This window comes from Asparagus officinalis, chromosome 1 (genome assembly GCF_001876935.1).
Source record: "Asparagus officinalis chromosome 1, Aspof.V1, whole genome shotgun sequence".
Lineage (NCBI taxonomy): Eukaryota > Viridiplantae > Streptophyta > Magnoliopsida > Asparagales > Asparagaceae > Asparagus > Asparagus officinalis.
The window spans coordinates 116800591-116871581 of NC_033794.1; the positions used below are offsets into that span (position 1 = coordinate 116800591).

Sequence of the window (70991 nt, forward strand, 5' to 3'; positions counted from 1 at the left end):
AAAAATATGAGAGAAGAATGAAGGATCTAGAGAAGAATTGGGAATTCCCGAATTGAAAGCATGCGAGCAAGCAATCAAGTTCCGTTAAACAAACAAACAACAAACAAAAAAGAATAAGAAAAACCAATCAAAGAATCTAGAAAACTTTGTGTTCCCCCATGTCCCCTACTTACCTCTAGCACACTTGCATAGTAGCCAATCACACAATTTTTTCTTTTTCCTTCTACAAACCTTACCAATCCAAAAAAGGGAAAATTGAAAAGAAAAGAAAAATAGAAACACCCTCGGCAAAAAAAAATAAAAAAATAAAAATAAAACTGAAAACAATGCCGAAAAAGGACAAAAAAAAACACCCCATATTATTATTGCAAAACCAACAACCGACCAACAATTGTACTCTCCCTCCCCCCACCACGCCTAATAATTTGCAAAAATATCACCCCCACAATCCAACTTCCTTGCCACTCTTTGATAACCGGGACAATTACACAACAAATTTACGCGCAAGAAATATATTCACACTATTACCATTGTTGCCGCCGCCGCCGCCACCACACTGCCTTGCACTGCTGGGTACTCCCTCCTCCTCGTGGCAATAAAATGCGTGGCGAACATTAGATCACAGATTATCCTCACTCCGTTGCCCACACGCTATTGCTCTTTTGCCCACTTCCGAGAATCAATAGCAAACTTTTTTTACTGTGTGGGTTGATGCTTTGGTCAACCTGTTCTTACTTCTGGCATCTGGCCTGGCCTCTGGCCTGCGTTTCTGCTCTGCCTCTGGTTTTAAATGCGGACCCCGTAGATTTCACTGCCGAGGAAACGGGCATAGAGAGCCTCAACTTGGCGCCGCCCCTGAGCGACGGCTCCTGCTCGGCCTGATGCTTTCCAAAAGCCGAAGATAACGACAGTTGACGACGACGAGCGCTTTAGCGGATTGCGTTGACGGGCTCGTTTCGATAGTGATGGCGCTTCTGGGCCGTTCGTTTTAGGGTGAGCCGGGAGAGGGGGCTTGATGGAGGAGAGAGGAGGAGCTTGCCGTTGGAGAAGAGCTCGTCGGCCGGAGGCCGAATGCGTGTCGAGGCTTGATGCCTGAAGTCAAATCCCATCGTCGGTATCGTCAGAGCGAGCGCGAGATTAGCGAGGCGTCAATGGGCGGCGGCCGTTTCGTCGGCAGTGGTGAGGCAGGAGAAGGCATGTGACCGTCGTGAGAGAAGGAGATTCTCGGGCCTGCATGTTTGCCGTTGCTGTCCTGCCAGACATAATGAGAGAGAGATCTATATAGAGAGACGAGCAGAGATCTGAGAGATGAGATGAAGACTGAGAGAGAAGAGAGAGAGTGGTGGTCACGATAATGTTTGAAGAAGGGGTCAAGAGTCATAGAGAAGGAGAGAGTTGGCGTGCGGAGGGGGAATTATTTGTAGGTTGGGAAAAGGGGAGGAAGTCTTCATAGAGTAGGGAAAAGGATTTATGTGGAGGGGCCCTCAATAGAATATCTTGTAAGGAGGAGAAGAGAGTAGGGGTGCATTCGGTACGCATTCGCCTCCGATACGATGCTTACGGTATCCATATCAGCCTACTTACTTTTAATACGAATACACATATGGATATATCCCAATAGGAAAAATTCTGAAAATAGACCACATTTGCTAAATATTTAGCAAAATCGACCATTTTGCTAAATATTTAGCAAAATCGACCTCTTTTTGGCCTGTTGGCCAAAAAGAGGTCGATTTTCAAAAAAGTGGACTGAAAACATACAGGACTACTAGTCCCGTATGTTTTCAACACAGTAATTGCAGATTAGAAAACATACGGGACTACTAGTCCCGTATGTTTTCTGTCATGGTTTTGGTGGCTCACGAAAATGTACGGGACTACTAGTCCCGTACATTTTGCAGAGCCAACCAACCCATCTATACGGGACTACTAGTCCCGTATAAATGTCGAAATAAATCAACTCTCTGCCCTAAATTCCGCTATTCCCATTAAAATCTAACTTCTCTCTCCACCTTCACTCCCAAACACATCTCAATCTCTTCACCTTCACTCCCAAACCCATCTCACTCCCTCCCAAACCCATTGAAATCTCTCCTAAACCCGATTTTCACACCCAAACCCAATCTTCATCTCTCCCAAACCCGATTTCCACACACAAACCCAATCTTCATCTCTCCCAAACCAATCTCCATCTCTCCTAAACCCGATCTCTCTCTCCCAAAGCCAACTCACCCCCTCCTCCCTCAAATCTGACGCCGAACTTGATCTCCGACGCCAACGAAATCCGATTTCGACAAGGTAACAATTTCAATTTTTTTTCATAAATTTCTCCAATTTCGTTTAGTTAATATGTATATTTAGAGGTATATCTAGAGGAAATAATGAATTATGATCATCAATTTGTAAAATATCTAATTTATATACGTTAAATTTTAATTCTTCAGTTAAAATGGCGAATGGAATTCCGATTATTTGCTTATTCAATGGGAAATTGAGTGTTGGAATGAATAATTTGCTTATATATGATGGAGGCTCTAGGAAAATGTTCATGTTGTCTAGAAATTGCAATTTTGATGGAATGATGGAGCAAATATACAGAGTTACCAGAATTAATCATGCCGAAAATGCCATTAAGATCTTTTGTAATTGTCCAATAAATGAAAAAAGAACAATTGCGGTAGAGATCACCACTGATGAAGAATATAATGAGGTCTCGGCTAGACAGTTAGACTTTTACAGGGGGGAGCTCGACCGAATAAAAATTTTTCAGGTATGAATTTGAATTGCAATCGTTTAAAGCTATCGATATATTTCAAACAACAGTTAATATATGGATTATTTTGCAATTCGAGTGGCAGCCATACGCACCTTACCTACATCGTCTACCGCTGATTTGTATGGAGGGACACAGCATATGGCGGTCCAGAGTTCCTCTCATTTGTTTCGAAATTATGGAGATGCACGTACCCGATCGCGTGTTTAGACAGTTTGGACTCACACAGCACGCTCCACAATTGGTCGAACAAATAGAGAGAAAGGCGTTTAAAGGTGGACATCAGATTAACTGGCAGCGCACGCATCAATCATACATAGCTCGGTGGAATGATCGGCATTTAACTGGCAGCGCACGCATCAATCATACATAGCTCGGTGGAATGATCGGCATCAACTTATTGTCGATCTGCTTTATCCTCCGATGTAGGAAGTCGATTACATAAGATGGTATTGGGAGGTTACCCGACGTTGGATAATCACCCAAACTGCGCCTCCAGTCGACGAAATCGAGATTCGCAACCAATAATCTCGATATGTACCAAGAGGGTTAGATGAGAGGCGATGGGTAAGTAAATTGCTTTAAATTATAATAGATTTTTCAATCTTTATGTTAGCTTTTGGTTTCTTATACTCCCTCCAATCCAAAATGAATGTCTTTTTAGTTAAAACACACAAATTAAGAAAAGGAGAAAGATTACCCATATACCCTCATCCTAGTCTAAAGCTTTCTCACGTTTCAAAATTTCAAAATTTCAAAAGGAGAAAGATTACAAAAGGAGAAAGATTACCCATTTCAAAATTTCAAAATTTCAAAATTTCAAAAGGAGAAAGATTACCCATTTCAAAATTTCAACTCAAGTCCTAAAGATGGAGTACCTTTTTCTGCCATGAGATTTGATTTTGAAGAATAAATTTGAAATGAAATACTAGTAGTAATCTGGTGTGATTTCATCACTTCTAATACTTGTATTTTGAGGAGAAGTGACGCTTGGGAAGAAGCTACAATAATAAATTGCTTTTCTGAGTTCTATGCAACAGAGGGATAGAAATGGAATAAGTAGCAAATTAAGCCTTGGATATTGTAAAGCGACAACTAAAATGGATTTTGATAAAAAAGCTAAAAAGACATTCATTTTGGATTGGAGGGAGTATGAAGCAATATTTTTATGTAATTGTAGATAGACGCATTGGACGATGTAGTGGGGATTGCAAATGAGGGTATAACTACCGCCATAGGAGATTCTGTGGACGTATCGATATTACAGCGGATAGTGGCGAGAGTTCGTAGAGCTTTTCAACAAACTCATGAGGATCGACATGAAGGTCGATAGCAGGTGGATCTTGAAGATACTACATATGTGCGCCACCGTAGACGTGATAGATCTTGCACGCACGACGATGAAGCTGGCCCGTCACAACAAGCTGGTTCATCACAGCCCCACACACAACCGGAGAGCGAGCATATACAAGCTCAAGATGAAGGGGGCCGCCGACGATCTCAACGTGTGCGAAGGCCGAGACAACGGGGGAGGGGTGGATTTTTCCTTTGTTAGTTTTTTCATGTAGATTATTGTCGTATGGAATTATTGATGCATTTGGATTTATTCTACTTAAGCTACATATTATCGTATGGTTAGACTTAATGCAGTTGGAATTATTTTGTGCTGATGTGAATTTTGGTAGAATTTTGGATGTGATGTTGTGATGATGTATTGTGTTGTGATAATGTGTATTTTTTTAGATTTGTGTTATAATGTTCTAATTTTATAACTTTTATCAATGTATACAATGTTAGATGATATATTATGGTGAAAATTTTGGTAAAAATTTTGGTTGTATGCTCAGCTAGAGGGTCATGCATGTTTTGTGCATGTTTTGCCTCAGCCCAGCAAAAATACGGGACTACTAGTCCCGTATGTTTGCTGGGTAGAGGCAAATTGCCTCTGCAAAATATACGGGACTAGTAGTCCCGTATATTTGATGGCCGATGCAACTTACCTCTGTAAATTGTGCGGGACTACTAGTCCCGTATATTTGGTTGCAAGGGAAATTGGCTCTGCAAAATATACGGGACTAGTAGTCCCGTACATTTTCGTGAGCCACCAAAACCATGACAGAAAACATACGGGACTAGTAGTCCCGTATGTTTTCTAAGCTGTAATGATTGTGTTGAAAACATACGGGACTAGTAGTCCCGTATGTTTTCAAGCCACTTTTTTGAAAATCGACCTCTTTTTGGCCAACAGGCCAAAAAGAGGTCGATTTTGCTAAATATTTAGCAAAATGGTCGATTTTGCTAAATATTTAGCAAATGTGGTCTATTTTCAGAAATTTTCCATCTCAATAAGAAAAATTCATATCCATATCCGCTAAAATCGGATACTGATATAGATATACATGCGGATATATAAGCGGATATGCATGCTGATATAAAATGAATAAGAGAAAACTAAATATTGTCAAAACAATATAATTCATGTGATACAAAAGAGTTCATTAATATGTTCATTATATCTGAAAAGCTAAGATTAGATATTTTGATCGTCAAAATTAACCTCATATCCATAATCCAAAAACTAAAACCATTGTAACAATATGACTAATATGTATTTGAATATTTTAGCTACCGTTCCGGATATTTCACTACAAAACCATATCCGTAATCATATTCTATCGGTTATACATTTGAGTAATCATATATGTATCCTAACAGATGCGGCTACAGAGATTTCCTCGGATACAGATACGGATACGGTTTAGTACTCCTACAAGAGAGTGATACCAATGTAGTAAGAAATTGTGGAAATGGCGAGCACAGCGACAAAGACCGCAGGAAATGACGAAAGAACAGGTTTGGGTGTTGTGCGATCGACCGCGTGTGACGCGACGGTCGACCGCAAACATGCACGAGGCTGAGTTCTGTTTTGTATCAGGTTGCGGTCGACCGCGCGTGGCACGACAGTCGACCGCCAAAAGTCCAGAGACTTTGGAAAATTTTTGTCGTTTTCGTGGTCGAGCGTGCCTTACGCGGTGGTCGATCGCGAGTCGGGTTTGAGTTGGGCTGTTGGTTTTCTGACATGTTTTGTTTTGAGTTGATATATAAGCCTAATCCTAATTAATTAGGAAAAAACAAGGACGTTTTTTGAGTAGTTTTGAGATAGGACTGTTGCATCGTATCGTGAGAGATTTGTGAGAGATCTAGAGAGCTTTGTTTGAGGGTTTTCGGTGAGATTTGTAACCCTATTTGTATTCTCTTTATTTCTAATAGTAAGAACTCCCCCTCCTTGCCTCGTGGACGTAGGCAACTTGTCAAACCACGTAAAATTTATTTGTCTTGCTGTGGTATTGTGTTTGGCTTATTGGTTATGATTTATCTTGTTCTTGTTCGTGTGGTTTTGAGCTTCCGCGCTCACAACAAGTGGTATCAGAGCTTCAGGTTTGTCTTGAGGCTTGTTCAAAGGATTCGGTGAAAGATTCCTATTTGAAAAGTTAGATTGACAATATGGGAGAAGCAAGCACATTAGGTTCATCTCTTACGAAGGCGATACAGAGTCTGAGCATCAATAACACCAAGATTGATGTTCCAAAGTTCGACGGTAAGATAAATTTTGGTTTATGGAGGTTCCAGGTGATGGATGCATTGGATGCACATAATTTGGAGGAGACTCTTGAGTTACAAGAGAAACCCTCTGACATGGAGGACAAGGTTTGGAAGAAGATGAATAGTAGGGCTTGTGGAGTTATTCGGTCATGCTTGACGCCTGATCTTATTTATGACGTGATAAACGAGACGTCGACAAAGAGAATGTGGGAAACGCTCAATGAGAAGTATCTTACGAAGAGCATTGAGAATCAACTTCACTTGAAGAAGATGTTTTACTAATTCAAGATGAAGAGGGGAGTTTCTATTAGGAAGCATGTAAATAATTTCACGAAGCTACTTTCAGATATGACCAATGTGGACATCATGTTGAGGACGAAGACAAGGTGATGCTACTTTTGTGTTCGTTACCCGATAATGATTATGGTATGTTCGTTTTTACTATAATCAATGGAAGAACTACTGTTAGCTATAAGGAGGTGACCTAAGCTTTGGTAAATTATGAGTTGAGGAAGAGTGTTGGCGATGAAAGTACCCTAAGGGGGGTGAATAGGGTTATTGCTAATCTTATTAGATATTAATACCGATTAAAAGTTATTAACAAATATATCCTAACAATCTTGATATTCAACTAATCTTATTAGATATTAATACCGATTAAAAGTTATTAACAAATATATCCTAACAATCTTGATATTCAATTTGATATATGCAAGGATATATGAACAAGAGTAAATAAACACAAGTGATAGTGCACAAAAGACAAACGCAAACACAATATATAATCACGAAGTTCGGTCCCCACGACCTACGTCTCCGCTCCTCACCTCGAGGGGATCTTCACTATCACAACCAGGTATTCTACGCTCATCCGAAAAACATTTACACCTCACAATACAATTTTCTAGTTCACCGAAAACATTACAACTTACACACTTACAAATACAGTTCATGCCCTCTAAGTGTTGGCCTAGCCCGTGTCACTTCCTCAAGTGTTCGGAATTACCACCTCTCACTAGGTTTTACTACCGACCCCACTCCTCTTAGAACTGACCCCGTCTTTCACCACACACTTCTCTCGGTATACGAGTATAATATAATGTGCAACTCACAATAAAGCTCAATTACAATAAAATGTTCTCTAATTGGATGAGAACTCAATGTAAGCAACTCACAATAAAGCTCAATTACAATAAAATGTTCTCTAATTGGATGAGAACTCAATGTAAGCTCAATCTCACAAATCACAATAAAATGTTCTCTAATTGGATGAGAACTCAATGTAAGCTCAATCTCACAAATCACAAACCCACAACCTAATATATGATGAATGAAATCCTACAAGCTCAAATAGGATGTGTGTGATAAAATGAGTGTAAATGAAACCTAACTCAATTAGCAAACTAGCAAATAATAATTAATAATATGAAAATCAATAATAAATTGCTAGAGAAAAGAGTTAGAAAAACTTTTCTATAAATATAATAGAGGATGAAGAAGATTGAGGATGAATTCCTCAATTGAAAGAGCAAGCCACCTCTTTGTAAACTCAAACTTAAACACTTAAACACTCTTTTAAACACTTGTTAAAACCCTCTTGAATGGTTGTTCTGATGAGAACAATAGGGGTTTATATAGGAAAAAAAACCAAGGCACAAAACCCAATGAAAACCAGCAAAAACGTTAAAATACTTAAGCTGGAAAAATAGCCGTCATGGCTTATCAGTCGAATGACAGAAATCATCAGTCGACTGATGAGCTGACCGTTGTAGACGTCAGAAAGCTCATCAATCGACTGACTATCTTTATTTGTCGACTGATGGATCATCAGTCGACTGATAACATGTTATCAGCCTGAAACGATTTTTGAATATGAGTTTTGAGGCTCTATTAAAAATAGTAAATAGATTCCAAAAAATGCAAAACTTTGAGAAAAGTTTATAATCATGAATATGAACATGTTGGAAAAGGAATTTTTCAAATTGCTCTTATCATTTGTGAAAACCCAGAAATATTCAAAAGTGCTAAAATACATGTTTTTCAAATATGTTGTTTTTGCCATTTTAGCTCAAATCAAGTTCTGAAAACTTGTGTAATCTTTTTATGGACATAATAAAAGATGTTAACATAGTTTGTATAGTCCAAAACATATTTGAATGTATTTTACATAAAAACACTTATTTTTATGAAAATTCACAAATGTAATGTGTGTGTATATTTGAGCTTATAGAATTAACACACATTATATAATCCTATACTAAGTATACCATAAAAGAATCTTCTGAAGCTTAGACTTGGATTGATTGACTTGATATGCATAGCTTCAATATATCTTGTTTAGTTCGATTTCCTGTATATACTAAACAACACAAAACAAAATACTGAAAATAATATTAGTTGTAAATTGTTTGTAAAATCATTATCAAAATAAGAGGACCCAACAATCTCCCACTTTTTGATGATGACAAATAATTTTTCAATATGCATAAAAAGTTAAGAAACTAATTTGAATAAATGCTATATACTCACAATTTTCTTCCTCTTTGGCAACATCAAAAATGGGGAAAAATAACAGAACGAGAGCTAGAAGCTCCCCCTACATATAAGCACAGGTGAGATATATAAAAAATAGGGATTCTCCCCCTATTTAAAAGCATGTAAGAAAGGTTAGTCACAATATATAAACAGGTGGTAGTTGTGAAACAAGAATACATAGAGAATGAATATAACAACAACCACATCCACACATTTTACATTTCATCACAAGAGGCATAAGGAGCTGAACATGAGATATATATAAGCAAAATTTAGAGTTTACAACACTCACATGTTCAAACACCAACCAAGCTTACATAAACAAAAACAACTTAAACAACCAAAACAACTAAACATTTAAGTGTCATACAAACACAAATAAAACTTCATAACAAAAGTCACTACATCAAAATGTTTTTCAAACCATAAAACAAGTAAAAAAATTACTACGTGAGAGTAAATGCAATAAAAAAGAACTTAACACAACTCCCCCTATCAAAATGCCATAAAGAATATATGCAATAAAAACCATGACAACCATGTGAGTAAGCATAAATGTAAGATATGCTAAACACAACTCACATACAAAGATAGACCAAGTGAACACATATGCATGTGTCATGATAAATTATGATTGATTGAGAACATATATAAATACATTATTATGAGAATGATGTCTCAATACATAAAAATAAAGTACAAGTTCATGAAAACTTATGAAAACCAAAATCTTATTCATGGAAAAGCATAAAGTATCAGTTTAACAAAGAATAAGATGATTGAGCAAATACATGATTCAAATGACAAACATGCTCAAGTCACAAAAAAATCTCTAAGCAAAGAGGTTAGACAAAGATGTTCACTAAAAAGAATATTTTGTATCAATGTGAATAATGGACACATCTTTCTTGTATACATGATTAAAAAAAACTTTGTCGAAACATTTATATGTTTTATCCATAAAGATCAAGGATTAGTATGCTTTGGATGAATATATAAAAGATCAATATACTCATTTTCGACAAAAATAAGAAAAACTTGTTTCAACTTATATGAATACCCGGTGAACATGATATAAAGTAAAAAGATCAATAAATCCGGGGGGTTGCTAAAACATAACCCTCTTATATGTAAATTCAAAACAAAGTATATATCTAAAAAGTGTTTGATCAATAGAAGAAATCTTCTTTATAAAACTTGATCGAACCACATAAGGAATACATTATAAACTACAAATAGATGATCCAGGAGCTCAAACACATAAATATCATCATAAGAGTGTTTTATAATTATCTCATAAACACAAACACATTATTCAAACTTAAAAAATTGAAAACAAGGTATACTAACAAAAATAATGTTTTAGTATAGAAAAATAATCTTGAAATTTTTTTTATCAATTCATAAAGGATGAAACATAAAGTCTATGAATAGAGAATCGTGAAAAATATGAATGATAACTTTTCAAATCAAATACCAAATATAAAATTGTTTTCAATTTGTTTATAAAACTTAAATTAAAAATCGTCTTTAAGAACATGAAAAACTAAAAAAGTTAAAAATTTTATTCTTAAAGAAGTAAACATGTTTTGGTACCCGATTACTCTTGGTACCTAAGAGTCTAGGGACATGACCCTTGTCATTAAAGCTTAAAGTCCTAGGGTTATGATCCCTTTTGGGCGTATTTTTTATACGGATCCGGTCATAGCAATAATTATGCAAATAACACATTCGATTGCGATAAGTGCAATGAAGAGGATGCATTTGTTTATGTTGACCATGTGGATGTGCACGTGGAACATTTGCAAACAAAGGTGAATTATTTGAAGCTTTTTGCAAATGCGAAATACTTTTAAACATGGGACTATTTGGAACATTTTGCAACATAGAAGCTTTTTGCAAATCATAATAAAATTTTACAATATGTCCAAATCTACCACAAACATTACAATTAAAACACATATGGTATTTTAGAATCATTTGACAAAAGAGAATTCCTTTTTAAATCAAAATAATACTTGGCCAAATGACCAAAACGATCACAAAATTCACACTTATACACATGAGCATGTTTATGACTATTACTATGTATGTGTACATGTGTATGAGATGGGGAAGCTTGATGGGATGCACAAACATGATTAGGCTTGTTAAGCTTTTGTGCATTATAACAAAATTTAGCAATATGTCCTTTACGACTGCAAATTGAACAATTGTACATTTTGTTATACTTGTGTGCATAGTGAATAGGTTTCTTAAAAATATTTTTGTGGGACTTTGCACACAAGTCCATAAGCTTGTTGTTATTAACAATGCAAGCTTTTAATGTTGAATCTAAAGTGGATATTCTATTTCTAACTTGATTCAACTCATCCTTTTTCACATAAGCATTGTTATTTGAAGTAGAACATGCATGATCAATTTTGAAAGAAGTAAACTCTTTTCTAATATTCTCAACTTCTAATATAGAATCACATTTAGCATGAAACAAATTTTCCAATTTTAATTTTTCATTGCATTCTTTAAGATTTACATTTTTATTTGCAATGAGATCAAACTTAGTGGCTAGTGTTTCATGAGAGGATTTTAATTCGGCATGCTTGCTTTTCATATTAATATAGCAACGTTGCAATTTCTTATAATCATGTATCAATAATTCATAACCATGTGTGAGTTCATCAATAGTAAGATCATTTTCGTTATGGGACTCGCATACCTCACTAGGACTATCGCCTAGCGGCCGTGTGCACGAAGAAGCTCCATGTGAACTTGAAGAGGGAACCGCCAAAGATCGTCGGATCACCTCCAAGTTTACTTGATGTGCTTCAAATAATTTCCAAATTGTATAAGCACTATCAAAATGAGTATGTTCGTTAGAAATACATGGATCTAAAGCATTATGCATAAATTCTAACACTAACTTGTTCATTGTAAACATTTTCTTATCATGTTTGCTCCACTTGGATTTCTCCGAAGTGGGCACAATATAAGCATTGTCAATAACCTCCCATAAATCTATATTTTTAGATTCAACAAAAATTTTGAATCTACAACACTATTGTTCATAAGGAAAGTTACTATATCTAGGAGCAATATTTATATCATAGCTTACACCGAACATATCTGTAATATATGAGCAAGCGAATTAAATAATATCAAAACAAGATTAGCAACAATATTAAAGTTTGGACCGTTAACTCAAGACAGTTAAACCTTAAATCAAGAGCACCAAGCTCTGATATTAATTGAAAGTACCCTAGAGGGGGGTAAATAGGGTTATTGCTAATATTATTAGATATTAATGCCACTTAAAAGTTATTAACAAATATATCCTAACAATCTTGATATTCAATTTGATATATGTAAGGATATATGAACAAGAGTAAATAAACACAAGTGATGGTGCACAAAAGACAAACGCAAACAAAAGATATGATCATGAAGTTCGGTCCCCACGACCTACGTCTCCGCTCTTCACCTCGAGGAGATCTCCACTATCATAACCATATTTTCTATGCTTACCCGAAAAACGTTTACACCTCACAATACGGTTTTCTAGTTTACCGAAAACTTTATAACTTACACACTTGAAAATACACTTCACACCATCTAAGTGTTGGCCTAGCCCGTGTCACCTTCCTCAAGTGTTCGGAATTACCATATCTCACTAGGCTTTACTATCGACCCCACTCCTCTTAGAAATGACCCCGTCTCTCACCACACACTTCTCTCGGTGTACGAGTGTAATACAATGTGCAACTCACAATAAAGCTCAATTATAATAAAATATTCTCTAATTGGATGAGAACTCAATGTAAGCTCAATCTCAGAAATCACAAACCCACAACCTAATATATGATGTATGAAATCCTATAAGCTTAAATAGGGTGTGTGTGTGTGTGTGATAAAATGAGTGTAAATAAAACCTAACTCAATTAGCAGACTAGCAAATAATAATAATATGAAAATCAATAATAAATTGCTAGAGAAAAGAGTTAGAAAAACTTTTCTATAAACACAATATAGGATGAAGAAGATTGAGGATGAATTCCTCAATTTTAAGAGCAAGCCACCTTTTTGTAAACTCAAACTTAAACACTTAAACACTCTTTTAAACACTTTTAAACTCTTGTTAAAACCCTCTTGAATGGTTGTTCTGATGAGAACAATAGGGATTTATATAGGAAGAAAAACCAAATCACAAAACCCAATGAAAATCAGCAAAAACGTTAAAATACTCAAGGCTAGAAAAATAGTCGTTATGGCTTATTAGTCGACTGACGGAAATCATCAGTCGACTGATGAACTGACCGTTGTAGGTGTCAGAAAGCTCATCAGTCGACTGACTATCTTTATCAGTCGACTGTTGGATCATCAGTCGACTGGTCAGTCGATCAAAATAGAATAGAAACTTTTAAAGATTACAGGCACATTCTTCGGTCGACTAATCAGTTGACTAATGTTATCAGCCTGAAACGATTTTTGAATATGAGTTTTGAGGCTCTATTAAAAATAGTAAATAAATTCTAAAAAATGCAAAACTTTAGGAAAAATTTATAATCATGAATATGAACATGTTGGAAAAAGAATTTTTCAAATTGCTCTTATCATTTGTGAAAACTCAGAAATATTCAAAAGTGCTAAAATACATGTTTTTCAAATATGTTTTTTTTGCCATTTTATGTTAAATCATGTTCTGAAAACTTGTGTAATCTTTTTATGGACATAATAAAAGATGTTAACATAGTTTGTATAGTCCAAAACATATTTGAATGTAGTTTGCATAAAAACACCTATTTTCATGAAAATTCACAAATGTAATGTGTGTGTATATTTGAGCTTATAGAATTAACACACATTATATAATCCTATACTAAGTATACCAGAAAAGAATCTTCTGAAGCTTAGATTTGGATTGATTGACTTGATATGCATAGCTTCAATATATCTTGTTTAGCTCGATTTCCTGTATATACTAAACAACACAAAACAAAATACTAAAAACAATATTAGTTGTAAATTATTTATAAAATCATTATCAAAACAAGAGGACCCAATAGGCGAACCCTTTGAGAAGGCATTGGGAGATGCATTAGCAGTTCGAGACCGTAGTCCAAACCGTCACCAAGTCAACCGCTCGAAATCAAAGAACAGAGGTGCCTTTAAGAGTGTTGGTAGAAATCAATGTCGGTATTGTATAGAAGGACATTGGAAGATTGATTGCCCAAAGTGGAAGGATAAAGCCGGGAAGAACAAGGGAAAAACTGTACAAGTTTCAAAAGTGAATGTTACAAAAGGTGTTGGCGAACATTCAGATTCAGATTCTCCGGGCTATTTGTGCTCTACACTATCGTCGATTTGCTATGTTGATTCTACGGAGTGGATGTTGGATTCGGGAGCCACATATCATATTTGCTCTAGGATGGATTGGTTCTCCAGCTTTGAGGAGCTGAAAAGAGAGGATGTCGTGCTTATGAGAAATGACCACATATACGTTATTGGTGGTATTGTTTCAGCAGATCAGGATGCATGACGGGTGTGGTGAGGGAGTTGAAAGAAGTGAGGTTTGTGCTGCAGTTAATGAAGAACATCATTTCTCTTGGTACTTTGGAGATAGCTGGTTATCGAATGACCTTAGAGGATGCTACCGTGAAGGTCACGAATGGTTCTATGATGGTGATGTGAGGTGTCAGGGAAAACAATCTATACTACTTGAATGGCAAGACAATTATAGGGGGTCTGGCAGCTTCTATCACTACAGAGGAGGACACTACCACCCTATGGTACATGAGATTAGGACACACAGGTGATAAGTTTCTACAGTCATTGGCAAAATAGGAGCTATTGAAAGGTGCTAAGACCTGTAAGATAGAGTTATGTGAGCATTGTGTACTTGGAAAAAAGACTAGATTAAAGTTTGACACCGTTATTCACAACACCCAAGGTATATTGGATTACATTCACACAGATATTTGGGGCCCTTCTAAGAAAACATCACTTGGTGGGGCTAACTATTTTGTCACTTCCATTGATGACTATTTTAGGAGGAATTAGGTATACCCTATGAAGCATAAACATGAGGTCCTGGATATTTTTGTGGAGTGGAAGAAGAAAGTGGAGCTGCAGACAAGTAAAAAGGTGAAGACTCTACGTTCAGATAACGGTGGAGAGTATAAGAGTGATCCATTTTTATAGTTTTGTCAGGATCACGACATTAAGCGATACTTCACAGTTCGAGAGGCACCACAACAGAATGAGGTGGCTGAGAGATTGAACCGTACATTGCTGGAAAAGGTACGATGTATGATGACACAGAGTGGATTGCCTAGATCCTTTTGGACCGAGGTGTTGGTTTATATGAGCCATCTCATTAATAGGTTGTCGTGTACTATGATACAGGGGAAGACTCCTTTGGAGCATTGGTCTGGTTCGGTAGCTAGTGACTATGAGTCGCTTCGGATATTTGGGTGTCCTGCTTATTATTATGTTAGTGATGGTAAATTAAATCCGAGGGAGAGGAAGGTAGTTTTTGTGAGATTTTGAGATGAAGTTAAAAGCTTCAAGTTATAGAATCCACAGGACAAGAAGATAGTTATTAGCAGAGATGTCATATTTGATGAGGCGTACATGATGAAGCCTCAAGTTTCAGCAAGTGGAGGAAGACCAAATTCGAGAGATATGCAGCAGGTGGAGGATGATATGACTCTACCCACTCCAGATAGTATTATATCCATTAAGGCTCCTACAGAGGTGACACTGGGAGGAGATGGGATGACAGTCGGGAAGATAGAGGATACAGTGGATTGTGAGACTCACGAGCAGGGTCATGTTTAGGAGTCTATTACAGTGAATAGACCTAGAAGGGTGATTCAGTGACCAGCTAGGTATAATGATGTCATGGTCTCATATACATTATCAGTGGAGGTCATTGATGATATAGTTTCATCCACATTCAGGGAGGCAGAGTCTAGCCCTGATTCGATCAAGTAGAGGGAAGCTATGGATGAGGATATGCGGTCTCTTCAGAAGAACGACACTTGGGAACTTGCAAGGCTACCCGAGGGGAAGAAAACTATTGGTTGTAAGTGAGTATATACGAAGAAAGGTGGATCTTCTATTGGGGATATTTGGTACAAAGCCAGATTGGTTACCAAGGGATATGTACAACTTGAGCGTGTTGATTACAATGATGTACTTTCACCCGTTGTGAAACATTCGTCGATTCAGATTTTATTAGCATTGGTGGCACAACTGGATTTGGATTTGGTCCAGATAGATGTAAAGACAGACTTTCTACACGAAGATTTAGATGAAGAGATCTACATAACACAACCATTGGGATTCAAAGCTGTAAGAAAAGAAGATTTGGTGTGCAAGCTGTAAGAAAAGAAGATTTGGTGAAACGTTTCTTTATGGATTGAAGCAATCGCCGTAACAGTGGTACAAGAGATTCGACAGCTTCATGATTGGTCATGGGTACACGAGGAGCCCATATGACCCATGTGTTTACATGCACAAGCTACAGGATGGTGAGAACATATATTTGCTTTTATATGTTGATGATATGCTTATTGCTTTCAGGAATTCTTCGTATATTCGAAAGTTGAAAGAGGAGCTGTCATCCGAGTTTGAGATGAAGGATCTTGGAAAAGCAAAGAAGATATTAGGTATGGAGATCGAGAGAGACATGGTAAAGGAGAGATTGGAGATTACACGGAGGAGTTACTTACAGAAGATGTTGAAGAAATTTAGCTTTGATGTCAATGCAAAAGCAGTTAGCACTCCATTGGCTCCCCACTTCAAGCTTTCAGCTAATATGTTACCTATTTTAGTTGAGGACAGAGATTATATGTCAAAGGTTCTATATGCCAGTGCAGTGGGTAGCTTGATGTATGTGATGGTATGTACGAGGCCATATTTGTCACAGGCCGTGAGTATGGTATCGAGGTACATGCACGACCCCGGGAAGAGTTATTGAGAGGTCATGAAGTGGATTCTACGGTATGTTAAAGGCACCATGGATGTTGGATTGATTTTCCAGAAGAGTGAGAAGAATGGGCATGATTGTATTAGTTACGTGGATTCAGACTATACGGGGGATCTTGACAAGCACATGTCTACTTCAGGATATGTGTTTACATTGGTAGGAGTACCGGTTTGTTGGAGATGTACACTTCAGTCTACAGTTTCTCTCTCTACTACAGAGGCGGAGTATATGGCAGTGACTGAAGCTGTTAAGAAGGCTTTGTGGTTGCGTGGACTGTTGGAAGACTTGGGGATTGCACAGGAGACCCTTCGGGTATATTGTGATAGCATATCGGCTATCTATTTGGCGAAGAACCAGGTTTATCATGCACGCACAAAGCATATAGATGTTAGATTCCACTTTGTTCGTGATGTATTGGATGATGGAGGCGTCATATTAGAGAAGATTCACACAAAGGACAACCCTGTAGATATGTTGACCAAAGTTATTTCAGATATGAAATTTGGTCATTGTTTGAAGCTATTGAACATTTTTCAATGTTAAGGGCCTTTGGAGGCCATTTGGGTGAACTACGTTCGGCTTGATTCCTTAGGTAAGAGGATACGTAGGCAGTCATGTTTGATGCAGCTAGTTGAATTTATTGATTTTCATGTGGGAGATTGTTTGAGCTCTCGTTTGGGTTCCCGACTTGTGTGGATTGAGTCCGTTGAAGTGGGTTGTTTACACTTCATCTTAGACGTAACAAGTGGGACATGTGGATGATTTGGTGTCGGCTCAGTTTTGGAAGAAACGTTCGCCGAGGTGGAGAATTGTGGAAATGGTGAGCACAGCGACAAAGACCGTAGGAAATGACGAAAGAACAGTTTTGGGTACTGTACGGTCGACTGCGTGTGGCGCGGCGGTCGACCGCAAACATGCACGAGGCTGAGTTCTGTTTTGTATCAGGTCGCGGTCGACTACGCGTGGCGCGACGGTCGTCCGCCAAAAGTCCAGAGACTCTGGAAAGTTTTTGTCGTTTTCACGCGGGTCGGGTCTGAGTTGAGCTGTTGGTTTTCTAACCTGTTTCGTTTTGAGTTGATATATAAGCCTAATCCTAATTAATTAGGAAAAAGCAAGGACATTTCTTGAGCAGTTTTGAGAGAGGGTTGCCTATTGTGGGAGATTTGTGAGAGATCTAGATAGCTTTATTTGAGGGTTTTTGGTGAGATTTGTAACTCTATTTGTATTCTCTTGATTTCTAATAGTAAGAACTCCCCCTCCTTGCCCCGTGGACGTAGGTAACTTACCGAACCACGTAAAATTCGTTTATTTTGCTATGGTATTGTGTTTGGCTTTTTGGTTGTGATTTATCTCGTTCTCGTTCGTGTGGTTTCGAGCTTCCGACGCGTACAACAGAAATTTTATCAGATTGGTATTAATTTTGTTATTAATAATACTATAATGTTGCAATTGAAAGAAAGAAAAAAATATCATATTGAGCAAGATATCAAACTAAAAATGCCAATTTGATAACACTACTAGTAAATGCCCAGATAAACATGTAAATTAGTAAATATACTAAGTGATTATACTGTACTGATAGACATGTAAATATACTCATATCGAGTAACTGATGTCCCACAAAATAGGACTACCTAACACAAAAGCTTTTGTGTTTGGTCCACATGTACCTAAGTACCTTGCATGAGTTTTTTTTTTTTTCCTTTTGGGTCTGTACAAAAGTTTCTTTACCTAATCCCTCAATCTGCTTGCATGGCGTCCCGATATTATATCTTCAATTAATTGTTCACTGGCATAAGGTACATATGTGACAGTATGGAGTTACATTAGTAGAAAAGATTTAAATACAGATAGATTATATTGCAGACGGAGTAAAAGCCCCAACTGACTAGTAGAAAAGGTCCTAACATTTTTTTTGAGTAATTTTGTAGACAAAATAGACAATACCTACAATTTATAAATATACATATAAGGAAACAATACTTATGAGGTGATGGCTCATTTTGCTAAGAATCTATTTGGATTTGCCCCTATTGAAGGGAAGTTAAGTAAACATAGAACAAGTTAAGCTAGGGGAAGTTAAGGTAATTTACAAAATTTGTTTGACAATCAGTAAGGAGAACCAAGGGGATTTATTTCATCTCGTTTAGAAAGTTTCACAAAGTGAAGGGAAGATGAGAGAATATATGTACATTTATAAAAATAACCTTACATGTTATTTCACTCCTTGGGAAATCATCTTGATGAGGGTGAAGTTATCTTTTAGTAATTTCTCTTTTTGAAGAGTATCATTCCCCTCCATTACACCACAATTTGAGGGCGAACAAAATCTCAAGTTTCCTCCTTCCATTACCTTTAACTCCCCCTTCATTATATATAAAAAATGAATTCCCAAACAAGTTAATGTGCCCCCTCCCCTTAACCCCAATCCAAACAAGCTGTACATGAGCTACCAAGATATAATTATGCGATGAGACCCACCTTGCTAGTGACGTCAAAAACGTGGACCTCGTAACTTCCTTTCTTGGTGGCTCATTTAGCAAAATGAGCCACCACATCATACCCATTATTCCCTATTTCTTTTTTTAAAATATAGCACATAGCAACTATTGGATCGACTTTTTAGGGGTTATGCTGTGTTTTTTCAGCTATCTAATTAACTAAAAAATAGGGATCTACAAGGATGTGACCTCTTATTCATATTCTGTTTGGGATGGGGAACATGGCTTCATACTAGCTAGGCCTTAGGCCAAATAGTACAAATGTTGTTTTGCCTAATAATTATAAATTGAAAATAGTATGCCTAGAAATGGATCACTTTTTGGCCTTTTGAGCCAATGCTCAAGCTCCAACCACTACGCCACTGGCCGGTGTTCCTCTTATTCATATTATTGACGCACTAAAGTTGATATTGATATCATTATATTAATTTTAGTTGTAAATATAGAGTTGAAAACGAGTATATTATAGGGGGTTTTAAAATCAAGATTCAAATTCAGCAAACATAAAATTAGGGTGAGATAGAATTAGACATTGATATTTTCGAATATGATTGAAATTTGGGAGGAAAAATGGGTGCAACTCTCAAAAGAATTTTGTATATTCCACCCAAAAAAAAGAATCCTATGCACATCAAATTATATAATGTTAAACGGCTAAAATACAAACTGAAGTTTCAGGGAAAAAAAATTAAGAGTTCATTTTTTTTTCCACTTAAACATGTATAGGAATGTAAGATTCCTCGTATAGTTATACATGTTTTGTGATACAAAAAGACTGTAATTATTCTTGTATATTTGGTATACATTCAAGTATTTATCTTTGTATCAGAATGAGTCAAATAGCTTATCTATTCATTCGCGAATATAGATCAAATAAGGACAAGAGAAGATTTTTTTTTTTTTTTTGTTGTAGACAAGAGAAGATTTCTAGTGCTTCAGAGAATAATAGTCAATTCACTGTATATTCGTCTCTGGCGCCCTTTAAATTAATTCAAAATGTTAAGATTACCGGGTCATGATTAGGAGATACGGCCAATTGAACTACATTATTTAAACAAAGTGCCATTGTCAAGCAGGTTAAGATAGAGACACTTCGTTTATACTCTTAATTAAATTAAACCTCTAGTCTAACACAGGATTAGAGATTGCGCTTAGGACATCCTAAACAAGAGCAAGATACATACTACAGCTTCCATTTGTTGACATGAGAATATAATATTTGGGATTACTTAATCCTTTATTAGGGTTTTATGTCGATGATGGTGATGTTTTTTTAGAGCAGGCAGAAAGGTTGTATGCGGGTCTAGGGTTTGGTAGATTAGTTGGAGGAACCATTGTTTGCTTGTGATAGATGGCCTGTAATCAATAGTTTATTCTCTTATCCCTTTTAAGGCATGTGTGTTTTAATTTTGTTTCATAAATTGAAGAAATTTTTGATATAAACCCATTCATTTTTTTTTTAAATCTACCAACTCCTGATTTATTTACAAATATCGATCCACTTCGTGGCAACATCAACATCGTGGCCACGAAGTGGGCCGATTATTTTTAAACGCGTTGCTAAATAGTCGGGGTTGCCAACCCCGACTATTTTGGACGTCCTGGGTAATTTACAAGTTAAATTAGTCGAGGTTAGAGATCCCAACTAATTTAGCACAATTTCTAATTGGTCGGGGTTGGGAACCCCGACTAATTCGAAAGCCTTAGTTCGAAATGGTCGGGTTTCCCAACCCCAACCATTTAACATAGACTTTTGCTAAGTTTCAAAAGAGTTGAGAATTGGTTAAGGCAAAATAGTTGGGTTGGGAACCCCGACTATTTCGTGCACGTTGTGCATAAAATAGTTGGGGTTCCCAACCCCGACTATTTTGCAAAGATCTTCCAGCCCACATTCAGCTAGAAAATCATACTCCTATTAATAAATATCAATCCACCAAATCTTGGTACACATTTATCAATCCACAATGCAATCACAAACACAAATAACACACATACCAATCCATAATCGCAAACATTCATTTTGCTTACTAAAAATCCATAATCAATCGGATACATACCATGCAATTCACTTACTAATAATCCATACACAATCGGATACGTAATATTCAGTTTCAAACGCAAACATCCTATCAAGTATATCAAAACTTAAAAAATATCGAAACTTCACAAATATTTACAACTCTCTTTCCTCTCCCCTCTCCCTCTCCCTCTCCATCTTCTTCCTCTCCCCCTTCCCCGTTCACCTTCGACGTGAGCTCGGATGAGATCCTCGTCTGGTTGTGTGTGAAGTTGGGAGTGCATGACATCCTCATCGACTCGAACCTGCTGTGAACATCCGGCTTGAGCTTGTTGTGAGCCGTCAGCTTCATCATGTGCACGACTTGAGCATGCTCCCGTGTCTCCTCGGAACTGTCGAGGCGCATACCCTATGAGGCATTGCTTCATCATCTTCACTCACAAATTGCATGCTAGCAATTAGTGCACTATCTTCATCTTCACCTTCAGAGGTGTTGCTTCTTTCATCCTCTTCAACTGTTTCCCTTCTTAACGGCCTCATATTTTTATAAAGGACTTCATTGTTCATGACATTTGATGTTCTAGCGAATGAAGGTGCACCACCGTGATATTGAAATTGAGTCCGGTTAATTTCACTCGAAGAAGAAAGAAAATCATCAAACTTAACTTCCAAATCTAACATGCGTGAGAATTCTCCTGGAGTGTTGAATATTTGGTACGAACTATGTGGCAACTTTTTAATAAATAATTCTATTGTTGGTTGCGACTTGCTCAAATTAAACATAATACTCATATGATAATCGTTTGAGATCTCAACTGCGGATGTTTTATCAAACGTTATGGGCCAATTGCATATTATTTTTAGTTGGTACTCTCGTGGGTCAATTGTCGTAACTTGATGTAATTCATTAACCAAGTCAAAGTAACTATATGATTCCGAGATCATTAACGACATTGTTACCCCTCCGACGTACGTTGGCATATTATTCATTCCATAATTAATTTTTTCACCATAAGAGCAAGCAATAAAAATCATATTGTCCAACCTATTCAAAAGAAGATTATATTATTTAAATGTAAAATAAATTAAATAATATTATCAGAGCATCGAATAAGAGAGGAAAACCCTATATGTAAATAATCTCATATAATTTTGATCAAAAACCCTAATCCCAAATTGAAAACCCTAAACCCTAGAATCATATAAAGCATCCTAACCACCTAAAATCATTCTAAGCCCTAAAAGTTTGATTTTAGCAATAACAATCATCGTATAAATCATTCTAACCACCTAGAGAGAAAACCCTAGAAATTCGTTTTTGAGTAAAAAAAAATCCCTAGATATCTACATGTTCAAAGAGGAGAGGAGTAGAGGAAATTACCTAGAGATCTTGAATAAACTTTTGATTCGGATTTCGGCCGAGAAAATGGGGTGAAAATTGAGATCCGATCCACTAGTGCAAGAGAACGACAGAAGAGGAGAAGAGGGAGGCGGCTGGGAGAGATGAGTTTGCGGGAGAAAGAAGTCGGGTGGTTTATATAGGGGGAGGGACCCAGTATAAGTAGCCGGGGTTGGCAACCCTGACTACTTTGAGACTTAGCCAATTCCCCGACTATTTTGCCTTAGCCAATTCCCCGACTATTTTGCCTTAGCAAAAGTCTATGCTAAATGGTCGAGGTTGGGAACCCCGACCATTTCGAACTAAGGCTTTCGAATTGGTCGTGGTTCCCAACCCCGACCAATTAGAAAGTATGCTAAATTAGTCGGGGTTTTCTATCCCCGACTGATTTAGCTTGTAAATTACTCAGGACGTTCAAAATAATCAGGGTTGGCAACCCCGACTATTTAGCAACGCGTTTAAAAAAAAATCGGCTCATTTCATGGCTACGATGCTGACATGACAACAAAGTGGGTCGATATTTGTAAATAAAACAAAAGTGGGTCGATTTTTTAAGAAAAAAGTATGAATAGGTTTATATCAAAAATCTCGTCTTCATATATTTGTTTTATTTCGAATCAAGTACATTGTTTATATATATAAATGAGTATCTCAAGTTTGCCATGTGGGACGAATATAATCAGTTTCAACCTATAATAATTGTTCGTTGAGAACAAGCCTATCCACAGTTTTTCCTTGCAAGATATACAACATAAGAACTCAAAGCTAACAACGCACATAGGACAAATGATGAGTTCATAGAGAGCCCCAATCCAATGAGCTTATCAACATCTAAGATCCACATTAAAATTTGTACAAGATTATGATTTGAAAAACCAGATGACTGATCCATAAAGAAATATACACAATTTTTCATCATCGCATGTATAACAAAGGGATTCACGGTAATATGATTCAATGATGAGTTTCTAGAGAGGTTTCAAAAACAATGAGCTTATCATCATCTGAGATCCACAAACATCAAATTTTATACAAAATTATGGGTTGAAAAACTGACCAGCGACCACTATTGAAATACCCACAATATTCCATTATCAGATGTACAACAAAAGAAGTGATTCAATAGTGAGTTCATAATGACGTTTCAATACAATGAGCATTACCATCATCATCTGAGATCTACAACATCAAATTTGAGTTTAGGATTCATGTATACATCGGAACAGCGGTCATAGATTGGACCGCCATCCAATGGCTCTGGATGAGGATGGAAACCGCGCTGCTGGCATTGCCTTATTACCGACATGCCACCAGGAGCTGTAAGCCTAAATATACCATGTGTCCTGCATTTGTAGGGGGAAAAGATTCAGATTAGTGAAATATGTTTATAACAAAATATGGTATCTATGAAAGGGGGAAAACTGCAGGTAATGTCTAACAAGAAAACCCCTAAAATTTTTAGATGAATAGAAAACTTGTATGTAAATATTTCTTGTGTAGCATCCAAGTTTTAGTACCAAATCATTTATATATCACTTGAATCATACTCGCAATTAGACTAAGACGATACATATTTATATGACCCACTTTGTCCTCGAAATGTAGCACGGTCATTAGAGTCACAGCAGATGCCCGTAGTTATCTATTATTTCTTCTAATTTAAAAGCAGAACCTCAAGATTACTATTCATGCTACAGTAGACACTGTTCTCACAGCGTTGTACTACAGTATGTTAAATTTTCTGTCCATGCTACGGTAATAAATTTAAGCCTTAGCCATACTGCTCATGTTGCAATGATTTTTTCACGTAAATATTGTTCATGCTACAGTAAATTTTGCCCTTTTCCAATGTTCAAGCTGAAGTAACATTTTTTAACCTTGGAAATAATATTTCATTTTTTTGGTTCTTGCAAATGATGAATTTAACCTTTATCTCACAAATATAAATCTCTTCTGACTCTATTATAGAAAATTGATAAAACTTGCTAATTTGTGTTTTATTTTGTTAACTGGTTTGGAAAATCACTCTGTAAATAGTAGTAAAAAAATTGTCGCTAAATTTTTTATAAATAGTTACATATAAAAACTATATTATCAATTTGGCAACAGATATAACTCGATCAATAATACCCGTAGCAACACACGGGCTTAATAATAGTTATATTTAATAAGATAGCAACTTTCTGCAACGTATGAGAACAGCCCTTTTACAAGCTCCCAAAGACTGAAAGAACAAGCTTTCATGAACCAATCTCTTCTAAGAATAGGTATTGCAGACGAACTGCTCAATGACTAAAGGCAAGGTTTTGTTAAGAAACAAAAATTGAGGCTGAGAATGGCAATAGACAATCCTTTTCATTGCATAATCTAAAATGGTTCACCTTCTTTGTCAGTCTGATGGCTTTTTCAAAAAGGACACTAAAAAATATTGATCGTGTTTCAATTCAAATTAACAGGAATCCAAGAATAATAATGTTAATAAATATAACAATCTGATCCCAAAAATCAAAGTTCATTAGCCCCTATAGGGTAATTACTCGAGAAATGATACAAAAATTGATCTAAGCAGCGCCTTACAATATGCAGGCGAGCACCATTTCTGGAACTGAACGCTGATATTACACTACCTAAATGTCCATTTGTTTGAGCTCATAGGAAGCAACGAATGTGCATGTAGAATTAGTGAAACAGAAGCCACAGGTAGTAGGTATTTGCTTAAGTGCATCAAATATCATCAAATGCTATACCACTATATCTGTTTTCAACTATTTTAACTGATTAAATGGACAGAATCACTTAATAATTTTTCATCGACATCTACATCTATTAGAAATCAAACTAACTACTAATATTTGTTTTTGGCCGAAGTACGTCTAATAAATTGTCCAACTGATTTGATATTATGAACTGAATAAGCTGCATATTGCTCTTATAAAGCCAGTTATCACACACATGAAGAGTGAACATGAATACCAGAGATAGGCAGAAGAGGAGACTCACCTTGAACCATCTCTTGGTGCCATAACAATTGCAATGGCTTCAGGTAACATAATCTGATAAAAGTTGAGGAGAAGTTATCCTTCAGTAAAACATTGGACAAGAGAAGAGTAACTAACTAAAAGTGTATGTCCTCAGTAGCATATATTCTACCCATGTCTAGCCTATGGGTTTTTTCGATATTAGTCCCTCAAATATTCAGTATTTTGATATTAGGCCTCCAAATCATTGAAATTAGTCCCTCAAATCTCATAAATATGTTGAAATCAGTCCCTCTAGTTAAGGTCTTTTTTTGTTGGAATGGAATATTCCTTTAACATTTGCATTGGATTGTTCGTTATACCCCTTTACTTACAAACTCAAACCCATTATCCATGGTTATGAAAAAACTAACCATGGTTAAGAGATTTGGACAGATTAGATAACAGAGGGACTAGTTTCAACATATTTATGAGATTTGAGGGAATAATTTCAAATTTCAATGATATGGGGGACTAATATCAAAATGTTGAAGGTTTGAGGGACTATGATCGAAAACCCCCTTAGTCTATTTATGTTAGGAATTTTGATTTTTAGACCTTCAGATTAGTGGTTATCCAGCAGACTCCTAACAAAATGGGTGAGTTCACTTTTCTCAGAATCTACTTTGAGTTTTAATACTCAATTAGTCAATTCTATAATCTAATGGGGATTAGGATTAGCATTCTTTTAAAGAACAAGAAAACATAGTACATGCAAGCATCCAACAAGAGCATAATAAGACGTGAAAGAATCTAATCATTGCCCACCTGATAAGAATAATGGGTGTGAACATCGATCGACGACATGAAACACGACTGTGTAGGATGTGTCTGCAGATTGGAGATATTGTTTAGGTCAGCGATTATAACACATCATGCCAAGTGCACACAACTTGTGCTAACTTCCAACATGAAAGAAAATAATAGAGTTCATTGAGTTTATTGTAATAACACCAGGTGCAACGTAAACCTCTTCAAGCAAATAGTGACTTAGTGAGCAACACATATTACTGTCAGCATATAAAAAGGAAGGAGTAACTATTCATTCACATTTTGAACTAATTAGTTAAGAAGAAACACAACTAGATATGACGAATAGAGCATCTTTAAGTAGTCCACATTTTATTTAATTTATAAACACAGATATAAGGGAACCTAGGCCCACATGAAAGGCTCGAAAAACATATGTACCATTCCTGCAGAGTGTAGGACCAGGTAAGATAAGTTGCCGTTTACATCTAAACTGAAAAACATTAGTTTCTACCAGTCACATTCATTAGTTTTCATCAACTCATATAAACATCTGTTAATACATATGGGGGGAAAAAGAAGTAACCATAGCCTAGCAAAATTTTGCAGAATAATGATAGTCAGATTGATATCAACCAACGCTTACAAAGCCCCTTTCTTGGTGAAGTTTGTAATTTAAATTCCTGAACCACCAACTCTGATAAGGAAAGTACATTGTTCAAAACCATTGATGGATTCAATTACTTTGCTTTCTCCTTTACGAGGTTCAATTATGCATTTGAAAGAAATTTAAACTTCTCATAAATAAATTTCATAGTTATTTTAGAGAGAATAATGATATCAATAATGAACTTTCTTGACTTACATATAGTTATTAAACAAAAGTACATCTAGTTTTAAAAATGCTAATGGTATTCAAGATTTCCATCAGAAAATCATTATCTGGAAAAGGATAAGTTTCTAGCTTTTACTTTTGACAATGTAGTCCTTACAGTTTATGAGCTACTTAACCAGAGTTTGAATTCAATGGAATCTTGATATACATCTACTTTCGTAATATTGCTGTTCTCAAAAATTGTTAATAAGAATACTGAGTAATGTCAACTTTTAGCATTTTGAGGCGATCCTCTTTATAAGCACTAACAAATCTCTCTTCTCCTGCAACAGTTATACTAGTATTATCCTGCTGCAACTCTTTAAATCTATAGCATTCTCTTCTATTTGATCGACCTAACATTCACACAGCATTTTATTCTCTTCTTTCCCATTAAAAAAAAGTTTATGTGCCATATTCTCAATCAGCCAGAACTACTGACCTACAAACATTTTGTTTATTGCAAAAGAAATCAGGATCATTCAAATAATGGATATCAAAATAAAAAATTAGCCAATGAAGCAAATTAAAAGCATTGATAAATACTGGAAATAGGACTAATAAGTTGTTGATAGAGGATCATAATCCCCTTTAGCATGTTTAAAGAACTGTTCCACAAAATAAATTAACACCCTGAAGATGTTGGTAGAATTGAAGATGTGTCAATAGCGACGTGAAAAATAGTACTACTATCAGCAAAGAAAGAGATGCAAATTGCAGAAGTGCAACATTTGAAAAACCATAGAAGAGAATTTTGTGCTGCAAAACCAACCTTGTGCCAACCAAGAAAACCTAATAACTAATAAAAATATGATAATTTATCATGTGCAAATACTATTGCAAAAAAAGACATTACAAGTAGGAATACTTACGTGAATCCACCCGAGGGTGAAAAGAGATTGCTTATCCTGAAACTCAAATATTTCCTCCTCATTTGTCGTTGAACACTGAGTAACCAGAAAATAATAATTACTATTATTGGACTTAATAACTACCACTAATCTAAGCATTACAAATAGCTACTTACAGAATCAGAGGTTGACTCCTGTTTTGGGATGATAAGAGCTGTTACAAAAAAATTTCTATTTTTCTGCAAATATCAAAACAGTAAGCAATCCATCTAACCAAAGTTTTATGAAACTAACTAAAAAGACGAATGAAGTTGCTTTTCTTACAAGTGAACCTGCAAGAACTCCACAAGTTTCTAAGTTTCTATCAGTATTTGACTTAGCAACCCTCATAAAGCTGTCCATCAACACCGCAGACTGCAAAAGCAAATACAGTAACAGTTGGAAGAAACACTCAGATGATATGATAACATATTCTTTGTGTGGATAACTAGGTGATTCTGCATGTGTGGTTTTGTTGTTTGACTTCGGGGGGTTGTGTGTGTGTGGTGTGGTGTGTTTTGGGTTGGGGTGGGGGGAGGGGGCGGGGGGGGCGGGGGCGGGGGGGGCGGGGGGGGGGGGGGTGGGGGGGCGGGTGGGGGGGGGGGGGGGGGTGGGTTGGGGGGGGAGGGGGGGGGTAGGGGGACTATGTTGCTTAACAAAATGGTGCAGTACATACAATGTGAACTTGCAAAGGAGATTCTGTGCGGACATCCTCAAGAGAATTTGTCTGTCCAGATGTAGGGTACGAAATTTCAGATGTGATAGCAGCCAAATCTTGTACTTCTGCACGAACAGGCGGAGGAGAAGGTTCTCTGGGGATATCCATCTTAGGAGTAGTTTCCATGATATCAAAGGTAATCAGCGAAGTTGGTTCTTCAGCATGTACCGTTGCTCCATCATCATGCAACGAAAGGACTTCTTCAAGTGCAGACTTGACATGCTCTGAAGCAACATTCACTTTTGCAGTTGAATGTTCATCTTGTGTCGGCTGAAGGAGGCTGCTTGCCATAAAAACAGAGTATAAAACTCCTTCAGTTCTATATTTATGTACACACACACAAGTAAGCAAAATATGATAAAGCACTTAGGGCACATAGCTATGCTAAACCAGAAAGTTCAGTCATCCTGTTCCACCTAATTACAGTGAAGAGGTCCAAATAGCACTACTGCTAGTGTTATTTATCAAAACCTACAAAAAGAAATTCAGTCCTGATGGATGACTCGACTGACACGAGGTTCGTGAAGCCTGCCGGTTGTCTAAACAGTTCTTCTTTTAGCAAAATATGCTTTATATGTTATCCTTTCTCTGAGGTACCAGTACAGCTTACAATTCGAACAGGATATATTGCATCGCATGCATGCAGTGTGTGTGTGTGTGTGTTGTGTGTTGTGTGTGTGTGTGTGTGTGTTGACATATATATAATATATATAATATATATAATATACCATAATATATTATATACTATTATATATATATAAGTATAATATTATATACCTATACAGAGAAGGATAACATATATATGGTGCGTGTGTGTGTGACATACATACATATATATATATGTTATCCTTTCTCTGAGGTACCAGTAAGAATCACAAATCTGAAACAAGTGTGTGTGTGTGTGTGTGTGTGTACATATTTCCTCCATTCGCATTAGTCCAAGTTTTAGTCGCTGTAACTTTTGTAAAGTTGTACAATATATGGAATGTTTTTATTAAATCAACCATAACTAAGATATATCCAACGACTGAAGATATAGCTGAAAGATTAGTCAAAGCTTGACCTTGGAATGTCAACTGGAGTCAAATCAAGATTGCTTGGATATTGAATCTGCACCAAGAACAGAAAAACAAAGAAATTAGAAAAGAAAATGATCTAGTATTTCCCTAAAATCTGTGGAAATAAAGGATGTATTAGATTCACATTACCCCTCGACTAGGAATAGGTGGTTGCCAATGTCCATGGAGGCCATTTGGACCTAAGATGGAATGTCTTGATAATGTCTCCTCCTTAGGACGAGGAATGTTAAGAGAACTGCAAAGAGAACAAAAATGTGTCAAGCAAATATAAGTTTCAGGAAATAGAGAACTCTTCAAGACAGATTGAATTGACAATAAACAATAGAAGGTAATAATTAGGACTCTGAAATATAAATACTATTGGAAAAAATATCAACCACCACAACATCTTAAACTAGCAAAATTAAGAAGATTTATGTATTATTCATTAAGTAGATCATGGTCACTGTTTGGCTTCTAATAATACAAGCTCAAGCATTTAAAGCAATTCTTCAAAGTTCTCATGAAAGAATTTAAAGCCTGCATGAAAATTGGGAAAATTGGTGTGAGATACTCCAGGGGCCGGAATCAGAAAAGGCCAGCTTGATATGGCATAAATTGTGCAACTTTGTGGAAGTCAAAACATCCATGATAAGATTCATTATACAGTACCATAGCATTTCCGATCCAACTTTTCACTTTTTTGTAACAGTAGACATAAACACAAAACCAGAAAAATGTTTGGAGTAGGAAAACTGCAGGATGAGAAATTGTGAGAAAATTTGAATTATTTGGAAATCGTTCCAAAAGTTTGGCATCATTTTAATAGTTGCACAATTATTACTTTCTTACATATTTATATATTACACGAGCTAACAACATCACAGAATCAGACTCAGCTCAGTGGTAGAAAGGTCATTCTTCATAACTTCTGCACATAAGCCTTCCTGCAATTTTATGAACCACCAAAAATAATGTACCGTTCTGCATGCGCGTTCTGTTCTATCACTACTTGAATGAATTAAAATTGTTATTATATTTCATTGCAAAGAGCCTTATAGCTAATAATTCATCTAGTGATTCTTCTGTTTCTTGTGATTGTAGACTCAACAAGTTCCAGTAATCAGTTAATAAGATATGATAGCTACGCAAATATACGCACAATGTTATATAATTAGAAAGCTATCATCTGTGTTTGTCCTAACATGAGGTCAGAAAAGAGAATATTTGACAAACTTATGATACTAATGGTCCACCTGATATCAGCTTCTCAACTGGAAATATACAAATACTAGCTGGAATGTACGTGCACTGCACGTGGGCAAATATCTAAATTATTTATTTTAAATTTATTTATTTACTATAACATGTTTGCAAAAAAGTTTATGATTATCATAATATATTAAAATTTTTTGGATATTTTCATGTATAATATATTGTTGGTTTCAACATTTTGTCTTCCACAGAAAAAAAAGTCTTGAAATATTAATGACTTCACTTCAGAGCAATTTAATGATTTGAAGATCTAATTTCAAAATATTAATGATGTAAGGGACCAATATAAAAAAATCTATTATTATTAATGATAAAAATAAATTCTTGAATTCATCAAAATAAAATGGTAGGTTTCATGTGGTCATATAGGATTTTGTTTAACTATAAAGAAATCACTTTCACCTATTGTTTACTTCCACCTATTGTTTATTTGGCGACCAAGTATTGTAGATATTCAAAAAGTTTTTTCTAGAATTTTCTTCGTCAGAATGTACAAATTCAATCAATAAAGAAAACATAAATTATATGATCAATTCCAAAATCTGATATTGTAGTCTTTCTACATCTTCCCAACTAATTAATTAATTTGTCAAAACAATTACTCTCTAGTTTCAGAAAATTATAAAACATAATATGAGAATGATTTATACATATTATGCACTATGGATTGTATTTTAACAAATAATTTAGATCTATCCAATATCAAACAACATCCAAAAATTTAGGTTAATAGTTATAAAAATCTATTATCCGCAACAATACTCATACCCAAGCTACGTGCTTCATAAGCTTATAAGAAGGTGAGAACTATAAAAATAAACAATTTAATATATTTTGTCAAATAGTTTATTACAAATCATGAAAGACAAGGTGAATCTGAAGGATCACATACCCTTCACAAATAAAGTTTAAATTTTTCTTAGAGATTCTTGTAGCAAAAAAATTTCAGAGTTGATGTATAAGATAAATCTTAGGACACATAACCCAAATCAGTTCATAGAGTGATATACTTGCTATAAAATCTACTTTTATAAGATTGATATCACATATGCCTAAAGTTGAGTTTTAAGGGTTAATTTTAGAAAACTCCCTCTTAGCTATGGGGGGCAATGTCAAAAAAACCCCTTAACTCTTTTTTTTTTTTTTGATATGAGGGAAACCTAGTAAGACAGAAGGATTCCCATGTCAAGACCCGAGTTTTAGCCCCCCACCCTTACCAATAAACCATGGACATGGGTGAACTGGGTCCCCTACCCCATCTAGTCACTAAGTTGGTAGGAAACTAAAAGGACATGGGTGAGAAACCTCAAACTCAGGCCTTTGACCACGAAAATTGATGACTTAAAACTGAGTAAATCTTCGTCAAATTTGGGGTGTTGTAGATAATCTTTCTCAACTGATAATCTTTCTCAACTTCAATTTTTTGATTTAATCTTATAAACTTTTCTCACTTAACCGCTCAAAACTAATATCATTGAGTCCAATCTATCATATGAAAATTATTTAATTTGTAAAGACCAAAATATCCCTCAACCATAAAAGAATTAGCTTGGCTTCTGCTAGATTAAAGAAAAATAGGAAATATAGAAGGAAAAAGAATTATAAATTGGTCGTGATCCTTTTATTATCGGTTGAGAGTTTTTTAACTAAAATAGTTTTCTTCAAGAGGGTATTTTCTCCAAATCATATATTCGAGTAACCACATTAAGGGGTTTTGTTGAGAGAAGTGTAAAAAATCAGGAAAGTTTTTATGAGACACGCTATAGTCGAGAGGTGTTTTCTAAAATCGCACCAAAGTTAAGAGAGGTTATCTACAACACCCTCACAGCTAGGATGTTTTGCCAAATTAAATCAATTAAGTGGATTTTTTGAGACAATCCCCATAGCTGAGAGAGTTTTCAAAAAAAAAATTAACACTTTTTTAAATTTTGGCTTGTTCACATTTTTACCCCTCAAATTTTTAACAATTCAATATTAGTCCCTTAAATTATAAGAAATTTCAAATTTTTGAGGGAATAATATAGAATTATTGTATATCTAAAATCAAGGAATTTAAATCTAAATTATCTTTAAATATTGCTCTTATAGGAAATGTATTAAATATCGACCGATATACCACTATATTGGCCGATATATCAGGTTAAAGACCTTACTCGATAATATTTATGGTTTTGGATTGTTTTCTTTTATTTGGGGATTTTTTTCTGATATATCGATTGTTATAAAAAATATTGGTCGAAACATCCCTTTGAAGATATCGACAAGATCAAGTCATTTCTTAAATTGATTATGGGCTAGGGTTTAAGTCATATTTGGGAACCAAAAGTGAAACCCACAATAGCCACAAAAGTCACAATTCGTCTCACAAATCTCTCCACTCTCGGCTCTCCCATATTTTAAGCATATATTTTCATGCAAATTCTTATATTTAAAATTCATTAATATATTAGATTATATCTTACAATATTATATATGTATGAATATTATCTCATATGACACTCGATATTTTTTACATATCCCAGATTTCGACAATCTAATATCATAGATTTTAGTTGTCTAATATTTATTTGATGCCCAAAATTTTGTAGTAGTCCTTCGAAAGACTCTTCTAAAGTTTTTTTAAGCAATGTATATAATTTCAGAAAAAAAAATTTCAAAATCTCGGGATTATTTAAAATAAGATGCTTTAATTTTTCCACACCTCCTCTACTGTACAAATATAAGCTAAGCATCTGGCCTCATATTATATAATGAATATTATTTATCAATAGGATCACATACAATTATTTGTGGTTAACAAAGATTTTAAATCTTTATAGGCTTTATTGAACTTAAATATCTAATAATTTATGAAAGTTATATACCTCCACTTGTATCTTGTTGCACTTAAATATCCTAATATTTTTTAAAATTACATGTTTGTACCTTCTATCCCGTTGTCTAGACACAAGAATATTCTTTGTAATTTTCATATATACGTGTCATGGTATAATTCTAGGATAATTCTATATTTTCTACTATTTCCATAAATAATTTATCAACATGCAATTTGCCTATTAATTTATTATTATATATATAGTAATAATTAATATGATGTAGAGTTTTACAATAAAATTGGAAGTTTTAGGGACCAAGTTAGACAAACTTGAAGTGACATATAATATAGTTAATTAACAGTAATAATTAATTTAGTTTAGTTAGGATTAGAATGTAATATCAAAAAAGATTAGGGGTAATATAGTCCATAGAAAGTTTTGTAATTTTCTTATATGAGTGTCAGGATATAATTTTAGAACAATTCTATATTTTCTACTCTTTCCATAAATAATTTATTAACATGCAAGTTGCCTATTAATATATTATTATACATTAGTAATAATTAATATGATGTAGAGTTTTACAATAACATTGGAAGTTTTAGGAACTAAGTTAAACAAACTTAAAGTGACATATGATATAATTAATTACTAATAATAATTAATTTAGTTTAATTAGGATTAGACAGTAATATCAAAAAAGAATAGGGGTAATATAGTCCATAGAAAGTTTTTCCACAACTCCCTCTTTTAAAGGGAGTATGAATTTTAGAACAATTCTATGTTTTCTATTCTTTCCATAAATAATTTATTAACAGAACAATTCTATATTTTCTACTCTTTCCATAAATAATTTATTAACATGCAAGTTGCCTATTAATATATTATTATACATTAGTAATAATTAATATGATGTAGAGTTTTACAATAACATTGGAAGTTTTAGGAACTAAGTTAAACAAACTTAAAGTGACATATGATATAATTAATTACTAATAATAATTAATTTAGTTTAATTAGGATTAGACAGTAATATCAAAAAAGAATAGGGGTAATATAGTCCATAGAAAGTTTTTCCACAACTCCCTCTTTTAAAGGGAGTATGATATATTGAGTTCAGTTGGTCAATGCTAAGATAAAACACAAACATCACTTTAGTTTTTACACATAGAAGACCGCAAAATATCTAATAAAATGAAATAAGGTACATGAAATTTATCAGCTGTGGCCTTCCGGATTAAAGTTTAATTAAATTCTTAAGGGATGAGATCACATGAAACAGCTAATCAAGTCTCATAAAATTATGGGTCCATCTTTCTCATTATCCGAAAGCAAGGAACATGAAAGAATATCGCACACGAACTTTTGCTTCTGTTTAGGGAAAGCAAAACAAGATATGGACCTAAAAAAATATGCATAGTATGTCTTTACTATTTTCTTAGAAACATATGCACACACACTGCAGAAAAACAAATGCACAAAATTCGCCAAGCAGGAATTTGTAGCCTTATTTCTCCTCTCTTCCATCCTTCATTGTGTCCCAAAATCCATCCAGACATAAAATTATGGCTCAAGCATGTAAGCCCTCACGAAACTGTACAAGTAGAGTTTCCACATGCAACAAGCCAACTTCTTCCTCGTCTAAGAAGGTTGTATCTTGTCAGCAAAGAAGAATTACCCGATATTCGAGAAGCAAAAAAGATAAATACAAACTCAAATATCAATAAGCTATTTTGGTTTTCCCATTATGAGCTTGGTGCAAAAAGATCTGTAGCAGTATCAACTCAAGAGATTTCCATTAAAGCTATCACTTAATTTCGAAAATGCATAAGTAGTCAAAAGACTTCCCCATTGCAATAAGAGATACTGGAGAAGGAAACAACTGAGTAATATAAAACACATTTAATTAGAAATAAAGGAAAACAGGAGCTAATCTGAGGAAAGATACTGTGTGGTTGTAAATGCATGATTATATGGTAATAAAATAAACTATAAACTTGGGAAGCGAGAGTCCAATGATGCTGATATAAAGTTAAAACTACAGCCTTTACCAAGAACAAGAAATGCAATTATAACCTCATATTGAGAATTAAAATGCCAGCTGTCCACTAAATCTTTCATTTCATAACTGATAAATCAGTCTGAGTGCACTAAGTCAGCACTAGGTACTAGAGCTATAAAACAACTCAGTGTTGATACTTACAGTTTGTGAAATTGTCCGTCTATAGGCTTGGACTGAGGTAGTCTGTAATGCTGATTGATTGGACCCCTAGAGTCATCTTGTCCAGGAACCCAGTAAATCTGCAAGGTGCAACAAGTACATAAGGTTTCAGTTCAAAAATGAGCCTGTATCCAAGTGACAAAGCCCTCTATGGTAAACGCATAATTCAGGAGCCCATCTTTTCGCCTACCTATGCACAACTAAAAAATTTGAATAATCATGTACAAATAAGATTAAGAATCATCACAGCTGATGTCACCTGTTTAACCTCGTTTCTTGAAGTCTGCTTCTTGGTTGAAGGCCACTCCAATGAATTGTTGGTAAAAGAATTTTGGTTAGCTTGACCCCACCTTCCAACTTGATTTCTGGACTTCCTGTTTAATTCTTCAATCCGCCGCTGGGCATCTGGCTTTAAAGCCTCTAGTTCATCTAGTACGTGAAGTAATTTCTGTACAAAACGATTATCTTGGCCTAAATGAAAATTCATTTCTAGCATCTAATAATGTAGAAACGAATGAATTACTAGATTAAGTAATATCCAACTTGTGCAATATCGTAGCAAGACTTAACATTGAATAAGGCCCAAAGGGGGAAAAATTAAACTCCAAAACTAAGATCCAGGAATCAGTTATAGTTTGACAGTACCTTCCTAAAGAATAGTCTCTCATTTTGTAGATATGCTTCGTATTCTCTATGCAATGGTATGGTCTCAGTAATCAGACTGCAGCAAATAAAAGTCCACCCTAGTGAGTACCGTTAAGTATAGAAAACAAATGAGTAGAATGCAAACGAACAACAAAATAAAATATAAAACAGAAAAGTGAATAAGCTTCCAGATTTCATTTTAGATTACTCCAAAACTGAAATGAGTCGCAAATTTTTTTTTATATATATCGTAACATTCCTGACCTTGAAAAGCGCAAAAGCATGACATAAAGATCAATAATATTCTTTTCATCCCGGAAAATGTCAGCCTGCAGGTCACCAATATAGGTGAGAATTAACTTGTAGCTTGTATTATGTACCATGAGAGTAAACCAAACACAATAATGAATCTCCTTCAAATAAAATAGAATTTGTTAAAAAACATATTAGAAATAGGCAAAACAGAAAGAACAAAATAGCCTCGGGATCTTGCTAAGCACCTGAACCGAAAGAACGGTGGAATTAGTTACAAACATCTTAATCTGTTAGCATACAAAGTGAGCATTATCTAAAACCGTGTAACAAGGAAAAGGCAAACATAACTGCAGCCTGCACAAGAATAAATTGATGTTCAAGAATCCATATTTTCATAGGGATAACAATGAGATTTGCGGCAGAAAATGTAGCATCTTATATGCAACTTGATGGGCAGGATGGAAAGATATAGACGAGGCATCTAGACATCTGAAAGATACACCATTAGAAAAAGCTTTTATATTTAAGGGGAAAAAAAGGTAGATTAATAATACCTTAATGGCATAGGCTCCATTGGACTTTGGATTAGACTTTGAAATGCTCATGAATTAAGTTCTGGAATAAGAATTTTTTTTAGTAAAGAACATATCACAGTTCCATCCATCAGCAAAAGAAGATTCTATTTTACTTGTAATGTTCATGAGATGACAAATGGTTAAGAGTTTAGTTGCAATCCTATTGTATCAATCTGATTCCCTATATTGAAACGATCATCTTACTCTTAATTGACACCCTCCTAGTCTGGAGACTTTTGAGGATTGCTCTAGATCTATGTTGCGCGGATACAGGTGCAGGTGCGGTCACGAGTGCAGATATTGTAATAATCCTAAGTTTTATTTGGCAATATATATAAAGAAAAGTAAATGGACTTTTATGCATAAATTGTTTAAGGGTTCTATTAGTAAAAGGACTCTTATTAATACCCCAAAACCCTACCCTTTACTTCCCGTCAGCCTACTTCTCTTCTTTCTCCCGTCATAGTTCCACCGCACACACAAACTCTTATATGTGTATATATGATTTATTTATTTATTTATTTTTCTCCATGCATGATATTTGATTCCATGGCCATGGTGGACACAAGAGCTTATTGCTGCTCTTACCTTTATTTATCTATTTACTTTCATCTTCATGCAAGATATTTTGGTTCTTAGCATATGATTATATTGATTCTATGATAAAAAAATTGTTATGTATACAATGCTTAACTGTGGTTATAGGGTACAGTAGGGTATTTAGATTAATTTTAGTATAGTTAATTAAAAGGTGTATGATAATATCCTGAGATTACTTTAATAGGTATTCGGGTCTTAAGTTATACGCTAATTTTGATGGTTATTTGTAAATATTATGTAGGAATTCTAAGGGACTTTAAGGAGGCATCGTGACTGATATTCCGATAGTTTTTTGGGTTTGTGTAAGTGGTGAATTTATGCATTGTGCACTGCGTATTTTTCATATAAAATAACATTAAGTATATGCGGATGTATTTATGAATTATGATGGATTATACCCTTTTGTATGGTTGCTCGCATACTAATTGTTGATTGGATAAATGCACGTGGTTATTTGGTATAAGCCTATGCTTATTTTATTTGTCAATTGTTATGTCTTTTCATATAGTAGTAGGTTGAGATGCATATGTGGTTGATTCATTTCATTATTGGTTGGCCTTTGGCATTTTTGTATAATGTGTTTCATTTTACAAACTTTGTTTAATTTTCTTAAAGCATATGCATCTCAGGTAAATATACCGGTATATGTCGGATATAAGCAAGCTATTAAAACAGGGCTCAATGTGCCTCTATGAGGTTTTATTTTAGCGCTAAGAGCCCAAATTTGGGTCTCCAGGGCTCAATGTGCCTCTATGAGGTTTTATTTTAGCGCTAAGAGCCCAAATTTGGGTCTCACCGTCCCGGAACCACGGGCTTAATAATTGTAGGTTTTATTTTAGCGCTAAGAGCCCAAATTTGGGTCTCACCGTCCCGGAACCACGGGCTTAATAATTGTAGGATTTAACGAGTCAATCGGAGTATGAAGTGTTGACTGCATTGAGACGTAACTTGCTTATTTCCATTTCATGTTTTTTTTAGTTTTCTTAAATATTTGCTTCAAGTACTAGAGTTCATTGATGATTCTCTATCATTCTTATAATTTGCTTATTATTTGTCGAAATATTTGAGTTTTTACAAAACCAGTGTTCATTATACGGATTTATCCACTTATTGAGTTGTGAACTCATTGTGTTGTTTTTATTCTTTTTAGAGAATCAGAATTAGGTTGAATTGATAATTTTTCAAACTCTTAGAACGGAGCAAGGGATAAAATTCGAGATTGTTAGTCTTCTAGGTGAAGGTTAATAAGTCTTTGATGTTTAGTTGATAAATTGAGAGTTTTGGAATAATGAGATTCTTTCCTTTAGGTCGAGTTTTATTTCAAGTTGAGGAATATTTATTTATATCAAGTTAATTGGATTAATGTTGATTTTTGGGATTATAGAGAATATTTATTGTTGGTTTTATTTCAATGAGAGATTATTTTGATGGTCTTTTGATGAATGTATATTTTTGGAGGATTTTTCACAGGTTTAGTCCGGCTCCAATATTCCTTTAGGGTTCAGAAATTGGGGTCATGATAGATAAGAGACATAACAAATTTGTGAAAGGTAGGATATGGAGGCATGGATATATACATACATATTAAAATCAATAATCTATATGGGATCGATATTGTTTTCCATTCACATGTTATGAGAACTATAACCCCTATACTATTTGTTTCTTTTATTGAGTGAATTATAAATTGAAAGATGCTTGTTTTTTAAATAGAAACTCAAATGGTTATTTAAAATCATACTTATGAACTAGGTATTTGCTAAAACGAATCCATCCCAAGTCCAACAAGTTATGTAAATTTGAGCTGATGTGTACGATATACGTCCAACAAGCATATCACAAGTTATTTAAACTAAAACACGTGTTATATAATTGAGTACACGTCTGAATAAATGTGTGTATATATTCAAGAAGTGTCCAAGAAGTGTCGGACACGGTTACGGGAAATGGTGGAAAAGGATACGGGAGCCTAGATGGAGGATCCGGGTAACCTAGCTCTAGATGCATGAGTTTAGACAGCATAACTAAAAAATGGTTTACCTGCCTGACGGTAAGTCATCAAAGGTTCTATTCAGAGCCATTGTTCTACTATGATATGGCAATTAGTTGTCAAAACAGGTGAGCAGCTGGACAAAGTTTTACCAACTGATTGAGGAGCTTTTGACTTTTAAGATGATCCCATTTGCTTGTATTATGATCATTGCGCTCATGAAATACTAAACCTGTGTAACTCCCAAGACACAAGCTAACATTGAAATACAGCTAACAAACGAATGTTGTTGAGAAGAAGAAAGGAAAGCAAAGGCTGGTTGATAAAGAACTAACGCATCCGAAAAAGGAAGGATGTTGTTGAGGAGAAGAAAGAAGAAAGACATGCCCCAAAAAGACCGCCAATAAACCTGGTTGACAGATGAGATAGAGCCCTAACTGTGGGACAAGGACCCATCCCACACATCAACCATCCAATATGTCAACAAGGATGGATTCTAAAAATTCGTCACACCTCATCTACGAAAGGAATGTCACAGATCGCTACTTAACAATAGTTTGCATGTTTATGAAAACATCATGGTCTCTGTAAATATAGCCAGATTTTCATGTTCTGTCCTCATAATAACAAAAACAAGTTCTAAAATACTTCAGAATTAAACTAGTCCTTCCTATTTTACTAAAAAGTTCAACCTTTAAACAAGTCGATAGCAATGTGACATACAACGAACCATGTATTGTGCTTCACATTCATGATAGGTCCTAAACAAGTAATTGAGTTTGCAGTATGCAGGACTTCACAATTTAGAAATTATTCCATAGAATATTTTTGAGTCCCCTTTCTCCAAATCAATGAAAATAAGAATATCCAAATTTATCCCTAAAATTAAAATTAGCTCAAATTCGTTTCACACAAGAAACCAAACATGCAAATTGTCTCCCCCCACCCCACAAAAAAAAACACAATTAATCAAAATTCCCAAAAATCATCAGAACCTGTTTGATCAGAGCACGGGCAATCCGATAGTAGTACCGCAGAGAGATCCGATTGTCGATGTCGAGCCTCGGAGCGCTCGCAGCGAGGCTGAACTCCGACCTCATCCTAGGGTTTGTCTCTTCTTACTTGATCAGCAATACCATTCTGGGATACGAATTTAGAAATTTATTTGAAATCAATATGGAATATCAAGAGTTTGATCAAAAACCCTTTTTTCTTTTTTCTTTTGTGGGAGAAAAATTGGGATTGTTAGGACCTGGAGACGTTGAGGGGAAAAGGCCTCGGCCAGAGGTGATGCGTGGAGTTTTTACAATAAAGTACTCATGCTTCGCACATATTACGGAACGAAAAGAAATTTGGTAAAGTGTTAGATATGACGAGTCGTCAACTATGGCGACATTATGAACCCGGCAAGCGTTTTTTTTTTTTTTTTTTGGGGGTGTGTGTGTGTGTGTTAACCCCGTCCATCTTTTTTTATTAACGATTTCTTCTTTTGTTTAGAACAATCTTAGTCTGCAGAAGTGATAAAGGAATTATTTGTTTGGTTATTAGCACTTAAATACCCCGAAGTTTAATCTACTCCTAACTTTGTTACCTAATTTTTTTGGGGGGAAATTGTGTCTAGGACCCAAAGAAATAAAGGGAATGTGGCCCAACCCCCCATCTTTTTCCCTTACTCTTTAACCCTTAAAATCCTAAAAAATGTGTTCAGACCCATTTTCACACTCTCCCATGAATACATCCCAAAACATTCTGAAAATATCCCTCCCTTATCTTCTTCTTCTTCTTCTTCTCTGTGGTTTTCTCCTCCACCTGTCAATCTCCTCCCCCTCCTCCTCCTCTCAATCTTGTTGCAACTCCTCCCCCTCCTCCTCCTCTCAATTTCCTCCCCTTCTCTCAATCTCCTCCTCCTCCCCCTCCCCCTCCCCCTCCCTCTCCTAGTGGTGGTCCTCCACCGTCGCCCTCTACTTCGACCAGACCCAACGCCAACCTCACCCACGGCCGGGACCTCACCCGCCTCTCCTCTCCTACTCTACTCTCATCGCTGAACATCCCATACCCCTCAAGCCTCTCGAGGAGAAGACCATTCACACTATGATACGGCCGCGGCCTCCGTCGGCGAATCTCGCTACTGATTTCGAGCTCCACCAGTGTGTCGAGGTGTTCTACAACGGAGTCTGGTGGAAGGGAGTGGTGACCAAAGTGCCGGGGAGAGATGGAGACTTACTGTATTCAGTTTATTTTTCGGCTAGCAGGGAGGAGTTTCAGTTCAAGGCATCAGAGATTTGGAGGCAAATAAAGTGGGCGAAGGGGGAGTATATTAACGTTGAATATGGTGATCAGGTGAGTGATTAATTATTTCAGTTCTTGAATTTTATTCTCCTTTGAGTGGTTTTATAGGTGCAGATTCATGGCGTAACCCACTTTCCTATGATTATATATGTGTGTTTGATTCTTGTGGCTCTTTTGTACCCTGCACACCAGTAGTTTGTCATTTTGCTTCACTGAAGTAATAAGCTTAGTATTACACATAAACATATGAAATTTTATTTGGGAGTCTTGAGACTCTGTGGTATGATCAATGTAAGTCAATGTCCCCAGGACCACAACCTTCTAAGGAATTAACCATCAGCTCTTCGTTGTTCATTATATATGAGAAGAAAAAAAATTATTTGTTTTGTTGTGCCCATTTGTTACTTTAAAAATTTGTTACTAATTTTCTCTTTTGGGTGTGTTCTTAACTGTAAGATTTTGTTTTGCAATGGCTTAGAATTTTTATTTTACCAAGTTTTTTATCAGCTGACGTTACCTTTGTGAATCCAGTGCTGCAACATTTATAACATCTAAAAGCTCCAGCCGATAATTGTGCTATTTATCTAACCATACGGTTTGGTTGTCTCTTATGTGTGACAAAATAAGTAAAATTTTGATTAATATTAAATCTCATGAGAACATAGAATGTCTGTCAAATCTCATGATCAGCAAGAACATGATTAATAAGAACATGACATGTATCCTATGTTAACTTTAACTGGTACATATTAACTTTCATCATTATATGTTAACTCTCCTCGTAACATGTTAACTTTCCAGGTAAACATGTTAACGTTTATCATAATATGTTTTACTGTTATATGTTAACTTTCATAATAATATGTTAACTTTCTTCATAACATGCTAACTTTTTCTCAGAATGATTACTTTTTCTCATCTTATGAATGTGTTGTGTTTTGAGAGAAGCTTGTTTTTGTAATGGATAGACATATACCAATGAACTGGAGATCAAGGCCTCACGACTTGAAGAAGAGAACAATATTACATTCTGCGCCGCCACCAGAACCAAAGCATCAACTGCGAAGATCAAGCTCAGCTTCTTTCTAAAGATTGCATGTATACTAAAATTTGTAGATTTGCATGGAGATTGGAGTGTTTTTTTGTAAGATATTTGTATAAAAAAACATGTCTGAACTTGTGAGAACTTATGATCCGTTAGTTATTTTTTTGTGGTTGTACTCGAAACTGAGTAGAAGAATGATCCATAATTGTGGGCTTGAACGATTTACATATGTTTAAGATATCATGAGAAGTTGTAGCAAGTTTTACTTTAGTGGGTTTTTTCTTATTCTTGAAGTTTTAATGTGTCGATTCTAATACACGTCTATTGGTACAATGAGGCATATGTTTGTCTCCATTTTTGTATGTTGTTTTAATTTTGGATTAACATGTTATGAGGAGAGTTAACATATAATGATGAAAGTTAACATGTAACAATTAAAGTTAACATATTAGGATGAAAGTTAATATCTTCAGATTAAAGTTAACACGTGATGAAGAAAGTTGACATGTTCACGTGAAAGATAATTTATTCAGCTGAAAGATAACATAGTCGAAAAAACAAAAAAGATAAGCTGCTTTTAAAACTTCTTTCAGGTGATATTGCTTGGGTATACAATATGAATATTCTTACAAATTCACATATTACAACTTCGATGAAACACAAACAAACTTGCGAGATCCAATTAAATTAGGTTTTAAAATCAAGTTCATGTCATTCATCCTATCAAACAATCTTCATAAGAAAACTAACATACTATGTTGAAAGTTAACATACTATGCTGAAAGTTAACATGTTCATAAGAAAGTTAATATACGTAGATGAAAGTTAACATATACAGTTGATAGTTAACATGTTCACGTGAATGTTAACATATACACCTAAAAGTTAACATATACAGATAAAAGTTAACATGCTCATGTGAAAGCTAACATGTTCAGGTTAAAAGCCAACATTTTTAGCCAACATATAGAGAGTTAACATACTCATTTCATATTGTTAACATTTTTAGCCAACATATAGAGAGTTAACATGCTCATTTCATATTGTTAACATATACACCTGAAAGTTAACAAACTTCATACTTCTTATGCCATGAATCGATTTCTCACACGTGATTGAGTACACACCAAATTATTGATCCTCCAACATTGTGATTTTAAGCATGTTTAGGATCACAATAGCAAACACTTGCAATATTTTTCCTTTGTCTTTGAGATTTCATAAGCAGTTCCCTCAAACATACTTGCTTATAAGGAAAATTGTAACCTTAGTGAGTCTCTAATCTAGAAATTAGATCTGTGCAAAACATACTCTTTCCATCCAAATTGTTCTATTTGAATGAACTTGTATATATTCACATGACAGCCACAATACATTTCACATACAATCGTAATAAATTACACCAAAATTGATCACTAAATAGACACAATACATTTTATTAATTTTTTATCTAAGTACAACCAAACCACAAGAACATATAGTATAATTAACTGAACAATGAAACATGACACGTTACAAGCAATTCTGGAGAAACTATACAAGAGTAAAGAGTACAAACAATCCTATTATAAAAATTAACATCTTCTTCCTCTTTTCTTCTGCAAGCTCACCCATCAAATTTATTTCTTCTCTTCTTATTTTCACAACCTCATCCAAGCAATAACAAGCTTCATTTCCTTTGTTTATTCAACTTAAACTCTTGTTTGAGTTTAGAAATTACCTCATGACATCTCAATATCATAGTACTTTTCAATCAATTTATCCTTCAAATTCAAGCTTCTCCTCAAATCAGTGAGTTCTTCTCTCATAGAGGTTGACATCACAAGCTCACATCTTTATTGCAGTAATATTTGAGAATTATTAGAGAAACTACAAACCAACATGGCATACAAGTTATTAATAAACCGCCATCCACAAGCACAAAACTATGTTGAGCCAAAGAATTTCGATGAAATATATGGTGGCTACAAAAGATTCATACATGTGCAGTAGGAAAGAAGAAATCAGTTAGCCATCAAAGGGAACTAGGAAATGAGACAACAATAGAAACTATATATACACATGCATGTATGTCTCTTTATGCACGGGCATGCATGCATGTGCGTGTGTACAAATATTGAGTACATAAATTCCCTCACTTCCTATAGATGTGCAAATGTACTTCATGCATGTGTATATCATTTAAACATCAAAAGTTTTGAGTGTAAGGATCAGCTGAGTATAACAGGCTGGCAAAACAAGACACAAGTTCATGAAAACTATAGACACTGATGATAATGATACAATTGAAGTTCCAGAAGCCTATATATGAATACCATAATAGCAAAGTCCAGTTCATATGAATATCATAGTAGTTCTTTAACCATTCACATAAATTGCGGGCCGAATATACTAGAAACTAAACACAAACACACAAGCAAGCTATCAGTACATAAAAATGGCAAACACAACTTTAAATGAGTTGAACCATACCCGCAACAAGCATATGGTTAGACCCTTGATAATCATTCACTGGTTTCTTCAATCTAAACATCAACTTTCACACATAATAAGCAATCAATCTACAACCACAACTATGAACCATCAAATTGGTGCAATATCAAAATAAATAGTTCGTGAAACTCCAATGAACTACCACAGGATTAAGCAACTACACATCAGATCTTTTCACCTCTTTCTTCCTTCCTATAACATAGCAAAGCTTTAGTGTCAAAATAAATAAGAAATATATCGGAACAAATTGCAACTTATTTGAATTTTCAAAAGAAAAGAGTAAACCATGATTTCAAATTCGCAAACATTGATCATTGATTCATCAACCCAGAGCATCAAACGTACAATAACAATCAACAGAAACGAACCATCATCGTACAAGAACCAGCTGACAAATACCAAACTCCTCTCTTCCCTCTTCATCCTCATCCTCATCCTCGGCCCCCTTCGGCACAATCACAACCAACTCCCCGCCAACATGCTTTGTCGTCGCCAATCTCGGCGAAGCCCCACTCGACAGCCAAAAGTGCCACCTGTCCATCTCCATCTCCCCCTCCTCCTCCCCGCGACGGTCCCCGCTCTCATCCTTAACCACCACCTTCAAAATCTCAGGGTAGATTTCAATCGCGTGGGCCCTAACACATTCACTGAGATCATCGATGGCGGAGGCGGTGAATTTGAACGCGGTGGGGGCCCTCGTCAACCTCCACGTCGGCGTTGGAGGGGAACGGGAGCTCGAGGACCTTGCTGAAGATGTGAGGGAGGCGGTGGAGGGTGGCGGAGGGAGGCTAAAGAAGTGAAGAAGAAGAAAGAAAGAAACAAAGAAAAAGCCCCAAAACTAAGAGGCTAAAGAAAAAGCCCAAAACTAAGAGGCTAAAGAAGAAAGAAAGAAACAAAGAAAAAGCCCCAAAACTAAGAGGCTAAAGAAGTGAAGAAGAAGAAGAAAGAAGAAGAAGAAGAAGAAACGAAATGGGTTAAGGGCAGTTTTGGGTTTTGAACAAATGTTTATCACTGTGTTGTGTTGGAAAGCTAAATAGGCGCTGAAACACAAGTAGATGTTGTATTGGGGGCTTGGTCACCCAAAAAAATAAGGGGGGCCTAGTTACATCCCCTTTTATATTTTGGGGCCTAGACACAATTTTCCCTTTTTTTTCTTTCTCAAAATATACCTCAAAAATTCATAAACTTTAATTTTGACATTCCAAAGCTTTTTTGTGTAGAAAATACTCCATAGTTAAATAAAACTTAACTTTGATTGTAACATGATTTGTTTGGGACCTTTATACCCAATGGCCATTAAACTCATCGAATCAACAAAATTAAAACATTGAATCCATACCCAAAAAAAACAAAATAATCCACACCATTTAGTGAAAAAAATACAAACAATATCATATTCGGTACTTAACAATTTGATGTTTGGTTTTGACTTAGTTTTTGCAAAGTAAGATGCAAGCTCTTAACCATGTTGGTGACCCGGTTCCCCTAATTTATTCAATGGGACAATTGTCGAACACAATCTTAGATTTTGTTCCAAATGGACTGATAGTTTGCTACCATTTTATTTAGGTAGCTCTGAAGAAACCGTCTTTAGCCTCAGAGTCAAGGTTTGTAAACGCAATCTTTTTCCTTTATGATTTGGTAGGAGGGAAGAGAGGGGAGGGGAGGGATAAGGATAGGATTTGCTTTTAGTAGGAGGTTTTTAGATGAGGAAGTAGAGTGAGGGAAGAGAGGGGGGAGCGGCAGGACACTACAAAATGAATTAAAAAGTTAGAGAGAAGAATCCCTCCAACTTTAGAGGGTTCAAAAAGAGAGAGAAAATGAACTACAAAAACATGTATTTCTCCTCTCCCCTCCAACCAAACAGAAAGACTTGGAATGTTCATCTCTCCACATGATTGTACCTCACCTCAACACCTTCCCTCCTCAAATCGCCTACCAAACAATACTCTATTCACATTGAAGAATTACAAACACTCGGATATATAAATATATAACACCCTTCATCTAAGTATTGATAAGCTCTTAGCCTTAAGTTTTGCATGACAAATACATTGTTCAGAATCCTCCAGGCTCTATAGCTGAAAGCTCACAAAAGGGGCGGTCCTTGTGAGCAGAATAACACATTAATCAAAATATTTGTTAGATTTCACAGGGTTAACCGCACATAGGCTCGTGGATTATTGTTTGACTCTTTTACCCTCGTTAGTTTCACCTTGGCGCAGTATCTGCAACAATGAAACTGCAGAGGTAGTAAATTCAAGACGACAATAGTACAGGGGTCTATGTACAATTAATCCTTATATATGGAAACAACTAGCTCAGGTAATGGTTATATTAATGATTTTCTCTATTAAGATTTTAAACCTGGTGCTGCTGGAAAGAGATTAGGAACGATATTTGCTTATCGTGGAAGAGAGGATCTTATAATAGAGATCAGACCGATTGCTCTATTAGAACGATCAACAAAGATTTCATACTATGAAATCTCCTGAAAGAGTTTCATCTTTTCTATCTAAGATTAGGTTAAAAAGAACAACAACTGAGTACTAGTGTGATCGTAACTTTTAAATACGAGTATTAGCCAAGTCCATAATTCCATTTTCGAAATTAGATGTAGTAAATTTAGAAATGCAGCTTCTATTTTATTTAGTGGATTAGTTAACTCGTTCGTGTCTACTCGGTCTAAAACTATGATATGTAGTTACATTAGATTTACAACGTCTACCTTGAATATGCTATTATTCTATGTTGAAGATTAAGCTACATATAACAAAAGGTTGTATGTTGAGCCCAATGCCTGCTAGCTTTATATGATGTTTTAACTCATTTTCACTACCATCATATCATCATCATCATCACTATTTATTATGACCATTCTCACCATCATCGTCATCTTCGTCGCTATCAATAACATTATCTCTGTCAACGCATTCTTCCGAAAAGAAAGTTTAATTACTGACATGGAGCCCTGAAGGATGGAAAAACATCAAGAGTAAAAGTTGTGGCAACAAATGTTGGATTTAATCTAATAAATCTATTTGTGGGCACATATGATTAATCAATGTGTATTGCTATCTTTCAGGATAACCCACTAAAGTGATCAATTAAGTTGGGTTAATGGGTATTTAAATATAATCATGGGGTTATATGTGCAGATACCAGGTTGTAATTGTGATTTATTGAGGGGCTAAATTACAAAAGTACAACATCTATAAATAAGGGGTTATGGTCCCTAACCTAGGGTTACATTCTCTAATTCTCTACACCCTCATCTAGCTAGAGAAATTCGGATTTAGAGAAACCCTAAGGTTAGAAGATCCAAAACCCATCTTAAGGTTCATCCATGGATTCAGGTATAAGCTTCCGCTCATTTATGATTATTGTTAATCTCTTTGAATTAATCATGGCTATATGGTTTTAGATCTCAAGTTTTGATTTAGATCTAACAAGTGGTATCAGAGCCACCTTGATTAATTCTTAGGGATTTAAGTTTTATTGGGTTTTTTGATCTTAAATCTCTGGTTAAAGATTCAGTTTTGTTTTTTCGGATGAACAATAATTTTTTTTTTGTTCGGATGAACAGTAACGAAAAGTTTTTCGGATGAACAGTAACTAAAAAATCGCTGGTAAACAGTAACTTTTTGGAATTTTTTTAGATTTTTCTTCGATTTTTTCTTGGTCTGGATCTGATTTTGAAAAAATAAAATCAAGGAATTTTTTTTTTTTGGTTTGTCGGTGGCGGTTTTGGTTTGAAACCCTAAGGGTTCGTGCATGAAACGTGCCGAACATTAAGGAGATGGTTACCTCAAATTTTGGCGAAGCTGAAAGCTTCAAACGAACCTCGCGTTCGTTCTAAGGTGAACCTCGCGTTCAACTCAGGTGAGCGTCAAGCTCAATTTTAACGAACCTCGCGTTCGTGCTTCAGTCGAACCTCGCGTTCGTGCTTCAGTCGAACCTCGCGTTCGAGCTTCAGTCGAATCTCGCGTTCGTGCTTCAGTCGAACCTCACGTTCATTTTTTTTTAACGAACCTCGCGTTCGTTCTCAAGTTGAACCTCGCGTTCATTTTTTCAAACAAACCTCGCGTTCGTTCTCAGACGAACCTCGCGTTCGTGCTTAAGTGAGTCTCGTACTCAATACAGTCGAACCTCGCGTTCGAAGTTAAGCGAACTTCGTGTTCACTATGGTTAAGCCTCAGCTTTTCATAGGTCCACTTTGGTATACTTAATTTATTCAATTAAGTTATGGGCCCTAATTAAGCAGTGAGACCCCAATTAAGTTTTTTGGAAATACAGTTGATTTAAATTAAAACTTTTTAATTTAAATCTAATTTGGTTTTTTTAAATTAATTATTTAATTCAAATATTATGACACTAAGGAATTAAGGTTGTCTCTCACTCCAATTGATTAATTAAAATAAGAAGTTGCCAAAGTAACATCTCTTGTGTAGATTGTTCATGAGGAATGTGAGATATTTGTGTGTATGCTTTCGTGTAAATATTTAATCGGCCCAAATGAAGATTAATATTTATTTAAACTGTATACACATCTGCGATGATAAGCGTGTGACAATTATAAGGTTTACATGTGAATAATGAATCGATCCAAAGATAGTTTCATTATTTGACATGAGTTATTGTCAATGTTTGATCATTGCAACAAGGTATCACTTACAAGTTAATATAACTGTCCAAAGACTTGATATTAATGTTGTGCCCGATATCTTGGATGGGGATTGTCATTATTTGAATTTTATTGATTATGGTTATTGATATGAGCATTTTTGTTTTATTTCAGCTAATGCATCTGCTGCAACAATTTCTGCTAACATCAACTCAATTCCCATGCTAAATAGGACAAACTTCAAGGTTTGGAAGGAGAACATATTAATTGCTCTTGGCTGCATGGATCTTGACTATGCATTAAGAACTGAACAACCCCAACCTCTCAATGCGGAAAGCACTCCTGATGCAAAGAAGGAGCATGAGAAGTGGGAGCGTTCAAATCGCATGAGTCTTATGATCATTAAGCGCGGCGTTCCGGAAGCCTTCAGGGGCATAGAATCCGAAGGGATTACTAAGGCTAAAGATTTCCTTGCCGAAATTGAGAAGCGTTTTGCTAAAAACGATAAGGTAGAAACAAGCACGCTTTTAGCTCGTTTGATTTCGATGAAGTATAAGGGCAAGGGAAACATCAGGGAGTACATTATGGAAATGTCTCATATTGCTTCAAATTTTAAGGCACTTAAACTCGATCTTTGTGATGAGTTATTAGTGCATCTGGTTCTGTTTTCTCTTCCTGCACAGTTTAATCAATTTAAGGTCAGTTATAACTGTCAAAAGGAGAAATGGACTCTAAATGAGCTCATTTCATACTGTGTGTAAGAAGAAGACAGGTTAAAGCAAGATAAGACAGAAAGTGCTCATTTGGCCTATGCCTCTAAGGATAATGGCAAGAAAAGGAAGAATGATAAGGAAGCTGCTAAGGGTCCAGTTGAGAAGAAACAACATAAGGATAATCAGGGTTGTTTCTTCTGTAAGAAGCCTGGACATGTAAAGAAGGACTGTACAAAATATCACGTCTGGCGTTATAATAAGGGTACGTTCCTTGCTTTGGTTTGTTCTGAGGTTAATTTAGCTTCAATACCTAGAAACACTTGGTGGTTAGATTCTAGTGCTACTACTCACATAAGTGTTTCTATGCAGGGTTGCCTGAGCTATCGAAAGCCAAGTGATGTTGAAAGACACATCTTTGTGGGCGACAGACAATCGGTAGATGTGGAAGCAATTGGGCACTTTAGGTTATTGTTAGGAACTGGTTATTATTTGGATTTAAAAGATACTTTTGTAGTACCGTCTTTTAGACGGAATTTGGTTTCTGTTTCTGTATTGGACAAATCAGGTTATTCTTGTTCATTTGGAAACAATCAATTCAGTTTATCTTTTAATTCAAATGTTGTGAGAACCGGTTATTTGAGTACTTATGATAACCTATATTTGCTTGATACAATTACTTCTTATAATGAAACTTTGCATGCGGAATCGCGTGGTACTAAGCGTAAATTAAATAAAAAAAATTCAGCGTCATTATGGCATAAGCGCTTGGGTCATATTTCAAAAGGTAGAGTTGAGCGTCTTGTGTCTGATGGCATTTTGGATTCCCTTGATTTTTCGGACTTCAACGTATGTGTTGAATGTATCAAGGGAAAACAGACCAAAGTGAAGAGATTAGGTGCCAACAGATCTTCGGATGTCGTAGAATTGATACATACGGATATTTGTGGGCCATTCCATACGGAATCCTGGAATGGTCAATAATATCATTCATAGACGATTACTCATGTTATGGGTACCTATATCTTATTCATGAAAAATCTGAGTCTCTGGACATGTTCAAAGCCTATAAAGCTAAAGTTGAGAATCAACTCAACAGAAGAATTAAAACCGTCAGATCTGATCGTGGTGGTGAGTACTACGGTAGATATGATGGTTCAGGTGAACAACGTCCAGGACCATTTGCTAGATACCTAGAGGAATGCGGTATCGTCCCACAGTACACTATGCCGGGTTCACCTAGCATGAATGGTGTAGCTGAAAGACGAAACAGGACTCTTAAGGATATGGTAAGAAGTATGATTGCTCATTTTTCTTTACCAGAGTCACTCTGGGGAGAAGCACTTAAGACAGCAGCTTACATTCTGAATAGAGTACCAAGTAAAGCAGTTGCTAAAACACCTTATGAGCTTTGGACTGGTCGAAAGCCCAGTTTAAAGCATTTACATATTTGGGGATGTCCAGCTGAGGCAAGGCCTTATAGGCCAAATGAAAAGAAATTGGACTCCAAAACAGTTAGCAGCTACTTTATTGGATACTCTGAACGCTCTAGGGGCTATAAGTTTTATGATCCCACTATAAGGAATATTTTTGAGACGGGAACAACAACATTCTTTGAGGATGTTGAGTTTGGGGGGAGAAATAAGGTTAGAGACATTAGTTTTGAGGAGGAATTGGCTTCAGATCCAATCCATACAGTTACTTTTGACAATATTCAGGTTCCTATACCTGTTGTTGCTCAAGAAGTAAATCCGGAACCTCAAGATGATAATGTTGAACAACTCCCTGTTCCAGAAGAACAAACTCAACAACCTCAAGAACCAGTGCCATTAAGGAGATCCACGAGAGAAAGGAGAAATGCTATTCCGGATGATTATATTGTATTTCTCCAAGAACATGAGGAAAGTAGTGGAATGTTAGAAGATGATCCAATCAACTTCTCTCAGGCCATGAAAAGTTCTAACTCTCAACAGTGGATTGATGCCATGAATGAAGAGTATAAGTCTATGCAAGACAATAAGGTTTGGGAACTTGTCCCATTGCCAGAAGGTGCAAAACCAATTGGTTGTAAATGGATTTTTAAAACCAAGCGGGATGCAAACGGTAATGTGGAGAGGTATAAGGCACGTCTTGTGGCTAAAGGCTATACTCAAAAGGAAGGCATTGATTATACAGAGACTTTCTCTCCGGTTTCATCGAAAGACTCTTTCAGAATAATCATGGCACTTGTTGCTCATTATGATCTTGAGTTACATCAGATGGATGTTAAGACTGCATTTCTCAATGGAGACATTGATGAGATGATCTATATGGTGCAACCAGAAAACTTTGTGTCGGGAGACCCAAAGAATATGGTCTGCAAATTAAGGAAATCCATCTATGGACTCAAGCAAGCTCCTCGTCAATGGTATCATAAGTTTCAACAAATAGTTATCTCGTTCGGTTTTGAGATGAACATTGTTGATGACTGTGTATATCACAAGTTCAGTGGGAGTAAGTATATTTTTCTGGTTCTGTATGTGGATGACATCTTGCTTGCCACTAATGATATAGGCATGTTGCACGAAACCAAGAGATTTCTATCAAAGAATTTTGAGATGAAAGATCTTGGGGACGCCTCTTTTATATTAGGGATCCAGATACATCGAGATCGCTCTCGGGGTATTCTTGGATTATCACAAAAGAGCTATATCGATAAGGTACTTAAAAGGTTTGGCATGCAAGATTGCAGACCAGGTGACACCCCTGTTGCTAAAGGAGACAAGTTTAGTCTCAATCAGTGCCCTAAAGGTAACCTTGAAATTCAGGAAATGCAGAAGATTCCTTATGCTTCGGCTGTAGGAAGTCTAATGTATGCTCAGGTATGTACGCGTCCGGATATTGCGTACATTGTTGGGATGTTAGGCAGATACTTAAGCAACCCTGGTATGGATCATTGGATAGCAGTCAAAAGGGTTATGAGGTATCTTCAGAAAACAAAAGATTACATGCTCACATACAGAAAATCAGAGAAATTAGAGGTCATTGGGTATTCGGACTCTGATTTTGCTGGATGCCAAGATAGCAGGAAGTCTACATCAGGCTACATTTATATGTTAGCAGGAGGAGCTATATCATGGAAAAGTGTCAAACAAACACTAGTAGCTTCCTCCACTATGGCAGCAGAATTTGTAGCTTGCTATGAGGCATCTAATCAGGGAATATGGCTGCGAAATTTTGTCACGGGACTGCGCATTTTGGAAAATGTTGAAAGACCACTAAGGTTAAATTGTGACAATAAATCTGCAGTAATGTATTCCAATAACAACAGGAGCTCAACTAAGTCAAAACATATTGACATTAAGTTCCTGGTTGTGAAAGAAAGGGTACAGAGTGGACAGATATCCATAGAGCACATTGGGACAAACTCCATGATAGCTGATCCTCTTACTAAGGGATTGCCACCTAAGGTCTTTCATGAGCATACTGCTCATATGGGTGTGGTATTATTTGAGGATATTATGTTTTAGTGGGAGTTTGTAATTGTGGTGCTTTATGTTTGGTTGTATTGTCTGATCATAATAAAGTATTCAGTTAAGACACTCTGTTATATTATGTTTGGTTTTGACCTCACTAAGGAGGACCAGTTGAAAATAGACATGTACTGATCACATTGCATGTAATTTTCATGCTGCACATCCATGATTGATCTATATCGTTTGATTGTATTGGTATATGTGACCATTGATGGGTCGAGTCACGATAAATGTGATGAAGGCCGCTTTGATCCTATATTGATATAGTCAATGGACGAGATTGTTCGGAAATACCTTTTCAGTGATAGCAATTTTTGAGCTCATAAGGTTATACACAATTTAAGGAATCATATGGTGCCCAAGTGGGAGATTGTTAGATTTAATCTAATAAATCTATTTGTCGGCATATATGATTAATCAATGTGTATTGGTATCTTTCAGGATAACCCACTAAAGTGATCAATTAAGTTGGGTTAATGGGTATTTAAATATAATCATGGGGTTATATCTGCAGATACCAGGTTGTAATTATGATTTATTGAGGGGCTAAATTACAAAAGTACAACATCTATAAATAAGGGGTTATGGTCCCTAACCTAGGGTTACATTCTCTAATTCTCTACACCCCCATCTAGCTAGAGAAATTCGGATTTAGAGAAACCCTAAGATTAGAAGATCCAAAACCCATCTTAAGGTTCATCCATGGATTCAGGTATAAGCTTCCGCTCATTTATGATTATTGTTAATCTCTTTGAATTAATCATGACTATATGGTTTTAGATCTCAAGTTTTGATTTAGATCTAACAACAAATACAGAACTCCGCTTATTTCTGCATCCTAGCTAGAAGACCAATAAATTCAAGTAAGAAAGAGGCGTATTTAATGAATTCATGGCCATACCTCACTTCAATGAAATAATAAGAGTGTAATTGGTAAATACTTACAGAGCAGATTGAAACTGTCAACAGACTTGCAAACAAACTCATGGTTTGTTCTGAAAATAGATGGTAAATGTTCAGACATGGAGTCTTCTACCTCATTATTATTATTAATTATAATTTTTCGAAGCATCTAGCTACTGGAAGCTTTAAATTATAGTTCAAAACTAGTGGTGTTGTATTTCTTCTGAAGGACCATATGATGGATCAAAAAGGCTAACTGCGGATAGACCCTCAGTACTGTCACCTAATTGCTAATACACTCCTTGAACATCTATTGTTGCAGACAGATCCCGGAGTGCAATTTTTTTGACTCTTTTTCTGTCAGAGGAAGAGAAAATTGTTTCTTTGACAAATATGCTTCCCAAGGGACGAAGAGTTTAAAAAAAATCACTCAGGATATCTATCTACGACAATACGGCTGCTGGGAGAGTATCCACAATCAACCCAGGATCAAATAGTTGTAAACTTATTGCAGCAGATTTTGATGACCAGTAATGCAAAGCAACTCCAGCGTGCACGACATCAATAGAACTAGAAACAAAAGGAAGACTGAAGATATCAGCTCTGACTAAAACTAAGTTCATGAAAAGAAACGAGAACAAGGCTTCAACCTAATTTGATATATAGAGTAGACAATCAAATCGCATAACTAATTAAAAAAAGCTAAATATATCAATTTAGAGAAACTAATACTCACTTAATACGTTCTCCTGCTCAATGAAATCATCACATTGCCGCAGCATACACTCTGAGAAGTCTAAATTCAGCGACAAGGGAAATGAATATAGATTTCTTCGAAAGAAAGCCAGAGGGCTTGTGTAGTAGTGTGGCCAATAGCACACACTGAGCTATAGATTCTGATAATGTTTCATTGATCTAACTAATCACAAAGAGCCATCTTTCTAATGCCAAGAAATATAGAGAAGATAGCTCACCTCAATGATATTTGACGCGTACTTAAACTCAACACATCATGTTAGACCAAGAAGTACATGACATGAATGTTACGATTGTCTTGATAAAAATGATGTGGATTTCAATTTCTTGTCTATCTTCACACATATCTCCTCATCCTGATCATCAAACTCTTCTTCATAAATGATACTCATTGTTTGTAGGGCAACACACTTTTTGAGGAAAAAACTTATGAGCTCAAACTCATCATCATCTCCAAAAACAAAGCCAATGATGTCAACTTGTTTTAGATGATTAAGGCTGCAACTGGAGCTTGATTCCCAATTTACCCAATCATATTGAGCTCTAACTAGTTTTGAATGCATAAGGTTATGTTCTCTGTGTTAGGGATTTTATGGAGATTAATCTGCGGAATTAAACACTAAACGAATAACGACACCAATGAAAATACCATAAGCAAGCAAATACCAAGATTTAACGTGGTTCAGCAAATCGTGCCTACGTCCACAGGGAAATCCAGAGAGAAATATTTCACTATGAATTAAGAGTGCAATCCCTCCAAGTTACACATGAACTTAAGAATTAAATCATAAGAGAAAAATACAGCGTTACCTTTAGGGTACCAAAATCTTAAAACCCGTCTCACCAAAAATCTCCAACACCCACGGAGAAACCAGCACAGTACCCTCGACGGCTTCGTCATTCTGAAGACAATGACTTTTGAATCACTGCAATCGGACAACTGAGCTATCCGAAATCTGAATCGGTATTGTTCAAGGTACTGTAGCCAACATTGTAGCACCAAAAAAATACAGTTTTCTCATCTATAGAATTCTCCATATATATTCCTATTTTAAATAGATCATCCAAATCCACTTCTAGATAGAGTTTTAATTCATATGAACCTCATGTGGGCCTTATCTTGGGTTGGACCTACAACAATCTCCCCCTCCAGCCTAACGAGGGGGTATGATAATCTGTAACTCCTCAACAGGAGTTCATGCCAGCTAATTGCAGACATAACTCGGTCTTCTCTCTGAAAACGATCTTCGTTAAAAAATCTGCTAAAATTTTATCTGTGTGGATCTTCTATAGCTTCAGCTCCTCTTTCTCAACTGCTTCTCTAAGCTAATGATATCTCACATCAATGTGTTTCATTCTGGAGTAAAATGTGAAATTCTTGCTCAAATTAAGAGCACTTTGACTATCAATGAAGATTTAATAATTGTCCTGCTACAAGCCTAACTCTTGTAGAAATCTTTTCAACCAAATCATCTCCTTACCGACTTCTGTACATATAATATATTTTGCCTCTGTTGTAGATAAAGCAACACACTTCTGCAACCTGAACTGCCAAGATACTGCTTCCCTACAAAAGTGAACAACCAACCTGAGCTAGACTTCCTGTGATCGAGATCACCTGTCATATTCACATCTGCAAAACCATATAATACTACATTCGAATCTCCAAAACTTAAACACAATCTGGAACTGTCATTCAAATATTTTAAGATCCACTTTATACATTCCTAATAAACTTTCTCTAGATTAGAAAGAAACATGCCCATAACGCCAACTGCATTAGCTATATTTGTCCGAGTGCAAACCATAGCATACATCAAACTCCCTACAGCTGAAGAGTAAGGAATATTCTCCATCTCACTCTTTTCCTCATCTGTAGTTGGGCAAAACTTTTTGCTAAGCTTCAAATGACCTACAAGAGGAATATTGACTGACTTGGAATTTTTTATGTTAAATCTATCAGTAGTCGTTCAACATATTTCTCCTATGATAACCACAACTTCCTGGCTTTCCTATCACGAACAGTATTCATACCAAGAATCCGTTGTGCCGAGCCCAAATTCTTCATGTCGAAAGATTTAAATAACTCCTTCTTCAGGCCATCGATTATCTGACTATCCTGACCAACAATCAACATATCGTTCACATAAAGCAAAAATATAATGAAACTAGAATCTAAAAATCTCCTAAAATATACACACGAATGACGAATCTGCAATTATCCTCTGGTAGCCATGACTCAACATGAAAGAATCAAATTTCTTGTATCACTGCATGGGTGCCTGCTTTAAACTATAGAGGCTCTTCTTCAACCTGCAAACCATATGTTCTTTTCCGGAGAATAGGAAACATCTTTTTCGAACCAAACTCTCTGGAATATCAAAATCCAAATGAACTGAAGGAGACTTGTTGATTATGTAGCATACAGTGTGAACAGCTTCAGCCCAGAAGCTCTTAGAGTCTTAGGTAACTTCGACATCTTCAACATGCATCTGACTTTCTCCATAATGGTCATGTTATACTTCTCTACAACTCTATTATTCTACAATGTGTCGGGCTCTGTCCTCTGATACTGAATACCATACTTGGAGCAATAATCTCTAAACTCAATGGAAGTGTACTCTCCTCCATTATTGGTGCGCAAACACTTTAACTTCTTTTCTGTCTGTCTCTCCACCATGACATAAAACTGCTGGAAGACTGAAAAATACCTGATCATTTATCCTAAACAAGAAGAATAACATCTTCCATAATGTATCATCAATAAATGTGATAAAATACTTATTGCCACTCAAGGACTCCACCTCAATAGGACCACAAACATCAGAATAAATCAAATCCACTATATTATCTTTTCTTTTAGAATGCTTAATAAAAGAAACTCTATGTTGTTTGCCAAACAAACAATAATCACAATGGGTGAGTGACGAACCTTTGGTAAAGGGAATGCAAGACTTCTTTGCCAATATCTGCAACCCCTTCTCGCTCATGTGTCCGAGCCTCCTATGCCACAAACTAAGAGTATTATCGTCTTGAACCATGCTCAAAGAATCATATGAAGCATTTACTTGAGTCTTATATAAATTGTAATATATACTTCCTCTACCCACCACAAGAGAGACTTTGGTGATTTTACATTTTTCTCCACCAAATTGAATTTCATATCTCATTCGGTCCAAAGTAAGACCCAAAATCAAGTTGAGCTGATTGAGAACATGTCACGCATTCTTTAAGATTATGTGCATCCGGTATCTGTCTGCAAGTGTATATCACCAAGTCCAACAATCTTGGAGTAGCTGGTATTACCCATCTTTACATTGCCAAAGTCACCTACTTTATACGACGTGAAAATATCTTGATTGGAGGTAGCATGACATATAGCTCCTGATCCACTATCCACTTGGAATTCTGACTTGTAACATGCATACAGTCTTCTTCCCTACAAATGAGAATAACATTGATATCAGACAAAGTAGCTGTAGTGTCACTGTCATATTTCTTTTTCTCATCTTTCTTTTCATCTTTGTTCCCAGCTTGCTCTTTCTTAAATGTCTAACAATTCTTCTTGATATAACCTGACTTCCCAAAATAAAAACAACATCTCCCTTTAGACTTTGATCTGTCCTTGGATGTGTCACGACCTATGGACTGGTCCATGTACCTGCTCCTGCCCTTGTTCTCCGCGACAAGTGCCTATGAGTTATCTGTGCTGGTAGATTTCCTCTAAGTCTCCTCATTGAATAAACTACTAATAATCATACTTATTAATAACACATCATCTAAAGCTGTGTTGCTGACTGTCACAACCATTATCTCCTAACTGTCTGGCAAAGAACCCAATAGCAATAAAGCATGTAGCTCATTATCGATAGTCATCTTCATGGTAGCTAACTGATTACGCAAACTCTTGAACTCATTCAAGTGCCCTGCTATGTTCCTTCCTTCTTTAAATTTTAAGTTCACCAACCATCTCATAATAAACGCCTTGTTTCCCGTGGTTTTCTACTCGTAAAGATCCTCAATCTTCTTCCAAAGAGACTTCACATTAGTCTCACCCAATACATGATGAAACACACTAGCGTTGATCCATAGCCGAATATAACCGATCACCTTCCTGTGTTATTTCTCCCATTCTTTATCAATCATTTTTTCTGACTTGGCTTTATCTTCCTCATATGGTCATGCAAATCTTTACAATAAAAAATATCTTCCATTTTGGACTTCCATACTTACCAATTGGAACCATCCAATTTCATCATTGTGCCAAAACTCTTCATCTTTTCCATCCCAAAGCACACCTCGAATCAAGACTCTGATACCACTTGTTAGGAATTTTATGGAGATTAATTTGTAGAATTAAACACTAAACGAATAACGACACCAATGAAAATACCACAAGCAAATAAAAATCAATATTTAATATGGTTTGATAAATCGTGCCTACGTCCATGGGGTAATCCAGAGAGAAATATTTTACTATGAATCAAGAGTACAATCCTTCTAAGTTACACCTGAACTTGAGGATTAAATCACAAGAGAAAAATACAATGTTACCTTTAGGGCACCAAAATCCTAAAACCCATCTTACTAAAAATTTCCAATACCCACGGAGAAACTAGCATTGTACCCTCAATGGCGTCGTCGTTTTGAAGACAACGACTTTTGAATCACTGCAATCGGACAACCGACCTATCCGGAATCTGAACCTCTCTCTCTCTCTCTCTCTCTCTCTCTCTCTCTCTCTCTCTCTCTCTCTCTCTCTCTCTCTCTCTCTCTCCCCCTTTTTTTCTCACGGTATTGTTCAAGGTATCTCTCTCCCTCCTTTTTTTCTCACGGTATTGTTCAAGGTACTGTAGCTGACATTGTAGCATTAAAAAAATACAAGTTTCTTATCTATAGATTTCTCCAAACATATTTTTATTTCAAATAGATCATCCAAATCCACTTCTAGGTAGAGCTTTAATTCATGTGAACCTCAGGTGGGCCCTATCATGGGCTGGACCCACTGTAGGCATGTAAAATTGCTTATAGGTCCCTTAACATGGCTCGACACAAACCGACGAACCAACGAGGCGACGAGGTTAACGAATCGCACGCGAGCAACGGAATGCATCCATTCGCGTGCAGAATCAAGCCAACGGTTCGGGGAGTCAACGAGTCATCCAAACAAGAGCGGACTCGAATGAACCACGACCGAATCAAGATTGGTTTCGGACTCGAACTCAGAAGTGGATCTACTGCCTAATCAGGAATCGGATCTACTGCCAAATCAGGTCAACAAATTAAGTCCAGACAAATCAACCGCACAACCGAATCACAGACAAAACGGGAACAACGACAAAAAGACAGGAACCCAAACACCCTGAGGGGCTCGGCCGAAACCGAGCCACTTCAGGGTGGCTCGGCCCATGCCGAGCCACCCCAGGGTGGCCGGCCACTTGTGGCCGCGAGCCACCTCAGGGTGGCTCGGCATGAGCCGAGCCACCCAGGGGTGGCCGGCCACTTGTGGCCGAGCCACCTCAGCCCAGATCTGTGCCTAGGCACAGATCTGGGTGCCTATAAATAGGCCAATGGTGGTTCATTTGAGGAGGTTGGAACTTTGAGAGCCGTTACTCTGCCGATTTAAGATTGAGCTCAGAGTTTTTGAAGACTTGAGGACTTGAAGATTCAGATCTGATTCTCGGCGAGCGTCCACGTCACAAAAGGCAGGAGTTCGAGAGAGGTAAAAATCGGATCTAAGATCTACACGAGGCAACACTCCGGATCAAAGCTTGGCCTTTGATCCCGAGATTTGGACGATTATTTCCTTGGTGAACTAATCCTCCCCGGCTATTATTCCCTTCGCGGAATAATACCCGTCAAATCGTGTAGATCCGACCGGATCTAGATCGAACCGGATCTAAAAAAGACCGGATCTTTTGTAACCGAAAAACAGTTATTCAAGACAACAATGAATTCAATGAAGACGATTTTCACCGCGAACAATCTGGTGACCACAGTGGGAGCCGCCGATCTCGCTGCCGAGATCGGAGCGTCGCAGCCGCGGATCTCAATCCCGGTCGTGGAGGAGGTCGAATACGAGTTCGACCAGCAGAAGTTCGAGGAGTACTTGTCGTCCTCGTCCGGATCAACCTCCCCACGCAAGTCCAAGAAGTCCAAGTTCTCCTCCAGGAGGAAAACTCGTTGGTATGAAGACGTTGAAAACACCAACGAAGATCTCGCCCCGTTTGATGCCAAAGTCGCATCGGGTGAGGTTCCTCCAATTCCCAACCAAGGCGGATCTACTCTGGCCAACCTTTCTGCCACGGAAGGCGTGGTGACTCTCTCGAAGAGAGCCCGCCAAAGGCAACGTCAACGCCTTGCGAAACAATTCGCAAAGGCCATCGAGTCAGTTGACGGGATCCGCTACAACGTGGATCTGAAGAATAGGAGAGGCAAACAGCCTCAACAACTGAAGAATGTCGGTTCCTCCAAGCTGCCGACGAACGAATGGATCCGGGTCAAACGGAACCGTTCAACACTCGAAGAGCGCATCCGCAAACGCCGCGCACTATCAGCGCAAGCGCGGGCTCAAGCCGAAGAAGCCCGTAGGAAGTTGCAGAAGGAAGTGGCCAAGAAGCCGCCATCAACCAGCAAAGTTTGGAGGCCGAAGTCTGAAGCGGCGGTTCAGACCAAAGAGCGTCAACTGCAGCCGTCGAAAGTTCAACTTTCGGCGAATCAATCCAAACCGCCGATGATTTCCACAACTGCTCCGGGAGATCCCGCAGGACCATCCCAGAAAAGGAAGTCAGTCTTGGAGCGCCTCGGTCCAATTCCCGACGAGAGAGGCAAAGCTCTAGTTCAAGAGAGTTTGGGCCCAATGAAGAAGCCCAGAACGACTCAACACGCTGGGGGTCGCCGTCATCTCCAACGTGATAAAGAAATCAGGGCAGCTATGCGCACCAATTTGCGCGTTGAAGTCCAAGAGCCCGCTGAGAACTCACGCCTAAAAAGGCATATTTCGAGGCGCGTAACTTTTGAAAGCCCGAAGAAGGTAGTTCGCTCTCAGAAGGAAACGTTATCATCTGAGGATGATTACGTTATACCTGAGAAATCATGCCAACACACGATAGGTTGCTCCGACTTTCAAACGGATGAGCTGTACTATCGTGCTGGGGATACGAGCAAAACCAGAAAGAGAAGTCCTCGAAGGCTAGAAACTCAGTGCCCTTGTTCAAAGCTCATTCGGGCGGTACTGTCTGAGTGCAACTGCATCAAGGCAGTCACCGAGAGAGTTTCGGTGTTCGAAAGGCTTAGTATCGAAGCGCCAAAACCAAGGCATAGGCGTTTCCGGCAAAGAAGAACGGTGGTTGAAGATGGAGAATTTCCGAGGGTCACCACCAATATGACCAGCAAAAGGGCATCGACAAGGGATAATCCCGAGTCAATTCCGCCGATACCCCAGTATCTAACTCGTCTGAGGTCTGGAGCCATCATACGAGGAACTTATGGTAGGGTTCGGACAAGGTTACCATCAGAAGATGAAGAATCGGATTCCTGCTCTGCTGTCGCATCAGACAATACGGTGTCCAGCGAAGGACAACCCCGTGAGTCACTGATGATAAGTGCGGAACAAGTGGCCAAGATGCTTGAAGAGGCCATGGCTAAACAACAGGAGAGCTTCAGGTTCGAAATGCAGATGGCCATGCAGAACATGAGAGAAATGCATTAGCAACAAATTCAGGCACTGACGAACCAGCAAGGCGAACCAAGCCGCCGCAACCAAGTTCATCAGGAAGACGAGGATACAAATGAAGCTCGTAATCCCAATAATCCTCCTGTCAATGCAGGGGGTGGTAACGAGAATGCTAGCGAAAGCACAGACGAAAGTCTGAAGATCAAAAACCTCGAGAACAAGATCAATACGTTGATTTCTGCTCAAGAGGTGAAGAAAACGGGCATTCCTTGTCCATACCCAAGGGAGTGGGAATCAATCCCATATCCGGCGAAGTTCAACTTAATCAACTTCACGCCGTTTGATGGGAAGGGTTCACCCACTCAGCATGTGATTTATTTCAAATCACACCTGGGGGTAATCTCCGGCAATGAGCCTCTGATGGTGCGGTCATTCGTCGGCACTCTTCGCGGAGCCGCCTTCGATTGGTATCGCCGCCTCAAGCCAGGTAGCGTGAACAGCTGGGACGATATGGAGACCATGTTCCTCACCAATTTCTTCGACGACGACACCGAGATATCTATCGGATCATTGCTCGATGAGAAGCAGAAGGACGGAGAGTTAGTCGATACCTTCGTCAAAAGATTCCGGAACAAGGCGATGAATTGCCGGGACCCAATCACCGAGGAATTCATTCTCCAGACCTGCCATAATAATCTGTCCTTAACGTGCTAGAAGCAAGGGGGACACCCCCATCCAATACATGGAAGGACTTGAAAGTCCGGGGAGAGCAAGCTGAGCGATTCCTCAAGAGGAAGAAGGCGGAAAGAGGCCAACCGGCGACGAATGCTCCACAGCAAAATTTCTTCCCACGAGGGAAAGATAAGGCACATGTTAATGCAGTTGATGCTAATCAAACTTTCCAATTGCAACCTCAGCAACAGCAGCAGCAAAGAGGCCTCAGAAGCAGAAATCTGCGGAGCCGAGGTTTCCTAAAGTGTACTCCTTCAAGGATGATGAAGTTCCCGGCATCTTCAAATACCTGTTGGAGAACAACAAGATCCAGTTGCCGGCGATCGTGGATCAAGAAGGGGCCAGCAAAGTGACGGATCCAAAGTACTGCGCGTACCACAGAGCGGTCCACCACCCTACGAGATCATGCTACCACCTCAAGGACAAGATCCAGGCGTTAATCGACGTAGGAGTCATAACCCCGAAACCAGCCAAGAATGTGGGGGCCAACGCAGTGTCAATCAGTTTTGGGTCGGTGCCTACAACTTGGTTCGAGCCAAAACGCGTCACCAAAGTCGGGATGAAGACGGTGAATGACGATCCGCACGGACAGCGCCAAAAGGGACTTGTGCCGCACACAACCCCAAATGGCGAAATCCTTTGGGTTCATCCAGATCTGATTGGAGATGAACAATGGGCCGGTTCGTCATCCGGGAGGAAGTCTAAAGGAAAAGGGAAGTCTTGTTATGGAGTCTCTGCTATCCCAGGGGAAGATGACGAAAGAATCTCCACTTTCCTGCTCTCTGAAGAAGAACAAGAAGCTTTTGCGACACGGAGCGGAAATGAATACCACTACAATTATCCGCCACCTAGTGAGCAGGGGGTGAACAAGCGGGGACCAGCCAAAACTCTCACGGAGATGGGAGTGATTGCAAGTCCCACACCGGGTAAAGAAGCTCTACGACAACCGGTGAATAAACCAAAAGAGAAGAATCCCCAAGAGGTACAGAATCCGAAGCAGTCTCGTTTCAGTCGTCCAATTGGAAGAGACAAACCGGAAAGCTCGAAGACTCCGCATAGCTTCGACATTATGGCGCAATTAGCCAACATTCCTGCACGGATAACGCTGTATGAGTTGCTGCGATTATCCAAAGAAACCAGGGAGGCCCTACAAGAAGCTTTGGCCAATGCAGAGGTATTTCTGACTCAAGTCAAGCCGGTGCATGAACAGCCAGAACCGCTGAGTCAACAGTGCAACATAGCGACTAAGAACCTTCCCTGCATTACTTTCACCAAAGAAGATATGCAGACGAAGAATTCGAACCACGATCGGCCGTTATATTTCGTCGGATACATTGGCTCCAGCCAAGTCAACCGAATCCAAGTGGATCCGGGTTCTGCTGTGAGTATTATGCCGCTTCGATTGATGCATTTCCTCAGCATTCCAGTAAGCAAGTTGGCGTCCACAGGCACTGTTATTTATGGATTCAACACTAGTGGGTCAAGACCCTTGGGTAAGATCCGGGTGAAGTGCCAGATGGGAGATCTGAAGACAGAAGTCACGTGTTATGTGATCGATGCGGAGACTTCGTACAACTTACTATTGGGTCGGCCTTGGATCCATAGTAACGTGATAATTCCATCTACTCTCCATCAGTGTTTGAAGTATGTCGACACTGACAATGAGGTTAGGACGGTGGTCGCGGATAAGCAACCATTCAAGGGGTATGAGAATTATTTCACCGATTCTCTCCTTTATGGTAACGAATCCGATACTGAACCATCGGCCCAGGGCACAGACAGCGGAGAAGAAGCTGATTCTGAAGCCGGATTCGATTACAATGGCGGTTTTGTTTTAAATGACATTGTACCCTTTGTAATCAATCTTGACGATGAACAATCGTCAGATGCAGATTGTAACTGGCAACTTGCCGATATTGCAATAAAAGATGATTTAGAGTACTCCTTGTCTCTTGATGATGTGATAAAAGAGCTGTACGACAATCCTGAGTTGTATATGCCGATCCGATCATCCTATGTAACGAAGGAACACCTCCAGCATTCTTTCGGAACAACCATGGTCATCCCGAACAAAGTAAGAGGTGCTAAAGAAGTGATTTACGGTAAAGGAAAAAGCTCTCCGTTACCAGATCATTTCCTAAGTGAAGACGAAGATGATGACAAACCTGGTCGACATCTATCCAAGTATAGTCCAGAAGCGCGCAAGCTCATGGAAAAGCAGGGCTACGATTTCACACTCGGAGAAGGTTTATACTTCGATCGAGGTCCTCGTAATCCAGCCAAAGCAGTATATGTACCAAAAGGTAAACCTGAGGATTATTATAAATATGGGCGAGGCTTAGGTTATGTTTCATCAGATGACGAATGTGGTTGGCAAATCATCGATCAAATTGCTAACAAAGCCAAGAAAGGATACTCTCCCGATGCTTCAGAGTGGGACTCCGATACAAGTCTGGGAGAAGTCTTCAAAACCCTAATGTCAAATATGGCTACAGCCGATCCATCCACCATGGAAGACGACGATCAAATGCCAACATGGGAAGACCCGTGGGTTCACCATCTGAATATGCAATATGGCGATAGGTTCGAGCAAAGAGAACCACCCACTGAAGATAAAATAGTCCAGATTAACATGGGTGATGAGGCCAACCCAAAGCCTATATTCATCAGCGACAGTCTTCCCCCAGATGAGAAGGAGGAATTGATTGCTCTCATCAGGGAATATATCGACGTCTTCGCATGGAATTATGAAGACATGCCAGGGCTCGACCCCAATGTCGCAATGCACCGCCTCGATATCAAGCCGGATGCCAAACCTGTCAAGCAACAGCAAAGACGGTTTCGTCCGCAGATTATGGAAGCCATTGAGGCAGAGGTTAAGAAGTTGATCGAATCAGGATTTATCCGAGAGGAACAACATCCAGACTGGTTAGCCAACATCGTTCCCGTCATGAAGAAGAATGGCAAAATCAGGATTTGCATCGACTTCAGGAACCTGAATGAAGCATGTCCGAAAGACGATTTCCCTCTCCCAATCACGGATGTCATTATCGACAATACATGTGGATTTGAGAGGATGTCCTTCATGGATGGATTTTCGGGATATAACCAGATCAAGATGCATCCAGAGGATGAGAAGCATACGGCGTTTAGAACACCCCTCGGCGTCTTCTGCTATACGGTGATGCCTTTCGGTCTGAAGAATGCCGGTGCCACATACCAGCGAGCGATGACTAAGATTTTCCAAGAACATCTCAGGAAAACAGTCGAATGCTACGTTGATGATTTGGTTGTGAAAAGCCGCAACAAGGAAGATCACATCAAGGATTTGAAGACAATGTTCGATCTCATGAGGAGTCATCAGTTGAAGATGAACCCCACTAAATCATTTCTTGGAATGTCCAGCGGAAAATTTCTTGGGTTCGTCGTCACCACTAAGGGTATACATATCGATCCTGATAAGGTGAAGGCGATACATGAATTGCAGCCCCCGAGGAATCTGAGAGAACTCAGAGGATTGCAAGGGCGTTTAGCTTATATCCGGCGTTTCATCTCAAATCTTTCTGGGAAGTGCCAACCGTTCTCTAAGCTGAACAAGAAAGGAGTATCATTCATCTGGGATGATGCCTGCCAAAAAGCGTTCGAAGATATCAAAACATATCTGGCGAACCCTCCTGTTCTCGTTGCACCGAAATCTGGTAAACCGTTCTTGATTTATCTCAAGGCGATGAACCACTCGATAAGTGCCTTACTAGCGCAAGACGATGATAACGGTCACGAACAGGCAGTTTATTACCTCAGTCGGACCTTGGTAGGCGCTGAGTCTCGATATCCGATGATTGAGAAAGAATGCCTTGCATTGGTATTTGCGATGCAAAAGATGCGGCATTACCTGGTGGGACAGACGATCTACGTTATCTCCAACGTTAATCCAGTACGGGTGTTTATGACGCAACCGGCCTCTATGAATTGGCGGCTAGCGAAGTGGGCCCTTCTCTTGTCCCAATACGATTTGCACTTCAAGCAGCAGAAGTCGATAAAAGGACAGGCGATTTGTGACCTTTTGGCGGCAAACCCGACCACAGATACGGCAGAAGTATATGATGACTTGCCGGATGAAACCCACGAGGTTAACACCACATCACACCAACAAGTATGGCAATTATACTTCGATGGTGCCTCAAGGGCAGTTAATAGAGTAATAACCCCGGGATGTCCTACAGTTTCCTCTGGAGTTGGAGTCGTCTTAATCTCCCCTGGAAAGCACGTGATGCCTCGGGCTTATTCGTTGACTAGTCCGTGCTCCAATAATGTTGCCGAATACAACGCGCTTCTCATTGGACTCAGTTTCGCCAAAGAGCTGGGGGTCGAATATCTCGAAGCTTTTGGAGATTCGCAATTGATAGTCAACCAAGTTCGCGGTGAGTATGAAGTCAGGAATCAAGACCTGATCCCGTACCACCAGGAAGCCATCAAAATGGCAGAATCTTTCGAAGAATTCTTTATTGAATACATCCCTCGTCTCCAGAACGCTTATGCAGACGCACTGGCGGCACTAGCAGTATCACTGGCACAGCCTCCCGAAGCTGAGCTGTTAGTCACAGTACGGACGCATCAACTCTGCGTACCCATATACAGTACGGAGATTGAAGAAGAAGAGGATAGAAACGTGAACGCCAAAGAGGTGAATTCAACTCAAATTGGGTCTGAGTCCCGAGATTGGCGTTTTCCTATCATCGACTACGTCCAATATGGTATCTTGCCAGAGGATGTAAAAGAAAAGGAATCAATCCGCCGAAGAGCTCCAAGATTCTTCTATAATACCGAGACCCATACGTTATACCGTAGAGGGTACGACGGTCTTTTGCTCCGATGCCTTTCGAACAGAGAAGCAAAGGAAGTTCTTAAGGAAGCACACGAAGGAGAATGTGGTGCGCATCAGCCCGGTCCTAAACTGTATGATCGCATCAGGAGGATGGGATATTTCTGGCCAACGATGGTTCGTGACGCAATCGAATACGCACGAGAATGCCACGCTTGCCAGATACATGCGAATTATATGCATCAACCGCCAGAGCAGTTGCACACGTCAACCACGTCTTGGCAGATAAAGCAGTGTGGGCTTGTTGATCCTGTATCTTCGTCATCTGAAGAATACTCAAAGTCTCCTCTTTCTCACGGAGCTTTCTTCGGAGCTGGTCTATCTGGGTCTCACAAGAAGCAATGGAAGAATCAAGCTCGTCGAGTGAGGATGACCTAATAGCAAGGTTAGCCTCAACTCGATCTACCCGGTCCCGCTGCTCCTGAATGTCGAACTCAGCAAGAAACCTAGTATCGCGCCATGTCTGTAAGTGAGTATCCAGCTCGGCAGCAATGAATGAAGAGGCACCTGCATCCCGAAGCTCGCGAAACGTCTGAAGCTCACTCTCTAGGCAGTCAAGATCATCAACTACAGCCTTCGCCAGATCCGGATACCCTGCATCCCTTATTGAATTTATATTAAGATCAAGGAATGGCTTGAACTGGTGAAGGGAAAGTCCACCGTGGAAGAGCTTGTCAATCATAGCATTCACAAAGGAGAAGAAGGCACGGATCTCTATACAGATGACAATCTTCTCTGGGTCGCTGTCTGATAATAACTCCTTCACAAGGACGTGAAGCCGAGAAGAAAGCCCTACACAAAAAGGAGAAATCCGTCAAAAGCCTTGATGAAGAAATAAATAACATTTCTCAGTAGCTCAATTTATACC

At 37.5% G+C, this 70991-nt stretch overlaps 1 protein-coding gene across 2 annotated transcripts; it reads right to left on the reverse strand.

Moving 5' to 3' along the window:
* LOC109829147 (AMSH-like ubiquitin thioesterase 1) lies at positions 23739 to 41789 on the reverse strand. 2 transcript variants are annotated; one of them, XM_020396278.1, is made up of 15 exons: positions 41495 to 41596; positions 37889 to 37949; positions 37344 to 37408; positions 37080 to 37155; positions 36694 to 36882; positions 36417 to 36514; positions 30273 to 30378; positions 30128 to 30174; positions 29023 to 29344; positions 28632 to 28721; positions 28484 to 28546; positions 28329 to 28403; positions 26601 to 26663; positions 25816 to 25868; positions 23739 to 24158 (listed from the first exon to the last, which is right to left on the reverse strand). In XM_020396278.1, the coding sequence occupies exons 2-15, from the start codon at positions 37937 to 37939 to the stop codon at positions 23984 to 23986; spliced, it is 1473 nt and encodes a 490-aa protein (XP_020251867.1). In that variant the 5' UTR covers positions 37940 to 37949; positions 41495 to 41596; the 3' UTR covers positions 23739 to 23983. The 2 variants fall into 2 exon arrangements, with proteins under 2 accessions (XP_020251867.1, XP_020251866.1); XM_020396277.1 differs by lacking the exon at positions 37889 to 37949 and having other exon boundaries at positions 41495 to 41789.

What these genes read in the sequence shown, in the direction of transcription:
- LOC109829147 (XM_020396277.1), bottom strand. Translation starts at nt 41,599, where the DNA reads ATGAGGTCGGAGTTCAGCCTCGCTGCGAGCGCTCCGAGGCTCGACATC. An exon ending in TCACCCTCGGGTGGATTCAC is followed by an intron (nt 26,664 to 28,328) that starts GTAAGTATTCCT and finishes TCCAATCTGCAG; the next exon opens with ACACATCCTACACAGTCGTG. An exon ending in ACACCCATTATTCTTATCAG is followed by an intron (nt 25,869 to 26,600) that starts GTGGGCAATGAT and finishes AACTTTTATCAG; the next exon opens with ATTATGTTACCTGAAGCCAT.